This window comes from Rana temporaria, chromosome 5 (genome assembly GCF_905171775.1).
Source record: "Rana temporaria chromosome 5, aRanTem1.1, whole genome shotgun sequence".
Lineage (NCBI taxonomy): Eukaryota > Metazoa > Chordata > Amphibia > Anura > Ranidae > Rana > Rana temporaria.
In genome coordinates, this window is record NC_053493.1 from 26,550,683 (window position 1) to 26,611,630 (window position 60,948).

Below are 60,948 nucleotides of genomic sequence, written 5' to 3' on the forward strand. Positions count from 1 at the left end.
CAGCCCTACTTTTACACAGCAGGCGTACTGCTGTGTAAAGTATGGCCGTCTTTCCCGCGTCAAATTTTTTAAGTTTACGTAGATTGCGTGAGCCGTACGGGAATACGGAAATACGCTACGCGCCGCCCGATCAAAAAATGACGTCACGTCGCGCAAAGCACGTCGGGAAATTTGCGTCACAAGCATGCGCGGGAGCGCGCCTAATTTAAATGGGACTCGCCCCATTAGATTAGGAACGCCTTGCGCCGGACGGATTTGAGTTACACCGCCGCAAATTTCCAGGTAAGTGTGTTGTGGATCGATACCTAACTTAGGAATATTGCAGCAGTGTAACTTAAATCGGTTAAATTACGTTGCGCTGCGGGGCTGTGGATCTGGCCCCAAGTCTGTCCCCGGTCCCCAGAAGTAACACTGCATGTGCCGACTAGTGTAGTGCGACAATAGAAAATACTCTGGATGCCGTGGGGAATGTGGAAAAAGGATGACAGCTTAGCCATCAGGGATGACATGATGGGGGCAAGTTTACTGAGGAGGAACAGGAAGTGAGAAATTCAAAGAAAAAAAACATTTAGAAGGGAAATGGAAGGAAAAGGTAAGTGAACCAACAATGCACTAGCTTAAAGGAATCTATTTAGAAAATAAAAACGAACCTTTAATACCACATTAAAGCGGTGGTTCACCCTAAAAACTACTTTTTCTTATTACACTGCCCCCCCACATTACAATACGATTAAGTCTCTTATTATTTTTTTCATGCTGTACATACCTTTGTACAGCATATTCACCCGTGGCATCCGGGTTGCGAGTCCCGCGGGAGTGGGCGTTCCTAACATGTCTGTGATTGACGTTTTGCCCAAAAACGAGCTCCCCCCCGTCGCGTAAGCCGCGTCACGATTGGCGAAAGGAGCCGAAACGGCGATGCGCATGCGCAGTATAGCGCCGACTTGCCGTTCGGCTCCTTTCGCCAACCGTGACGGCGCTTACGCGACGAGGGGGAGCTCGTTTTTGGGCAAAACGTCAATCACACACATATTAGGAACGCCCACTCCCGCGGGACTCGCAAGCCGGATGCCACGGGTGAATATGCTGTACAAAGGTATGTACAGCATGAAAAAAATAATAAGAGCCTTAATCGTATTGTAATGTGGGGGGCCAGTGTAATAAGAAAAAGTAGTTTTTAGGGTGAACCACCGCTTTAATATTTTGTGGACAGCGCCATTGTGGGGGTCCTCTGAGACAGATTGGCCGAGATTTAATGGCAGCGTAATTCTTGGGAAGTCATCTTGAAATGTTGGCACCTAGACTCTTGTTTATGACACGTCGGGCCAAATAGTTCTCAGCTATTTTTTCGGGGGTTCATGTTTACAGCCCTGAGATCCCCTCCCCCTTTGGTGTCTATTTTGGGGGGGGGGGGTTATTTTAAAGCCTGTGAGAAGGCTTCGGCGTGTACAGTTCCCGGTGACAGATTAACTTTTAATTAAAATGGATGGAGCTGACTGCACCATTAACAAAGCATTATCCCATGAGAACAGCTGCCTTCTCAAGTGTAAAACAAGCACAGAGCAGAAGCGTGTTTTCTTTTTATAGTAAATGCACAAACCATGTCAGGGCTGGAAAAAGCTGCAGAACAGGCTGTAAAATACCGGCGTGATAAAAATAAATAATTCAACATAAAATGCCAGTTACATTATATGTACGGCTTGCAACAGTCCCCAGTTCGTGCCGGGGGGAGGGGGGTTGTCAGTTTATCTGATGGACCCAAATCACACGTTTTTTTTTTAGGTAAATGTCCCTCTTCTGGGACAGATCTATAAATGTGGATTGAAAGATTTTTTATTTATTTTTTGGCATTGGGCTTCTTTAACTGTTCTAATACCAGGCACTTTCCCCCCTTCCTGCCCAGGCCAATTTTCAGTTTTCAGCGCTGTCACACTTTGAATGACAACTGCGCGGTCATGCGCACAATTACGTGTTTTTTCCCCCACACAAATAGAGCGTTCTTTTGGTGGTATTTAATCACCTCTGGGGGTTTTATTTTTTGCAAAACAAAAAAAAAAAAAAAAATTACTGAAAATGTTGAAAGAAAAAAAGTTTTTCTTAGCTTCTGTTAGAAAACGTTGAAAATATGTCATTTTTCTCCTTCACCGATGTGCGCTGATGAGGTGGCACTGATGGGCACTGATAGGCGACAGTGATAGGTGGCACTGACAGGCTGCACTGATGGACACTGATAGGCTGCACCGATGGGCACTGATAAGTTGCACTGATGGACACTGATAAACTGCACTGATGAGGCGGCACTAAAAGGCTGCACTGATGGGCACTGATGAAGCAGCACCGATAGGCTGCACTGATGGACACTGATACACTGCACTGATGAGGCAGCACTGATGAAGCAGCACCGATAGGCTGCACTGATGGACACTTATAAGCTGCACTGATGGACACTGCTAGGATGCACTGATGGGCACTGATGAGGCTTCACTGATAAGCTGCACTGATGGACACTGATAAGCGGCACTGATGGACACTGATGTGGCGGCACTGATAGGCTGCACTGATGGACACTAATAGGTTGCAGTGATGGACACTGATAAGCTGAAGTGACGGGCACTGATGAGGCGGCACTGATGAGGCGGCACTGATGAGGCGGCACTAGGGTTGCCACCTCATCCCTTTAAAACAGAACACATATGAATTACACAGGTTCTGTGGCTGATTAAGGTGGTAATTGAACTCAAGTGGAGCCTTATCTAAATTAAATCTGCCACAGAACCTGTGTAATTCATATGTGTTCTGTTTTAAAGGGATGAGGTGGCAACCCTAGGCGGCACTGATGGACACTGATAGGCTGCACTGATGGACACTGATGATATGAAACTGAAGGGCACTGATGAGAGGTCACTCATAAGCAGCACTGATGGTCACTGATTGGCAGCACTGACAGGCAGCACTGAAGGGCAAATGAGGAGGCACTAATATGCAGCACTGATGGACAGGTATAGGTGGCACTGATGCTTTGGGGAAAGTGCAGGGGCCCCCCATGCAGCTGGGGCCCCTGGGCAGTGCCCAGGTGTGCCCTCTCATTAAGACAGCCCTGCCTGAGACCTTGAAACACTAATGAGTCACATGACACGGCTGGGAAAATGGCTAATTGGGCTCAATTTGGACATTTTCACTTAGGGGTGTACTCACTTTTGTTGCCAGTGATTTAGACATTAATGGCTGTGTGTTGAGTTATTTTGAGGGGACAGTAAATTTACACTGTTATACAAGCTGTACACTCACTACACAACATTGTAGCAAAGTGTTATTTCTTTGTCACATGAAAAGATAGAATAAAATATTTACAGAAATGTGAGGGGTGTACTTACTTTTGTGAGATACTGTGTGTGTACATATATATATATATAGTTACACATATACACTGTGTAGTGCCTGGTTACTTCAAAGTACCGGTGCTATTTAAATTTGGAGGAGGATCAGAGTGTAGTTAATCTCTGATCTGGTTGATATGTTCAAATTGGATCTCTGTCTCAGCTTGGCTGTGCTGTGGGATTATTATGTTGTGCTGGGGTGTTCTTCCCACCCCAGTGCAGTAGGTGGCAGCAGTGGAGTCAAGGTTTGGGTGCTCTTCCCCAGCAGCCGGTCAGGAGGGTTGAGCCTCGCTGTGCATGCTGGGGGACGGTATTTATGGGGCAGACGCAATTGGTTCTGGGTCTTCTTCTTCAAGTGCGGCATCCACCTTTAGGGTGTCTGCACCACGGCGCCCCCGCGTTATGGCCTACCTGGCCGGGGCGTGCGTGCCTTGCTGAGTTCCTGGTTCCGGGACCATATGGGTCCGAAAAATTTGAGTCGTGGCCCGGGAGCCCAGTGGTCGACTGGGTTCCCAATCCTGAAGATCCCAAGCGGTATAGCTGTTCGGTGGGGAGTCCATCTGAGGAGAGCCAATGAGAGGCTGGCGATCCAATAGGGTCTCGACAATCCACCGGGGATCGAGGTATCCGGACACTGGGAGGCTGGTCACCTGTCAGTCGGTACCTGAAAGAAAGTAGAAGGAGATAGACATGTGCAAAAGGGAAAATTTTGTTTCGTTTCGTTTTAATTCGTTATTTAATTAATTTCGTTAAGTTAGGTTCGTTACATGTGTTAAATTCTTTTTCGGAACTCGTTCGTTTTCGACCGAATTTCGAAAAATCCGGTCGAATTCGGAAATATTTCGACCGTTTTCGGAATTCGTTCGTTTTCGACCGGATTTCGAAAAAAACGGTCGAATTCGAAAGTATTTCGACCGGATTCGACAACAAATAGTCTCTTTTCGAATATAATTTCGAAATTCGATCGGAATTCGAAAAAAAAAAAAAAAAAAATTCGAATTCCAAATCGAAAACCCGCGGACGAAATTCGATCGGAATTCAAAAAAAAAAAAAAAAAATCGAATTCCGATCGAATTTCGTCCGCGGGAGACTCCTTAAAAGGTTCGAGTGATACTCCGGCTGCCATGTCAGTGAGAGAGGCCTGTCCGGGTACGCTATTCCCACTCAGGCAGGAGTGGCGCAGGAAGTGTTACACGTGGGAGCAGGACTGTTTCCCTATAATCACGCCTGAATTTGCTGTTCTTCTTCTTCCTTCAACTCTTCCTTCTTCACCACAAGTTTATTGGTTTTACCCGCCTGGGTAATAAAGAGCACAGCAAAGAACGCTTGTTGTGGACATTCCTTTACTTCTGCTATATGCACCATTCACCCATGGGCATCCGCTCCATAGGGCAAGGGGGGTCGTTTGCCCCCCCCTGAAATCGCCAGGGAGAGCCAGGAGCAGGGCCGAACTGGCCAGAGGACAGAGGGAGGGGAGCGCCGTTTTATATAGTTTACCAGGCCTGTGCTTTGTTTGTTCCAACATCTGTTGCCACAGGTAACACTAGACTATTTTCTGATGTGTTTTTGGCAAGTCTGGAAACACAGAGCAAACGCAACACAGAGTTGTAGCCTAAGGCATAGGGCCAAATCCTCAAAAGAGATACGACGGCGTAACTGCTGTTACGCCGTCGTATCCCTGTTCCTAACTATGGAACTGATCCACAGAATCAGTTTCCCATAGATAGGCAGAAGATCCGGCATGTGTAAGGGACTTACACTGCCGGATCTTAGGATGCAGTACCGCAGCCGCCGCTGGGGGCATTTCGAGTCGAAATGCCGCCTAGCGTATGCAAATGAGCACTTACGGAGATCCACGAAGCGGTTTCGCTTCGTGAAATCTCCCTAAATGCTTACGCTGCAAGTGCAAAATTAGGGCTGCTTTTACAAAGTGTAAACTGTTTACACCTTGTAAAAGTAGACCCTCCTTCCTCGCGACGCGTTTTTTTTTTTGTTTTGAATTTTTTTTTTTTCGCCGTATCTTTTTTTTTTCCCGACGCAACTTTTTTACCCGGCGTGATCCTCAAAACTCGGCGTATCGTAAAACGGCGCGATGCACGTCGGGAAAAATGACGTCACGAGCATGCGCAGTACGGCCGGCGCGGGAGCGCGCTTCATTTAAATGGGAATCGCCCCCTGTTGATGAGGAACGCCTTGCGCCGGCCGGATTTAAGTTACACCGCTCAAAATTTCTAGGTAAGTGCTTTGTGGATCGGGCACTTAGGTAGAAATTTTGCGGCGGTGTAATCTAAATAGGAATATTTAAGTTAAGCCCGCTGGCTGAGGATATGGCCCATAGTTTCTAGTTGTCCCTTATTTAGAGTGCCTGTCCCTCTTCTGGAATCAGTGATGCAGGGTGCTGTGTAATGTAAAGGGGTCCAGAGCTGTGGGGTGCTGTGTAATGTAAAGGGGTCCAGTGATGCAGGGTGCTGTGTAATGTAAAGGGGGCCAGTGATGCAGGGTGCTGTGTAATGTCAAGGGGTCCAGAGCTGTGGGGTGCTGTGTAATGTAAAGGGGTCCAGTGATGCAGGGTGCTGTGTAATGTAAAGGGGGCCAGTGATGCAGGGTGCTGTGTAATGTCAAGGGGTCCAGAGCTGTGGGGTGCTGTGTAATGTAAAGGGGTCCAGTGATGCAGGGTGCTGTGTAATGTAAAGGGGGCCAGTGATGCAGGGTGCTGTGTAATGTAAAGGGGTCCAGTGATGCAGGGTGCTGTGTAATGTAAAGGGGTCCAGAGCTGTGGGGTGCTGTGTAATGTAAAGGGGGCCAGTGATGCAGGGTGCTGTGTAATGTCAAGGGGTCCAGAGCTGTGGGGTGCTGTGTAATGTAAAGGGATCCAGAGCTGTGAGAAAAGATGCAGGGGGCAGAGTGGGGTGTTTTTACATTTTAACCTGGGGGGGGGGGCGCTTTTAACCCCCGCTAGCGGTCAAAGAAAGGGTAAAATGCAACTGTGTATCGCTGCTGCCGAAGCGCCCCCCCCCCCCCTGAAAAAATTTCAGCGGACGCCCATGCATTGACCCCTAGGAATTCGGAGAGCCACAAGGTAAATGTGCCACCCAAAACAACCAGCAGCTCCTCCGGGGGTAGTGCTACAACTATATTACCAAAAGTATTGGGACGCCTGCCTTTACACACACATGAACTTTAATGGCATCCCAGTCTTATGCCCCTTTCACATGGACGTGTCCGCGTGCGGGCTCCGGTTTAGCTTAGCAGGATCGCTCCGTCGATCCCCGCTGAGCCGGCAGATGACAGGTCGGTCTCCGCACACTGTGCAGGGACCGACCTGTCAGAGCGCTGCTCTCCCCTATGGCGGATCGGATGACGACGGACCATAGAAGTCCGTTGTCATCCGATCCGCCAGACGGATGGAAAATAGGGTTTACATCCGTCAGACTTTGGCGGATCGGATGTCAGCGGACATGTCACTGCTGACATCCGTGGCTCCATAGAGGTGCACGCAGCGTCCGTTTAGGTCCGCCGAAAAAACTGACACGGTCCGCCTGTGTGAAAGGGGTCTTTGTCTGTAGCATTCTACATTGAGTTGGCCCGCCCTTTGCAGGTATAACAGCTTCAACTCTTCTGGGAAGGCCGTCCACAAGGTTTAGGAGTGTCTAGCCAGGCGTCCCAATACTTTTGACAATATAGTGTCTATATCTATATATATTTTGTATATTACAGCTTACCAATCCTCAAACTGGTGGCTGCATTCATTTTCAGTACAGAGGTGATCTGAGGTCGGAAAGCTGCCTGGCATTATGTGATAAGAACACAGTTCAGTTAAAGTGCAATAACAGGCACAATAAAAATGATATTAAAGAATGTTCCATTCCGGTTGTTTCTGCATGCACGTTTTTGACGCGTTCCGGTGCATTTTTTTCTGCATTTCCGGATGCATTCCAGATACTTTTTTCCTTATTTTATATTTTTCATCACTGTACTGGGGTCAGGTGCGTTTTTGATGCGTTCCAGTGCATTCTGATGCATTTTTGATGCACTTTACCATTTTCCAATTCAGTCCAGTGCAGGAAAAGTGCAGCATATTCTACTTTTTTTTCCTGGACGCCCTGGTGTGAACTGTGCCATTGGAAACCATATAACCTACTTTCCATGTGTTTTTGAAAATGTATCGGACTGCATGTGGTGTGAACTGGCCCTCAAAGTGTAATTTCTGTCTTCTGCCTCCTTCCTCTGCTATCAGCATGAATCACTTCTGACAAGTTTTCCTGACACCAAGAGAAAAAAAGGTGACAGGGGAGGAATCTCCAGCTAATTGACTGCCTCGGTTCTGTTCCTGTGTGCTGTGTAAAGGGGGGCGTGTCTCTTCCCTCCAATCAGCTCTCAGAGCTCTCCTCACTGAGCTCTGCAGTGTGTAACATCAGCTCTCCACCCCCTTTTTTCTGACAGCTCAGACAAGCTGTATAAACTCTGGACTGAACAGATGTAGAGAAGAGAAGACTGTAGATAGACAGATACAACTTATGTAGGAGGATTTGTTTCATCTCTGTGCATCGCCTGAGGCCAGTCATTTCATTGGGTATATGTAAGGGCTTACAACTTAAACAGTGAGGTTCATGAGAGAAATATGGGTCCCATAGATGTGCGCAGCCTATTGCTTTAGTGCAGGGATCCTCAAACTACGGCCCTCCAGCTGTTGTAGAACTACACATCCCATGAGGCATTGTAACACACAGACATGACTAGGCATGATGGGAATTGTAGTTCCTGAACAACTGGAGGGCCGTAGTTTGAAGACCCATGCTTTAGGGTGTGCATCCCAAAGCTCAAACACAAGTGTGTGTGTAATAAATATATATACAGTATTTATATATATATATATATATATATATATATATATATATATATATATAAACACACACACAGCTATACATATACTGCATATATACATACACACACTCTTATAAATACATGTAAAAACAGTAGGGCAGGAGACAGCGGCAGCAGTTTTTTATTTTTATTAATTTATTTTTGTATTATTTTTTACAATTTTACTTTTATATAATTTTTTTACATTTTTATTTGCATTTTTTATTCATTTATTTTTGTATAATTTTTTACAATTTTACTTTTATATCATTTTTGCCATTTTATTTGTATTTTTTTATAAACAAAATGTGTATTTTTTTTTTTTTACAATTTTACTTTTATATCATTTTTTTTACAATTTTATTTGCTTTTTTTTATTCATTTATTTTTGTATAATTTTTTACAATTTGACTTTTATATCATTTTTGCCATTTTATTTGTATTTTTTTATAAAAAAAACGTTGTATTTTTTTTTTTACAATTTTACTTTTATATAATTGTTTACACTTTTATTTGCATTTTTTTTATTAATTTATTTTTGTATTATTTTTTTACAGTTTTATTTTTACGTAATTGTTTACAATTTTATTTGCATTTTTTTTATTAATTTTTGTATTATTTTTTTACAATTTTACCTTTATATAATTTTTTACAATTTTATTTGCACTTTTTTTTACAATTTTACTTTTATATATTTTTTTTACAATTTTATTTGCATTTTTTTAAATTTATTTATTTCTGTATTTTTTTTTACAATTTTACTTTTATATAATTGTTTACACTTTTATTTGCATTTTTTTATTAATTCAAAAATTTGGATATAGGTTTTAGACAGGGCTCGACAAATTCCGGCGCCCGGAATTGCGACAAGAAATAGCGACCTGGCGCCCGGGGAAGCTAAGGCCTGCAGAAGGCCGCAAAGCCGTGGCCTCAATTACCGGCTGGCGCGGGCCCACCGCGATCGTGCGGCGGGGGAGGTGGGGGCGCACGGAGACACAGGATCCTGTGTCTCCGTGCGCCCCCACCTCCCATGCCACGCGATCGCGGCGGGCCCGCGCTGGCGGGTGATTGAGGCCGCGGCTTTGCGGCCTTCTGCAGGCCTAAGCTTCATTCTGTGATCTGGCGCCATCTTCTGGTGGCCGTTGGCATTACAAGTAATTAAAAGTAATTACATTATTCACAGAGAGACTATGACTAATGTTAACCACTTCCCGCCCGGCCTATGGCCGATTTACGTCCGGGAAGTGGTTCTGAAATCCTGACAGGACGTCCATGGACGTCCTGCAGGATTTCATGCCGTGCGCGCCACCAGGGTGGGCCAAACAAAAAAAAAAGCATTGAAAAAAAAAAAAAAAAAGTCTTAAAAATAAAAATACTTAAAAAAAAAGAAAAAAGATGCCAATCAGTGCCCACAAATGGGCACTGACTGGCAACATGGGTAGATCAGTGCTGCTCCACAATGTCAATCAGTGCCACCCCAAGTGTCCATCAGTGCCACCCCACAGTGTCCATCAGTGCCACCCCACAGTGCCCATCCATGCCCAGTGCCCACCTATCAGTGCCCATCTGTGCCACCCATAAGTATCCATCAGTGCCACCCATAAGTACCGCCCATGAGTGCCCATCTGTGCCGCCTATGAGTGCCCAGTGCCGCCCATGAGTGCCCATCAGTGCCGCCCATGTGTGCCCATCAGTGCCGCCTATGTGTGCCCATCAGTGCCGCCTATGTGTGCCCATCAGTGCCGCATACCAGCGCCGCCAATCAGTGCCACCTCATCTGTGCCCGTCAGTACTACCTCATCGATGTCCATCAGTGCCATCTCATCGGTGCCCATCAGTGCCCGTAATTGAAAGAGAAAACTTACTTAGTTACAAAAAAATTAACAGAAAAAAATAAAAACGTAATTTTTTTTCAAAATTTTCAGTCTTTTTTTAGTTTTTAGTTAGCGAAAAAAATCGCAGAGGTGATCAAATACCACCAAAAGAAAGCTCTATTTGTGGGGAAAAAGGGACGCCAATTTTGTTTGGGATCCACGCCGCACGACCGCGCAATTGCCATTCAAAGTGCGACAGCGCTGAAAGCTGAAAATTGGCTTGGGCGGGAAGGTGCGTAAGTGCCTGGTATGGAAGTGGTTATACAAGCTTTCTTTTTTCTATATTTATTTGTATGATTTATTGGCACAGTGATCACTCACTCACTTTATGTGTATGCTCAATACATATTTATATACCGGTACTTTCATTTAATCTTATTATCACAGATATTTGCGCAGCTTATGTGAAGGGGAGAGGGACGAGGCCAGGCGGGGGGCAGTTGGGAGGTATGACGCGGCAATGTATAAGCAGCGCCCTCCTGTGGCTCGTCCTCTATGGCACCAGCATTGTTCTGAATGCGTTCCATCAGTTCCCCTACGAGCGGCCTGTTTGTACACGCTGCATGCGTCAGAGCCAATCGGCAACAGATAATGTTTACAGTCTTCATGCTGGTGCAATACCATCTGTCTGCGCAGAGCCGGCAAACTGTCATGACTAATGTTCCAGCTATTTCAGGCGATAAGATGAGAGGCTGCTTTGGCAATAGGAAGAGGTGTCCATTCCATGGAATGCAAAGGGATGAAAAACACTTGTGTAAAGTCCACATAATCACCGGGCCGGGGGGGGACCGGGACCATTGCACTCCCTCAGTGACACTTAGGCCCCATGCACACAAGAAGCAAATGCAAACACATGTAAACTCAAGTTTTCAAAGGCAAAAACCGGCGTTTAAAACGCCCGTTTTTGCCGCAAATTTTCGCAGCGCTTTGCCGCGTTTAGCGGCGTTTTACCGCGTTTGCAGCTATCAGCGTTCATAACAAAGACATTGTAGACCCTCCCAAAGCTTTGAAACGCAAAAACGTTTGCGTCTGAACCCAAAATTTTGCGTCTGAAAAAACGAGCCTAAACGCAACTGCTTTAAAGCGGGAGTTCACCCATTTATAAAATTTTTCCCCTTTTCCCCTTAGCTTCCTGCTCGTTCGGTCTAGGGGAATCGGCTATTTGTATTAAAATATGAGCAGTACTTACCCGTTTTCGAGATGCATCTTCTTCCGTCGCTTCCGGGTATGGGTCTTCGGGAGCGGGCGTTCCTTCTTGATTGACAGTCTTCCGAGAGGCTTCCGACGGTCGCATCCATCGCGTCACTCGTAGCCGAAAGAAGCCGAACGTCGGTGCGGCTCTATACTGCGCCTGCGCACCGACGTTCGGCTTCTTTCGGAAAATAGTGACGCGATGGATGCGACCGTTGGAAGCCTCTCGGAAGACTGTCAATCAAGAAGGAACGCCCACTCCCGAAGCCCATACCCGGAAGCGGCGGAGAAGATGCATCTCGAAAACGGGTAAGTACTGCTCATATTTTAAAACAGATAGCCGATTCCCCTAGACCAGGGGTCTCCAAACTACGGCCCGCGGGCCACATCCGGCCCGCCAGGCCATTTCTTCCGGCCCGCAGCGTGAATCCTTAGTCCACCTGTTAGTTGTGGAACCTGCGCTGCATATTCGCCCCCGGCAATATGCAACGCAGGTCCCGCAATCCCTCCCGGCGTCTCACTGTGTGTGTTGGCTGCTGGGACCATGGCATCCCAGCAGCCAATGAGGTGTTTAGGGCAGACCCGTTGCCGCCTCCCTGCTCCCGCCTCCCGCCTCGCTGTTAACCAGTAACGAGTGTGTAATACCAGCGGGGCGGGAGTCAGGAGATGCAGCAGGTCTGCACAGCCAGTGATGGAGAGTGGAGACGCGCTGGACACATGCAAGGAGGGGGGGGCTGATACACTTGTGTGGGGGTGGGTTGAATGGCGCTGATGGGGCACAAACATCTGGGGGCTGATGACTCTGCTTGGGACACACGTGGAGGGGGGTTGTAGACTGATGGGGACACACATTTCGGGGGGCTGATGGGGACACAAATGTGGGGGGGGGGGGCTGATGACTCTGATGGGGACATACATGTGGGGGGGGGGGGCTGATGACTGACGGGGACATAAATGTGGGGGGGGGGGGGGTGATGACTCTGATGGGGACATACATGTGGGGGGGGCTGATGACTCTGATGGGGACATACATGTGGGGGGGGGGGCTCTGATGGGGACACAAATGTGGGGGGGTGATGACTCTGATGGGGACATACATGTGGGGGGGGGGGGCTGATGACTGATGGGGACATAAATGTGGGGGGGGGGGTGATGACTCTGATGGGGACATACATGTGGGGGGGGCTGATGACTCTGATGGGGACATACATGTGGGGGGGGGGGCTCTGATGGGGACACAAATGTGGGGGGGTGATGACTCTGATGGGGACATACATGTGGGGGGGGGGCTGATGACTGATGGGGACATAAATGTGGGGGGGGGGTGATGACTCTGATGGGGACATAAATGTGGGGGGGGGGTGATGACTCTGATGGGGACATACATGTAGGGGGGGGGCTGATGACTGATGGGGACATACATGTGGGGGGGGGGGGCTGATGACTCTGATGGGGACACAAATATCTGTGGGGTCTGATGGGGACACACATGTGGGGGGGGGGGCCTGATGATTCTGATGGGGACATAAATGTGGGGGGGGGGTGATGACTCTGATGGGGACACAAATATCTGTGGGGTTTGATGGGGACACAAATGTGGGGGTGCTGGTGGCTCTTATGGGGACACAAACATGTGAGGAGGGGGGCTGATGGCTCTAATGGTGACACAAATATGCAGGCGGGGGTGGGGACACCGTGCAGGAAGACTCGGATGAATGAAGGGGGGGGGGGGCTCTAATGGGGACACCAATTTGTGGGGATAGCCTGATGAGTGATGGGGACACAGATGATTGGGGACACAGATGATTGGGGACACAGATGATTGGAAGGACTGATGGGGACACAGATGAATGGGGACACAGATGAATGGGGACACAGATGAATGGGGACACAGATGGATGGGGACACAGATGAATGGGGACACAGATGAATGGGGACACAGATGGATGGGGACACAGATGGATGGGGACACAGATGGATGGGGACACAGATGAATGGGGACACAGATGGATGGGGAGACTGATGGGGACACAGATGAATGGGGAGACTGATGGGGACACAGATGAATGGGGAGACTGATGGGGACACAGATGAATGGGGAGACTGATGGGGACACAGATGAATGGGGAGACTGATGGGGACACAGATGAATGGGGAGACTGATGGGGACACAGATGATGGGGACACAGATGGATGGGGACACAGATGGATGGGGACACAGATGGATGGGGACACAGATGGATGGGGACACAGATGGATGGGGACACAGATGAATGGGGACACAGATGGATGGGGACACAGATGGATGGGGAGACTGATGGGGACACAGATGAATGGGGAGACTGATGGGGACACAGATGAATGGGGAGACTGATGGGGACACAGATGAATGGGGAGACTGATGGGGACACAGATGAATGGGGAGACTGATGGGGACACAGATGATGGGGACACAGATGGATGGGGACACAGATGGATGGGCACACAGATGGATGGGCACACAGATGGATGGGGACACAGATGAATGGGGAGACTGATGGGGACACAGATGAATGGGGAGACTGATGGGGACACAGATGGATGGGGACACAGATGGATGGGGACACAGATGGATGGGGACACAGATGGATGGGGACACAGATGGATGGGGACACAGATGAATGGGGACACAGATGGATGGGGAGACTGATGGGGACACAGATGGATGGGGAGACTGATGGGGACACAGATGAATGGGGAGACTGATGGGGACACAGATGAATGGGGAGACTGATGGGGACACAGATGAATGGGGAGACTGATGGGGACACAGATGGATGGGGACACAGATGGATGGGGACACAGATGGATGGGGACACAGATGGATGGGGACACAGATGGATGGGGACACAGATGGATGGGGAGACTGATGGGGACACAGATGAATGGGGAGACTGATGGGGACACAGATGGATGGGGACACAGATGGATGGGGACACAGATGGATGGGGAGACTGATGGGGACACAGATGAATGGGGAGACTGATGGGGACACAGATGGATGGGGACACAGATGGATGGGGACACAGATGGATGGGGAGACTGATGGGGACACAGATGAATGGGGAGACTGATGGGGACACAGATGGATGGGGACACAGATGGATGGGGACACAGATGGATGGGGACACAGATGGATGGGGACACAGATGGATGGGGACACAGATGGATGGGGACACAGATGAATGGGGACACAGATGGATGGGGACACAGATGGATGGGGACACAGATGAATGGGGACACAGATGAATGGGGACACAGATGAATGGGGACACAGATGGATGGGGACACAGATGGATGGGGACACAGATGGATGGGGACACAGATGGGGACACAGATGAATGGAGAGACGAATGGAGAGACTGATGGGGACACAGATGGATGGGGACACAGATGGATGGTGACACAGATGGATGGGCACACAGATGGATGGGCACACAGATGGATGGGCACACAGATGGATGGGCACACAGATGGATGGGCACACGGATGTAAAGCCTCATGCACGCTGGAAGTTTAGCCCCGCTGCATGATGCTCCAGCGTTTAGGTGCCAGCAAAGAATATAGGAGCACCATCCAGTCCTGCTGTCAGCAGTAAGTCAAATTCTATTCTATTCTTCTTCTACTGTGGATTTATTTATAAATTATGTTTCCGGCCCGCGAATATGTGTGAAATATAGAATGTGGCCCTCGAAGTAAAAAGTTTGGAGACCCCTGCCCTAGACCGAACGAGCAGGAATCTAAGGGGAAAAAGTGCCCTCTAAGGGTGAACCCCTGCTTTAAAACGCAAAAAAAACGGGAATGTGTGCATGGACACAAAGGATAACATTGAATGTGTTCAGGGGCAGTTGAAAAAAATGCCCAAATGCCTCTGAACTCGAGTTTACCAGCGTCTCGTGTGCATGGGGCCTTAAAGGGGTTCTAAAGACTTAAAGTGTTACTAAACCCACAACAGTATAATCAGTCTTTATATGCAGTAATACATGCTTGTTATACTCACTGTGGAACCTAAGGGGTTAATGCTGCGCATTATAGAAAAAGGCTGATCCTCCCCTCCTTCCACAATCCCCAATCTGCTGATAGTACAGAGCCTTGGAATCATTCTGCACATGCTCAGTTTGGTGTGTATTGCTAGAGAGTTTTTCTTTGTTGTCCTAACCTGCACAGGAGGTAAGAGGCGGCAACCCCCCCCCCCCCACCCCCCACTTATCAATAAAGAGATGTCAGCCGTTTGGCGGCACCCCCCCCCCCACCGCTCAGCGACCTCTATGTCCTTTTTAAAAAAAATAGCTGTCCCGCGGTAGCACCGACCCACCCCCCCCCCCTCAACAACTTTCATGGCAGTAAAATTTGAATGACTGTCCCGCGGTGGAATTTAAAAATGTTGGGAGGTATGGCAACAAGACTGCTATATACTGCTGATGAGAAAGTTGTTTGCCCTCCCCCAAAAAAAAATTACCACCGGCCGCCACTGCTATGCATTAAGGTGAAAAACCTTTTGTGCTGCACAATCGCCCCCCCCCCCCCCCCCCCTTATCCTTACCTGAGCCTGATCTGATCCAGCAAGGTACACAAGAGCAGTGGCTCTGGCTGCTGTATCCCTCCTCCCTGGGCAGATTGATATCAGAGGTATCCATTGGCTCCCGCTGCTGTCAATCAAATGCTGCACCGAGCAAGCGGGGGGGGGGGGGGAGCCGCCCTATCTGTGTCAATAAACTCAGACAGGGTGGCTTAGGAGCGGAAGCAGCTTCCTATGAGGGCACTTGCCGAAGAGGAGGAGTGTGGAGCACCGGCGGGGGACCCCAGAAGAAAAGGATTGTGGCCAGTGCCGACCCAAGACATTACACGACACAAAAAATCGCGCCAACCAAAAGGCCCCCACATTCATTATTTTATATCATGATAACTAAAGGGGACCCATCATGGCTCTATACATGTATAAAGGACAATAAAGAGGACCTGTCATGGCTCTATACATGTATAAAGGAGTATAAAGAGGACCTGTCATTAATCTTTACATGTATAGGAGTATGAAGAGGACCTGTCATGGCTCTATAAATGTATATAGGAGTATAAAGAGGACCTGTCATGGCTCTATAGATGTATAAAGAGGGCCTGTCATGGCTCTATACATGCATATAGGTGTATAAAAGAACCTGCCATGGCTCTATACAAGTATCCAGGAGTATAAAGGGACCTGTGAATTGCCTGTGGCCACAATGTCTTTTGCGCAAACTAATCAATGTACGCTAATTGTGTTTTGTTTTTTTTTGGTACCAAAAATATGTAGAAGAATACATATTGGCCTAAACTGAACAAAATAGTTTATTTTTCTAAATTTTGGGGATATTTATTATAGCAAAAAGTTAAAAAATATATATTTATAGCACAAAAAATATGCTGCCCCCCTAAAAGTGCTGCCTGGTACCCATGGTACCACCCGGTCCCATCATAGGGCCGGCCCTGATTGTGGGTGCTCTGTGTAAAACCATTACACAGAGCAGGTAAGTATGACATGTTTGTTATTTTAATTATAGAAAATGAATCTTTAATGTCACTTTAAGTCCAGGTTCACATTGATGCGATTTGGCATGTCAAATCGCATGCCAAATCGGCGGCTATTGCCGGCAATAGCACAGCCCGAATCGGCGCGGTGCTGTACCGATTCCCAAAAGTAGTTTCTGCACTACTTTTGGCGACTTCGGGTGCGATTTCAGTAGACATCTGTGCATGAACCTGCACAGATGTCTCTGAAATCGCCCCCCAAAGTCGGACTGACATGCGGGTATGAAGTTCAACTGACCTTGCACGATTTCAATCCCGCAGCAGTGTGAACCTGGGCTAAAGAGGAGTTCCAGTCTCCTGTGAAAAAAATAAAAGTCAGCAGCTACAAAAACTGTACCTGCTGACTTTAAAAACACAGTTACTCTCATATGTTCATTGCAATTTATCGGTAATGTGAAGTTGCTTTTATTCTTGTTTCTGTGTCTATCTTTATAAAAAAAACAAACAAACACGGTTACTCATCTGTCCCACAATCCAGCGGTGTGCTTACCCCAGCTGGTTTCACCCGCTGTCTTCTTTCCTCGGTGCCAGCTTCTCAACTATGGGCACCCAGCTTGCGGCTTCACAGCCGGGTGCACACTGTGCATCATGAATGGTGGATGCAGTCTTCTGGGACCTGTCACCTGCCTCAGAAGACTGCAGGGGGGGGGGAGAACATCCACTTCTGATCACCCAGGTGAATGGAGTGGAAGTGGGAGCGGGTACCTGTCAAAATCTGGTACCTGCTTCCCCCCGATCCCTCTTCAAGAGTCCTTAAAGTGGAACTTCCCCTTTTGGGTGGAGCTCTGCTTTAAGGCCTTTTAACACCAGAAATTGCATTTTAGTGAGTGTTTTTGCACACACAGTGACGTGCATTTGACATGCATTTTTTGGCGTGCATTTGCGGTGCATTTTTCATAAGCTTGCATGTCCTTTGTCACTTCCGTTTTCTTCAGGCTTTTATATGCATTGCAGTGCGTTCTGGTGCATTTCTATGCATCTCTGTGCATTTGCAATGCAGGAAAATGCAGCTTGCTGGACTTTTTTCAGTGCACTATGCCCATAGGATAACCTGGATTATAATCTATTAGGTGGATTCAGGTAGGCGGGCGCATAGTTGCGGCGGCGTAGCCTATGGCATTTACACTACGCCTCCGTAAGTTAGTGAGGCATGTACATGATTCACAAAGTACTTGCTAAGTTACGGCGGCGTAGCGTAAATCGAGCGGGCGTAAGTGCGCATTATTCAAATTCGGCTGAGGGGTGGCGTGTTTTATGCTAATTGGGGTTGACCTTACGCGATTGACGTATTTTACGAACGGCGCATGCGCCGTCCGCCTACATATCCCAGTGTGCGTTGCGGCAAAGTACGCCGCACGGTCCTATTGGTTTCGACGTGGACGTAAATCCCTATTCGCAGACGACTTACGCAAACAACGTAACATTTTCGAATTTCGACGCGGGAATGACGGCCATACTTAACATTACTATTCCATCTATTTGATGGAATAACTTTAGGCCCGATAATGCGTTACGTAAACGGCGTATCTTTACTGCGTCGGCCAGGCGTACGTTCGTGAATAGGCGTATCTAGTGATTTACATATTCTACGCCAAACGCAATGGAAGCGCCACCTAGCGGTCAGCCTAAAAATTACACTTTAGGATACGACGGTGTAAGACACTTACGCCGCTCGTATCTGAGCCTAATTTAAGCGTATCTGGTTACCAGAATACGCTTAAATTTGCGTAGGCGCAGATTCAGACTTAGGCTGGCGTATCTACTGATACGCCAGCCTATATCTTTCTGAATCTAGCTATATGCATCTAAAGTGCAGTCAAAAATGCATCCCTCTACTCTAACTTGTTATTTTCTCCCCTGCGTGGGAAGCCTACTTGGAGTCTCTCAAAAGCTGTGTACTAATGGTCAGATTATTGGACGATTGCTCAGAAAGCAGATTTTTTTTGTCTGATTTTCTCATCATGTGTACTAGGCATAAGACGCAGAGTGGATAAGCTGACTCTGAGTTCTGGTGTCACACCACGGTTTCTGCTGTTGAGAAGCTCTGTTCCTGGCTGGTTGGACAATAACTGGAGGATCTTCCTATCGCCGCTGATCTTGTCTTCAGGTCTTTGACAATAAAATGGACATCTCGTCACCTTCAAGGGCCCCTGCATTTATCTAGAGGTATCTCTATTATTTCTGCTGGTGAGAAGCTCTGTTCCTGGCTGGTTGGACAATTAACTGGAGGATCTTTCCATCGCCGCTGATCTTGTCTTCAGGTCTTTGACATTAAGACGGACGTCACATTATCCTCAGGGGTCCCTGAAATTGAACTTTGCTGCAATATTCATCTGGAGGTAGCTCTATTAATACCTACATATACCTGGGTGTATGTGCACAATTCCACCAGGACTCCCATCTGGCTCTTTGCTGATTATACCTCTTTGTACACTGGATGTGCGTACTGTTATCAATCTCTTCTTATATAAGGCTTGTATTATTTCTGTGCTGGTGTATCTCTATATTCTAACGGTTAATGTTATATGCTGGTTGTAGTAGTTCTTCTGCTCCCAATTACGTTGGAGAGATTACTGATTAATTTCTTAGGAAGGGAATCTCCTCTGTTGTTCATAGAGGCCCTGTCCTGGGTGAAGGAGGCACTGCCAACTTTATCAGTGTAGTCTCATCAGTGCAGCCTCATCAGTGCCCATCAGTTCTACCTATCAGTGTCCATCAGTGCCTCCTCATCAGTGTCAAACAGTTATACCTATCAGTGTCCATCAGTGCAGCCTCATCAGTGCCCATCAGTTCTACCTCTCAGTGTCCATCAGTGCCTCCTCATCAGTGTCCATCAGTGCAGCCTCATCAGCGCACACCAGTAAAGAAGAAAAATGTCTTATTTGCAAAATTTTATAACAGAAACAAAGACAATTTTTTTATTTAGCAAAAAATAAAGAAAAGCAGTAATTAAATACCACCAAAAGAAAGCTCTATTTGTGTGAAAAAAAAGTAATACAAATATCATATGGGATGGGTAGAGTGTTGCATGACCGCGCTTTCAGTGCGACAGCACTGAAAGCTGAAAATTGGCCTGGGCAGGTATTGAAGTGGTTAACTCAAGTCAAAACATGTTTTTTTTTTTTGGTGTCTCTTCTTCACTTCCTGTTCTTCCTGGCCTGGCAATGATGGGGTAGATCCACGTATTCTATCTGATTTACGATCCGCCGGCGCAATTTTGAGAGGCAAGTGCAGTATTTAGAAAGCACTTACCTCGAAACTTGCGCCGGCGGATCGTAAATCCCCCGGCGGAATTCAAATTCCGCGGCTAGGGGGAGTGTAGTATTTAAATCAGGCACATCCCTGCGCCGATTTAAATGCGCATGCGCCGTCCGCGAATTTTCCCGGCGTGCATTGCTCCCAATGACGTCGCTAGGACGTCATTGGTTTCGGCGTGAGCGTAACTTGCGTCCGGCCGTATTCTGAATCGACTTACGCAAACGACGTAAAAATTAAAAACTCGGCGCGGGAACGACGGCCATACTTAACATTGGATACGCCGCATATAGCAGGGGTAACTATCCGCTGAAAAAAGCCTAACGCAAACGACGTAAAAAAAAAAAGCGACGGGCGGGCGTTCGTTTCTGAATCGGCGGATCTCCTCATTTGCACATTCGTCGCGTGTACAAATGGAAGCGCCACCTAGCGGCCGGCGGGAGATTGCAGCCTAAAATCCGACGGTGTAAGTCACTTACACCTGTCGGATCTAAGGGAGATCTATGCGGAACTGATTCTTATGAATCAATCGCATAGATCCGACCGTCGGATCTCAGAGATACCACGGCGTATCAGGAGATACGCCGTCATATCTCTATCTGAATCTCCCCCAATGTTTATATGTCAGCCAGAAAACTAGCATTTTCAAAAGCAGGTCAACAATGACGGCCTATACATTTCTCCCATTGCTGAGTATGTTCCATGGGCAATGATATATTGCAGTGTGTGGAGTCAGATATCGCGGACTGAGGCGGTCACCGTACACACTATCCAAAAACACAAAAACATAAACAGATGGTACGGCGATGCCATACATATCGCCAGAGGCCACGCTGGGATTTGGGTATGTTTCTGTTCCGTATTATACACATTGATATAATAAGAGATGACATTGTAATCTCAACTGTCATACAGATTGGAAAGCCTCAATATAAACATGAATTGGAACAGGATATATTGGATTTAAAAAAATTATATATATATATAATATAAATGCAAAAAAAATATATATATTTATAATATTATATAATTATATAAAATAAATGCAATTATTAACCACTTCCATACAGGGCTCTTACGCACCTTCCCGCCCAAGCCAATTTTCAGCTTTCAGCACTGTCGCACTTTGAATGACAATTGCGCGGTCATGCTACACTGTACCCAAACAAAATTGGCGTCCTTTTTTCCCCACAAATAGAGCTTTATTTTGGTGGTATTTGATCACCTCTGCGATTTTTTTTTTGCGCAACAACTAAAAAAAGACTGAAAATTTAAAAAAAAAAAAAGTTTTTATTTTTTTCTGTTAATTTTTTTGTAAATAAGTACGTTTTCTCTTTCAATTATGGGCACTGATATGGCGGCACTGATGGGCACCGATGACGTGGCACTGATGGGCACCGATAAGGTAGTACTGATTGGCACCGATGAGGTGGCACTGGTATGCGGCACTGATGGGCACTCATAGGCGGCACTGATGGGCACTCATAGGCGGCACTGATGGGCAGCACTGAAGGGCACTCATAGGAGGCACTGGGCACTCATAGGCGGCACATATGGGCACTCATGGGCGGCACATATGGGTGGCACTGATGGTACTTATGGGTGGCACAGGTGGGCACTGGGCATGGATTGGCACTGTGGGGTGGCACTGATGGACACTGTGGGGTGGCACTGATGGATTCATGTTGCCAATCAGTGCCCATTTGTGGGCACTGATTGGCATCTTTTTTTTTTTACTGTCTTTTTTTTATTATTTAGATTTTTTTTACTATTTTTTTTTTTTGCCCATTTTTTTTATTTTTTTATTCCCTGGTGGTCCAGTGTGGCGATTCGAGGGGGGGCTGCGCTGATAAACAATCAGCGCGAACCCCCCCTGTTAGGAGAGCCGCTGATCGGCTCTCCTATACTCGCATCTGTCAGACGCGAGTGAGGAAGAGCCATCAACGGCTCTTCCTGTTTACATCGTGATCAGCTGTGATTGGACACGGCTGATCACGTGGTAAAGTGTCTCCGTGAGAGACTCTTTACCGAGATCGGTGTTGCGAGGTGTCAGACTGACACCCCGCAACAACGACCGCCACGATGCGCGCCCCCGGGGGCGCGCAGCGCCTCAATATCCTGAGGACGTCATATGACATCCAGTCAGGATTAAGCAACCACTTTCCCGCCGTCAATCTGTCATTGGCGGGCGGCAAGTGGTTAAAAAACAAAAAAACTATATATATTTATAATAATATATAATATAAATGAAATTATTAAAATATAAATTTTTTTTTAAATTGTCGCTCTATTTTTGTTTATAGCGCAAAAAATAAAAACCGCAGAGGTGATCAAATACCACCAAAAGAAAGCTCTATTTGTGGGAAAAAAAGGACGCCAATTTTGTTTGGGAGCCACGTCACACGACCACGCAATTGTCAGTTAAAGCGACGCAGTGCCAAATCGCAAAAAGGGGGCAAGGTCCTTAACCTGCATATTGGTCCGGGTCTTAAGTGGTTAAAAGTATGGAGACCCCTGATCTACAATGTCTTTTTATGCTGTAGCAGTACCCCTACTGGGAACATTGGAACCCATTAATTTGGAGGGGTCTTCACATACTTTTGGCCATATAATGTAGGTAGGTGTGATGGTCAGGTGTCCACATATAGGGCCAGATCCACGTAGCGTGTCGTAATTTTAGGCAGGCGTAGCGTATCGTAGTAACGCTACAACGCCGCCGCAACGTTGAGAGGCAAGTGCTGAGAGACAAAGCACTTGCCTCTAAAGTTACGGCGGCGTAGCGTAAATCTGCCGGCGTAAGGGCGCGGAATTCAAATGATAAAGATGTGGGCACGTTTTATGTTAATTCTACTTGACCCCACGTAAATGACGTATTTTTTGAACGGCGCATGCGCCGTCCGTGGGGGTATCCCAGTGCGCATGCTCCAAATTAACCCGCAGCAAGCCAATGCTTTCGACGTGAACGTAATTCTACGCAAAGCCCTATTCGCGAACATTTTACGCAAACGACGGAAAATTTTACGCTGGCCCGACGTCCATACTTAACATTGCGTACTCCTCATATAGCAGGGGTAACTATACGCCGAAAAAAGCCTTACGGAAACTACGTAAAAAAATGCGCCGGCCGGATGTACGTTTGTGGATCGCCGTATCTAGCTCATTTGCATATTCTACGCGGAAATCAACGGAAGCGCCACCTAGCGGCCAGCGTAAATATGTACCTTAGATCCGACGGCGTACTAAGACGTACGCCAGTCGGATCTAGCCCAGCTTCAGGCGTATCTTGTTCTGTGGATACAAAACAAAGATACGCCAGAGCATCCTAGACGTTACGCGGCGTATCAGTAGATACGCCGACGTAACTTCTTTGCGGATCTGGGCCATAGTGTATATTATTGGCCTGGATGGAATTTATTTCTTACAAAAACTCAAGTTTCACTTTAAAGATGACTGTAGAGACGTTCTTTGAACAGATGTTAATAATACTTCCTCAGAATCGACACACATATCTCAACTGTTACAGGACAATTTCCTTTACCGTACTCTAAACACTTCTCACATCTGCAGGAATATAGATTCCTGTGACCCAATAACTGGTCTTTTTTTATTGTGCTCTATGGAAACCACAAATAGAGAAAATAGCAGAAGATGAAACCATTCCCTGGCTGAGCTGCACAGAGCTGGGGCACAGGTGTATGACAAAGTCAATGAAGTGTATAACGGTAAATATCTCTATAGGGTTTTTATAGGCCATGTGGTAGGAGGACAGATGTTGCATAGTAAAGCGTAACGCTCAATGGGAAAAGCTATGCAAAATATATACTTAAACAAACAATATATGTACTGTTTTTTTATTTTTATTTTAAAGCCCAACTGCAGCCAAAACATTTTATTTCGCTTTGGATAGAATAGGGAAGGGTTAAAGCGGAGGTCCACCCGTTTTGTTTTTTTAAAAAGCCAGCAGCTACAAAATACGGAATCTGCTGATTTAAAAAAATGGACACTTACCTGTCCAGTGCGCCCGCGATGTTAGCAGCCGAGGCTGAGCAATCGCTCGGTCCTCGGCTGCTTCTGCCGCCATCCTCGGTGAGGGAATCAGGAAGTGAAGCCTTGCAGCTTCACTGCCCGATTCCCTACTGCGCATGCGCGAGCATTGCAGCGCACCGTCTCTCCCGGGAACAGCGTTTCCCAGAAGACAGCGGGGGGGGGTTGGGTGACGTGAGGAGGCTGGATTCCCCGTGGGAGTCGGAACCCATAAGTGGTGCAAATACCTGTCTCAGACAGGTATCTGCTCCCCCCTGAAAGGTGACACCGGAGAGGGGGAGGGATCCAAAAAGCAGAGGTTCACTTTTTGTGTGAACCTCCGCTTTAACCACTTAAGGACCGGACCAATATGCTGCTAAATGCCCAAAGGCGTTTTTACAATTCGGCACTGCGTTGCTTTAACAGACAATTGCGCGGTCATGCGACGTGGCTCCCAAACAAAATTGGCGTCCTTTTTTCCCCACAAATAGAGCTTTCTTTTGGTGGTATTTGATCACCTCTGCGGTTTTTATTTTTTGCGCTATAAACAAAAATAGAGCGACAATTTTGAAAAAAATGCAATATTTTTTACTTTTTGCTATAATAAATATCCCCCAAAAACATATATAAAATTTATTTTTTCCTCAGTTTAGGCCGATACGTATTCTTCTACCTATTTTTGGTAAAAAAAAAAATCGCAATAAGCGTTTATGGATTGGTTTGCGCAAAATTTATAGCGTTTACAAAATAGGGGATATTTTTATTGCATTTTTATTAATTTTTTTTTTTTTTACTACTAATGGCGGCGATCAGCGATTTTTTTCGTGACTGCGACATTATGGCGGACACTTCGGACAATTTTGACACATTTTTGGGACCATTGTCATTTTCACAGCAAAAAATGCATTTAAATTGCATTCTTTATTGTGAAAATGACAGTTGCAGTTTGGGAGTTAACCACAGGGGGGGCGCTGAACGTGTTAGGCTTCACCTAGTGTGTGTTTACAACAGTAGGGGGGTGTGGCTGTAGGTCTGATGTCATCAATTGTGTCTCCCCTATAAAGGGGATGACACGATCGATGCGCCGCCACAGTGAAGCACGGGGAAGCCGTGTTTACATACGGCTCTCCCCGTTCTTCAGCTCCGGGGAGCGATCGCGACGGAGCGGCTATAAGCGAATAGCCGCGCCGTCGTCCCAGATCGCTCCCCGAGGGAATCCGCCCGCAGCGGGGGGGTCGCGATCGGACCCCCCACCCGCTAGAAGGCAAGGACGTATATATACGCCCTTCTGCCTGTCTGTGCCATTTTGCGGACATAAATAGTCGTGCGGCGGGCGTTAAGTGGTTAAAGGGGTTGTAAAGGTACATTTTTTTTCCCAAAATAGCTTCCTTTACCTTAGTGCAGTTCTCCTTTTCGTTCTCCAAAAAGAAGACAGTTGAAAGATGAGCCATCTTACAACTGTCTCCTTTTTGGAGGACGAAAATTGTGGCACTATATCTTTTGTCATTCATTGTCCTTAGGCGTGTTTTTATATCATTGCACTGTATAATTATGATTTTTTTTCTACATTTGTATAATAAATTATTTTTTTATATATTTTTTTTGATTATTATTGTTGCCCACATAATCCCAACCCTAGAGGTTATTCATATTTTTTGTAACCAAAAATATGTAGACGAATACATATTGTCCTAAATTGATGAATAAATTCGATTTTTTTAGGCGGCAATGACAGCTCTTATTGGACAGTTTCTCTCTGTATAATGCATGAAGGGAAGATGTTGGTTTATTATGAAAGCAGGAATTGTAAGATATGAAATTCTCCACTTTCCTGCTGATAAAGTCATTTATTATTTGCAGAGAACACTATATACAAGGTGGAACAATAAATACAGAAAACATTTGGTTACAGTCAAGGTAGAGCAGAATGCTACATCATCACAGGCAAGTACAGAGAACGGAGGCCCGTCTTTGTATAATAATGAAAACAGTCTAAAAATATTGCTTACCTTGTGAAAACAAACATTTGCCATCCCCTTCATATGTATTATTAGAAAACTAGAAATCTATTAGTACAAGAAATTGGACTAAAGCAAAACTCCAAACAAAAAAACCCCAAAAAACTCAGTTATGAATTATTTCTTAGAGGACCTTTCAGTAACAGTTTACATAAAAAAGAATTTCCTGACATGTCACAATATACAGCAACCGTATGGTTTTCTTATGTATTTTCAGTATGATTTTCCAAATTTTATCATATAAAAAAAAAAAAGCCTAGTGACTTTGCCTAGGCTGTGATGACATCATCAGTCTGCTGCAGGCAGTCAAATTTGGTGCTTTGCTACCCTGCCTTCTACCCAGAGCCGAGCTTGTCTTTACCCAAATTTTTTTTTGAATTGGGACAAACCCAAAAATTACAACCAGTTGGCTCTGCTCATCTGAGAGGTCATCGTCTACCACAGGAAACTCCAAACTACGGCCCTCCAGCTGTTGCGGAACTACACATCCCATGAAGCATTGTAACACACCGACATTCACAGCCATGATGGGAATTGTAGTTCCTGAACAACTGGAGGGCCGTAGTTTGGAGACCCTTGGTCTAGCACAAGGAGCTTCTGAAGACTGGACTCCCTCACCCTACCAACCAACCTACCTGGTTCAGGTCTTTCAGTTAAACAAGTCCTACATCAACCATGGGTTGACGGAAAGACAATTGCTCAATTCCCCCATCAACACAGCGAGTGCTGATTGGGGAATCCCTCCCACTGTGCTATTGTATTCTGACAGCGGGAGGTTTCCCAACCATCAGAATACAATGATCACTGCTGGGGCAGCTATAGCCCCCGGCAGTGATCGCATGAAAATAGATCAATGGACCGAGTTCAGTGCAACCAACCTGCCTGTCTGGTTCCTACTGGACAGGCCAAATCTCAGTCCGTCAATGGCTGGCCCTACTCTGGATAATCGGATTGCCTACATCGGTGCTTGCTTCGCAAAACATTTCCTGAAATCCGATGGTCTTTATCAAGTGTGACTCTTCAGTGTGCCAGCTATGGATAGTTTCTGGCAATTTATATATTTTTTTTCCCCCCACATGCAGCCCAAGCCGACTGGTGACAAATAATGTCAGGGGGACAATGGTCAACTTTTATTCATACCATTACATTACATCAGGCCTCGACAAAATCCGGGAGCCCGATCGCAATTGCGGCCTCAATTACCGGCCGGCGCTCGGATATGTGCTCAGTAAGGTCACTGGTCTCTAGTGAATGGATAGGCTGCATTCTCATTGAATAGATAAGATACGATTTTATAGTTGTGACCAGGGGTGTATTTAGGTTTTGTGCTGCCCTAGTCCTGCTGAAACTCGCGCACCCCCTACTTTATATATAACGCACCCCTTCCCTTTTAAGACCTGTCCTGTCATTTTCATGGGATGAGGACAGAGGGACAGGGTGGGATGAGGACAGGGGGACAGGGTGGGATGAGGACAGGGTGGGATGAGGACAGGGGGACAAGGTGGGATGAGGACAGGGTGGGATGAGCACAGAGGGACAGGGTGGGATGAGGACAGGGGGACAGGGTGGGATGAGGACAGGGGGACAGGGTGGGATGAGGACAGGGTGGGATGAGGACAGGGGGACAGTGTGGGATGAGGACAGGGCTTTTTCGCCGCCCCCTGCAAAGTGCCGCCCTAGGCCTGGGCCTTGTCGGCCTAGGCCATAATACATCTCTGGTTGTCATATGTCAGTAGTAAATGAATAGGCTTTATTTCCATTGGTGTCACGGTTCTATACTGAATGGATATGCTGTAATCTCAGTGATGTCACTGGACACTAGTGAATGGATATGCTGCATTTTTAGTGTCCTTATTAGTCTTTAATGAAATTATAGGCTGTATTCTCAGTGATGTCACTGGTCTCTAGTGAATGGATAGGCTGCAGTTTCAGTGATGTCACTGGTCTCTAGTGAATGGATATGCTCAGTGATGTCACTGATCTCTAGTGAATAGACAGGCTGGATTTCTATTGATGTCACTCACTCTAGTAAATGGTTAGTCTGTATTCTAACGAATGAACGGCGACACACTGTAATATACTAATATAAATATTGCTTTGGTGGCAGAAAATGGGGTTTGTATGTACAATGACTGGAAGCGTAACGGCTGTATTTTTACATATTCACGATTAAAGTGCCTAGTGAGAAATGTAAGGCAGGACACAAAACTGGACTCATAGTCCGCACAGCACTGAGTTCTCCAAGGTGAAATCGTAGTGGAATCGGGAAAAGCTCTCATCCAGATTGTAGTTGGGCACAGGCTCTGGAAGTTCCTGGCAGATATTTTGCACTTCTAGGACATGAGGGGCGAGGATGAAAGGGATGTCATCGAGCAGGTCTGCCATTGCTGGGTTCCCCTCTGAGAGCTGATTGGTCCACTTGGTGGCTGCAGGATCACCTCTGTTGAGCTGCGGGGGGATAGCTGGCTGCATCTGAAAATTCAACAAAAATATCACATTAACACATAAGCCCCCTTGCGATAGCTTTAGGCAGTGACAGGCCCTCTTAATAGAGACATCAGGGGTCTATTAGAACCCTAATGTCTCCCTTGCCCTTCAAAGCAGCTAACCAAGTGCACGTTGTTGGGTTAGCTACTTTTCTAGCTTTAACAGCCAGGGAATGACAGTTCTAAAATCGGAATTTACAAAATCATTGTCATTTCTAGGTTAATTTTTCATAGAGGAGATCAGGGAATGGATGTTCCTCCATCTCCTCTGTGTGAAGCCGTCCTGGCCACTTATCACGGTCCCGGATTTCTCAGAGGAACAGGAGAGCCTGGCAATTACCGCTGATGGCGGCAGGACGTCAGTTCACAGCACTAAAAAAAAGTGATAGGGCGGTTGTAAAGCCACCTGTATCACTTTTACACTACAGATATCAACAAAAAATGTGTTGTGCTGTCTGTTAAACCACTTCCAAACTGGGACTATTCTGGCACTTCTCTCCTACATATAGAAAACATCACTTTTTTGCTAGAAAATTACTCAGAACCCCCAAACATTAATTATGTTTTTTAGCAGACACTCTAGGGCAGGGATAATCAATTAGCGGACCTCCAGCTGTTGCCAAACTACAAGTCCCATCATGCCTCTGCCTCTGGGTGTCATGCTTGATGCTGTCAGAGTCTCGCTATGCCTCATGGGACTTGTAGTCCCTGCGCTAGGGAATAAAATGGCTCATGGGACTTGTAGTCCCTGCGCTAGGGAATAAAATGGCGGTCATTGCAACTTTTTATCTCGCACGGTATTTGCGCAATCATTTTTCAAACACCCTTTTTTTGGAAAAAAAACCTGTTATGAATTAAAAAAATAACAAAACAGTAAAGTTAGCCCAATTTTTTTGTATAATGTGAAAGATGAAGTTACGCCGAGTAAATAGATAACCAACATGTCACACTTTAAAATTGCACACACTCATGGAATGGCGCCAAACTTTGGTACTTAAAAATCTCCATAGGCGACGCTTTAATTTTTTTTTTTTACAGGTTACCAGTTTAGAGTTACTAAGGAGGTCTAGTGCTATAACGCACGCGGCGATACCCCACATGTGTGGTTTGAACGGTGTTTACATACGTGGATGCAACTTGCGTGTGTGTTCACTTCCAAACGCCAGCTACCAGGGACAGGGGCGTTTTAAAAAAAAATATTATTATGTTTTTTATTTTTACACTTTTTTTTTTTATCACTTTTTTTTATCACTTCATCCTATTATTATTTAGCCACTTATATAGCGCTGTCAATTTACGCAGCGCTTTACATATTGTATTCACATCGGTCCCTACCCTCAAGTACTCTGATGCATAGAATGCATTAATATTAGGGCTGTGGAAATTAACTATTAATTCATCGATTAATCTTTAATTTTTTTTGATCGATCAAAATTCTTTTGATTGGTACTCACCTCTCCGCCGGCTTCCGGGCCTTCAAGAAGTTCCGTCGGAGATCCGGTGACGTCACGGACACCAGCGGGGCTTGCCGTGTCCATCTGAAGGGCTCCTTTGCTGTGCCTTCATATCTGCATGCCGGTGGGACCTTCCTATCTGCCACACGCAAGGGCTGTTACACTTCCCTCTATCACTTCCCTCTATCAGCCTGGGATTCTACAGCTATCCACTGGGAGTTGTGATAGTTCCCTTCACGGGACATCTACATGCCGACAGACTGATGTTAACCTCTCCTCATCTGGATTCAGCAGTGGTATCGTTGTACACATTTTTATACCAGTATCATACTTAGCTACATGTTTTTATGACTGCTTTTGGTACCGTTTGGTATTACTCGCACCATTGTTACAGTTTATGTAGCTACATCGATTTTATCTCCAGTGCAATATTTATTTGGTTACCTACTTGAAGACTATAAAAGTGTTAATGCTCTTCCCATCGAGTGCTGCCTTTGTGTGTTTTTTGTATCCTGCTATCCATTATTCTAGTGGTTGGTAGCTGCACTAGGAATCAGCCTGCAAGGAGATCAGCTAAAAGTAGTTGGATCTGTATGTGCGTTATAATTAATCAAAATTAGTCGATTAATCGATTTAAAAAAAAAATCGATTAATCGAACACAAAAATTTTGATCAGTAACAGTCCTAATTAAAAAAAAAAACCTTCTGCCTTGACAACCACTTTAACCAGGAAACAAAATGCATCACCTGCCTGTCTAATCAGGTGTGTAAATCGCAAGACCGGCTGCACACAAATTGACATTGTTTGGAAAGTAAAACAATTGTGTATTTCAAATGTATATTTACCTGTTTGTCTTTCTATCTTACGCCCTGTCTAGTGCAGGAGCAAAAAACAGACACAAGAAGTTTCTTGAATCTGACATGCTTGGGAAGGCCTGGCGGCGACGAGGCACCTCTTGAAACACACACTTCTATTATTCATTGACCTTTCTTGGATTCCAAAGCTTTTAATTCTAAAAGGCTACAGGAAGTTGGCAGGAGACCAAAAGGCAAAAAGCACTGGTTGAGCTCCCCGGCAGGCGGGTTCTACATTACCTGGTAAGGCAGACTGTAGGGGAGATCGGACGCGGGATATGGCGCTACGCCGTTCTGCCTCTCCGTCGGGGTCTGTCCTGTAGGGATGCAGAGAATTAGTGTAAGGTTACTCTCATATCACTGAGATAGATGTGCGACTATCAAGGCAGCTTTCCATCCGGCACCAGGAGTGAAGACATATAAATACATACTCTCCTTAGGTTATATAAGCTCTGATTTACATTAAAGGAGTTGTAAAGGAAAAACATTTTTTTTTTGCTGAAATGACTGTTTACAGCAGGGGTGGCAAACTCAAATTCATCGGGGGCCACATTACCAGTATGGTTGCCCTCAAAGGGCTGGTTGTATCTGTAAGACTACGTGTCCACTATTATCATAAATAATTGACACTGCATTTGTTTATTACTGGTTTTATGGAGCGCAGGATTCAGGAGTTTCCTGCTTACGAAATGCAGGATACAGGAGTATGCTATGGACCGTGTGCAATATCTGACCTCTGCACCCTCCACTCTCCTTCCATCCTCCCATCCACCCTGGGATGGGATGGGGTGGGGTAGGATGAGATGGGATGGGGTGGAGTGGGGTAGGATGGGATGGAATAGGGTCGGGATAGGAGTTTATGGTATGGGGTGGGGGTGCCGTAGGATGGGGTGGTATAGGATGGCATGGGGTGGGGGTGGAGTGGGATGGGGTAGGATGGGATGGGGGCAGGGTGAGATGGGGTATGGTGGGGTGGGATAGGGTGGGATACCTGACATACATGGACCTACCTGACATACACAATGACTTCACCTACCTGACATACACTGACCTCACCTACGTGGACCTACCTGACATACACTGACCTCACCTACCTGACATACACTGACCTCACCTACCTGACATACATTGACCTCACCTACCTGACATACATGGACCTACCTGACATACACAATGACTTCACCTACCTGACATACATGTAACATGGACCTACCTGACATACACCCATCACGGCAGCCAGCCAGCCAGAGAGGAGAGCCGCCCGCCCGAGCCGGTGTGTTGTTATATTCTTCTCCCTATCGCACCGGGATCTTTCTTTACAGTGGAGGCTTGTAATTGCCGCCTTCTGGAGTCTGCGGCGCCTATGATGGACGTCACACGTCCCGCGGTCCCGGGATTGGATCTCCGGGACGTCCATCATAGGAGCCGGGTGTACCAAGATGGCCGACCGCTCCGGAGCTAGGCCGAAGCCGCGGCCTTTCCTAAGGCCGAGGCAGTGGTGTGCTCCGCGGATCACGGAACGGTCACGATCCGTTGCACCACTAGTGGCAACGGACGGCCCGTTGCGCGGGCCACATGGCAAGGTCAGGCGGGCCGGATTCGCCCCGCGGGCCTTGTGTTTGCCACCCCTGGTTTACAGGGTGTAGAGACATAGGGGTAGATTCATAAAGACTTAAAAAGTTCTGCCGTGTGTATGCAGAACAAGTTCACGGACATGGAAGTCCGATCGTGTGTACAAGGCTTGAGTCTCCAGTAAAGTTTCTTGTGGATGGCACCAGTGGTGTGCGACCCTCCTTTTCAACTGGCATAGATTTGTATTCATTTCATAATTCAAAGCAGATGTCCAGAGCACCCCATGCCCTCTTACATCAGATGTCAAACACCCCCCCATCAGAAGTCAAAAGTCCTCCACTCTCCCTTACATCACAGTGCACGCTCCTTGTGCTACGGCCATGAAGCAGAAAGCGCAGGGTCTGGAGGAGAACCAGACGAGGAGTCAGCTGCCGGAGTCTGCTGAATGCTGAGACCAGAGAAGGCAGAGACAAGGGGACGCTGTGGCTGCATAGAGAGGCGCAGGATCTGTAGGAGGCAGTCTATCCTCCTCTCTGCTGCCAACTGCTAAGACAGGGTGAAGGGGCAGAAACAAGTCTCTCCATGGCTGTAAAGAGAAGCACATGATCTGGCAGAGGAGTTCTGTCCTCTTTTTTTTGCTAAAGACTAAGGGGGTGCCACAGCTGCAGGAGAGGTGCGAGGGCCAAATGAAATGGTCTGGAGGTCCGGATTCGGCCAGCGGGCCTAGTGTTTGACACATGTGCTCAAGCGGGTTGCTTGGGGTTCCTTGAGCTGTGGCAAAGCGACCCCCTATCCAACACCACTTGGCATAGCTAGTGGCATGACTCCAAGGATCTTATTATCCGGCTGTAAGAGTGGCTTTAAAGTCACCACTGTAAGGGGGCATCCTTCCCACTGACTACCAATGTAGAGGGCATTTTCCCAAAGCCCCCCCTCCCCCTCCCCTCAATGCACTAATCTTAGCAAGGGTTCCCTGAGACCCGAACATTATTTTAGGGGTTCATTGTGGTATTAGGAGAAGGACTGTGCTACACCATTCAATGATATTCATTCCGAAAATCTTCAATGGCGGCTCACTAAACACAGTAAGTGGTGGACAATGGTTCCTGTATCAGGGTTGTCATTTCAGTTCACTTCCTTGATGAAATAAACTATGAAATATTACTTTAATATCTCTAATTATTTGAAGTATTTCACATGTTTCAGCTTAGTAAATCACGCCACTGTACATTTTACAATGCCTCCAAAAAAGATTCATTATAAACACATGGTATTCCAAGAATTCTGGAAGAAGAATACAATTTGTAGGGAAAGAAAAGCTGTTTTTCATCAGCCTTTCATTTATCACTATCAAGTAACATTTTTATTATACACATTAACCACTTAAGGACAGAAGGTGTTTTTCAGATTCGGTGTTTACAAGACTAAAACAGTTTTTTTTGCTAGAAAATTACTTAAAACCCCCAAACATTATATATATATTTTTTCTAACACCCTAGAGAATAAAATGACGGTCATCGCAATACATTTTGTAACACCGTATTTGCGCAGCGGTCTTACAAGCGCACTTTTTTTTGTAAAAAAAAATCACTTTTTTGAATTAAAAAATAAGACAACAATAAATTTGGCCCAATTTTTTATATATTTTATATATTGTGAAAGATAATGTTACGCCGAGTAAAATGATACCCAACATGTCACGCTTTAAAATTGCGCCCGCTTGTGGCATGGCGTCAAACTTTTACCCTTAAAAATCTTGATAGGCGACGTTTAAAAAATTCTATAGGTTGCATTTTTTGAGCTACAGAGTAGCTCTCGGGCTAGAATTATTGCTCTCGCTCTAACGATCGCGGCGATACCTCACTTGTGTGGTTTGAATACCGTTTTCATATGCGGGCGCTACTCGTGTATGCGTTCGCTTCTGCGCGCAAGCTCGTCGGGACGGGGCGCTTTAAAAAAAAATTGTTTTTGTTTTCTTATTTATTTTTATTGATTTTATTATTTTTTACACTGAAATAAAATAAAAAAAATGATCACTTTTATTCCTATTACAAGGAATGTAAACATCCCTTGTAATAGAAAAAAGCATGACAGGTCCTCTTAAATATGAGATCTGGGGTCAAAAACACCTCAGATCTCATATTTAGACTTAAAAGCAAAAAAAAAAAGGAAAATTTGTCATTTAAAAAAATGACAACAAAAAAATTGTCTCTTTAAGAGGCTGGGCGGGACTGACGTTTTGACGTCACTTCCGCCCAGCAGAGCTATGAGGACGGGTGGGGGCCATCTTGCCCTCACTCAAGTCCTCACACACGAGCTGGCAGCATCCGATCTCCTCCGCCGCTACCGACGGCTCCGGTAAGCGGTGGAGGGCGCGGAAGAGCGGCGGGAGGGGGGGCCCCTCTCCCACCACCGATAACGGCGATCTCGCGGGGAATCCGCCACGGAGACCGCCGTTATCGTTTACACGGCCATCCACTGAAAAGATGGATACCTCAGTTGTGGCAGCAGCTGCTGCCGTTACTGAGATATCCATCTTTAAAAACAGGACGTATATATACAGTGGGCGGGCGTTAATTAATAAACATATAAATCAGCCTGGAAATATTTTTAAGGTTGATTTTAATCTGATTCAGAGGATATGAATGATTCGCAGATTAGCTCTAATTTCTACCCTGACATTTATCTTATACTGCCCCCATCTGACCAAAATCAGATATTTATTATATACCGTATTTATCGGCATATAACGCGCGCCGGCGTATAACACGCACCCCAATTTCAGAGGGAAGTTTCAGGAAAAAAAGTTTTTTTAAATGTTGTGGTCAGTGTCCATCTGCAGCCTCAATGCAGCCTATGTGCCCCATCTCCAGCCTAAATGCAGCCTTTTAGCCAGATTCAGGTAGAGTTACGCCGGCGTATCAGTATTACGCCGTCGTAACTCTGAATCTGCGCCGTCGTATATTTAAGTGTATTCTCAAATTGAGATACACTAAAATCTAGCTAAGATACGACCGCCGGCGCTGTCGTATCTTAGCTGTCTATTTACGCCGGCCGCTAGGGGCGTGTACGCTGATTTACGCCTAGAATGCGTAAATCAGCGAGATACGCCTATTCACGAATGTACGCTTGCCCATCGCAGTAAAGATACGCCGTTTACGTAAGGCGTTTTCAGGCCTAAAGATATTCCACCAAAAAGATGGCGCAGCCAATGTTAAGTATGGACGTCGGAACCGCGTCGAATTTTAAAATTTTTACATTGTTTGCGGAAGTCGTCCGTGAATGGGGCTGGGCGTAATTTACGTTAACGTCGAACCCAATAAGTCTTTGCGGCGTAATTTGTAGCGTAATTTGTAGCATGCGCACTGGGATACGTCCACGGACGGCACATGCACCGTTCGTTCAAAATGTCATTTACGTGGGGTCATGCTTTATTTACAGAAAACACGCTCACCTCTTCACAATTTGAATTAGGCGTGCTTACGCTGGCACATTTACGCTACGCCGCCGTAACTTAGGACGCAAGTGCTTTGTGAATACAGCACTTGCCTCTCTAAATTACGGCGGCGTAGCGTATATGAGATACACTACGCCTGCCTAACGTTAGCCACTTCTTCCTGAATCCAGCTATTTGTGCCCAGCTCCAGCCTAAATGCAGCCTATTTGCCCAGCTCCAGTCTATGTGCCCCTAAGTTTGATTTGCCTAGATGCAGCCTATGTGCCCATTTGCAGCCTCACCTTCTTTCGTGGAGTGAGGGAATCACCGAGCCGTCATCTCCTGTGAGTGAGGGAATCACAGAGCCGTCATCTCTGTTCATTCGGCGGCAGTCACATACACAGTCCCGCTTCCGCCATCGGCATTGGACCAGCTCCTGTGATTGATAGAACACTGGTCCAATGCCAGTGGCGGAAGCGGGACTGTGTGTGTGACGTTAGAGCAGAGTAAACAGGAGAGACGGCTCGTGAATTCCGGCGGCACTGGGCAGCGCTCGCCCCCCTCCGAGCCCGAGGTACACTATCGGTGTATAGCGCGCACCCGTGATTTCCCCCCTATTTTCAGAGGAAAAAAGTGCGCGGTATACGCCAATAAATACAGTATTTATTAGGTTTTCTCATGTTCTGAATGGAAGAGGTTTGCAGGCACCAGCACCACCCATAATCTATCCACTGAAGTCTATAGACTCAAGCTGGCAAGCACCAGGGTTAACCAACATCTACAAAAGTCACCCATGTGAGGGCCGTGTGTACCCGCATGGGGTTGCACAGGTGTTCCATGAATCCACATGCATGTGCCAGTTGGGAAGCAGTGGTTGCACAGACACAGCCACTGCTCCCAATTTGTCATCCATGTGGGTGCACCGCCCAGAATGCAGACATTATGAGTCTTCAGCTTGGCTCCATCCAGGCAATATCCTAATCCTAATAAGCCCTACCTGAAAATAAGGCCTAGCTGGGAAGGGTTGTGTGGTCTAGACTGTGTATGTTTCTGTGGTGAATACCTTTGTTGCGGCGCCGCTCAGCTGATCCCCAGCTGCTCTCCTCCTCTTCTGACAGCTGTCAGTGGGGGATCTAGGGGCCCCCTCACTCTGCAGTACTCAGAGCAGGAAAAGACCGATCAGGCGGGTCACGGAAGTGCAGAGCGGCGCTCAGCTGATCCCCGCTGCTCTTCTTCTGCCAGCTGTCAGCAGGGGATCTCGGGCCCCCCTCCCGCTGCAGTGCTTGGAGCATGGAAGGCCGATCAGGTGGGTCACGGAAATGCAGAGGAAGGCACTGTAGGAAGGTATGGTGCACACTTTACATTGTACAGGGCTGTAATGCAGTGCATTTTATGAGTTTACAGGCACTTTTAACTCCGTTCCAATAGCAACTGAGGATTTCTGACAGGCAGGGAGAAGGATTGGGAAAGAACAGCACATGATAAGCCCTACCCCGAAAATAAGCCCTACAGGGTCTTTTGTTGAAAAAATGTATATAAGACCCAGGCTTATTTTCAGGGAAACACGATATCTGCTGCCAAAACAACGGTATTTAGCGCCAAAGTACCAACGTACAATGACGGCGATTTGCGTCAAGTGGTTAAATATTTGATGTGTTTTCTATTTTCTCTTCTGAATGAAACTAGGGTTTATGAGATTTGTATATCATTGCATTATGTAGATTTGTACACAGAATCCCAACTTTTTTGGAACTAGGTTTGTACACAACAATATACATTGTACCACCCTATATGTTGGTTGTGTTTCTGTTAGAAAAGAAAACACATTATAACAATGACAATGATGCTGCTCTCACTTCCTATGAACATCAGGAGATGGGACTCGGCTCTATGACATCTGTACAGATCAGCAGAAAACATCAGACTTCTCTACAAAATTGGCAGCCGCAGTTCTGAGAAACTAACGCCTCATGTACACTGCTGCTGTTAACCAGTTAACAACCGCCCTATAGACGATATACGTCTACAAGGCGGTTGCTTAACTCTGGGAGGACGTCCATGGACGTCCTTCCAGAATCGCGCTCCCGCGCGCCCTCTGGGGCGCGCACACGGGAATGTCCTCCGGACCCGGCGCATCACGGTAAATCGTCGCTGATAGCGGCGGTTTACCACGTGATCGCTCCGTCCAATGACGGAGCGATCACTTGTAAACCAACCGGCGTCATGTGATGACGCCGGTTCCTCCCTCCCCTCTCTGTACCGAACGGTACAGTGTGAGAGGAGGGGGGGGGGGGGAGAGAGCAGATGCAGCACGAGTGCTGTGGGCTGGATCTGTGACACATGCAGTCACAGATCTAGCCAGCCATCCATCCCTGCTCAGCCATCCCTGCCCCATACTAAGACTGTGCAATACTCTGCAATACCCCACACTGCTCTGCAATACCCCACACTACTCTGCAATACCCCACACTACTCTGCAATACCCCACACTACTCTGCAATACCCCACACTACCCTGCAACGTCGCCTATGGGGATTTTTAAGTAGCGAAGTTTGGCGCCATTCCACGAGCGTGTGCAATTTTGAAGGGTGACATGTTGGGTATCTATTTACTCGGCGTAACTCCATCTTTCACATTTATGCAAAAGAATGAAGAAAAAAATACTAAATTTGCTAAATTGTATAACAAACAGAATTTTTAGTCTTTTTCACAGAATTTTCAGTCTTTTTTCTCTTATAGCGCAAAAAAAACAAAACCCAACGGTGATTAAATACCACCAAAAGAAAGCTCTATTTGTGTAAAAAAAAAGGACGAAAATTTCATTTGGGTACAGTGTTGTATGACTGAGTAATTGTCATTCAAATTGTGAGAGCACTGAAAGCTGAAAATTGGTCTGGTTATTAAGGGGGTTTACGTGCCCAGTGGTCAAGTGGTTAAACGCGCCTTCAGAGGCAGTTGGATGTTTTTTTCAACTGCCCCTGAACACATTCAATGTTATCTTATGTGACCATGTACACGGTCTCGTTAAAAAAATCGCTGATCGCCGCCATTAGTAGTAAAAAAAAAAAATAATAATAAAACTATCCCCTATTTTGTAAACGCTATAAATTTTGCGCAAACCAATCGATAAAAGCTTATTGCGATTTTTTTAACCAAAAATAGGTAGAAGAATACGTATCGGCCTAAACTGAGGACATTTTTTCTTTTATATATGTTTTTGGGGGACATTTATTATAGCAAAAAGTAAAAAATATTGAATTTTTTTTTAAAATTGTCACTCTATTTTTGTTTATAGCGCAAAAAATAAAACCTGCAGAGGTGATCAAATACCACCAAAAGAAAGCTCTATTTGTGGGGAAAAAAAGGACGCCAATTTTGTTTGGGAGCCACGTCGCACGAGCGCGCAATTGTCTGTTAAAGCGACGCAGTGCCGAATTGTAAACACACCTTAGGGCATTTAGCAGCATATTGGTCCGGGGCTTAAGTGGTTAATGAAGGACTCTCCTTGGTTTGCACTTTGCAAGTATAAAATGCCCAGCATACAGAGCCGTGTATTTTATATGTCAGTCACGCAAAGGAGCCTCCAGAGAAGCAGCTCAACTCCAATCCGATATCATCTCCACCCCAGATGCAGTTACCTACTTCCAGCCTTGGACTGCCTCTTGAGCTCCAACCCAGCACCAGGCCACAAAGCCATCTCTAAAGCCCCGGAATGTCTCTCACTGTACATGAAACCTAAAACGTCATGCGTTTGCATTTATTCTTTACTGAGAAAAGTTGCAAGGCTGCCCTCTACTGGCCAAAAAACAATAAGCAAATAACCTGATCTCTACCTTCAATGCCCATTGTAACAAACCTTTATTACCTAACATCAGGGGTTGACAAATTTGCTTGGAATCTAGGAGCCAGCTAAAAAGGTTAGGAGCCAGAAAACACGCCCCGTCCCGACGAGCTTGCGCGCAGAAGCGAACACAAACGGGAGCAGCGACCGCATATGTAAACGGTGTTCAAACCACACATGTGAGGTATCGCCGCGGTTGGTAGAGCGAGAGCAATAATTCTAGCCCTAGACCTTCTCTGTAACTCAAAACATGCAACCTGTAGAATTTTTTAAATGTCGCCTATGAAGATTTTAAAGGGTAAAAGTTTGTCGGCATTCCACGAGCGGACGTAATTTTGAAGCGTGACATGTTGGGTATCAATTTACTCAGCGTAACATTATCTTTCATAATATAAAAAAAAAATGGGGATAACTTTACTGTTGTCTTATTTTTTAATTAAAAAAGTGTATTTTTTTCCCAAAAAAGTGCGCTTGTAAGACCGCTGCGCAAATACGGCGTGACAGAAAGTATTGCAACGATCGCCATTTTATTCTCTAGGGCAGTGATGGTGAACCTTGGCACCCCAGATGTTTTGGAACTACATTTCCCATGATGCTCAGGCACTCTGCATTGTAGAGGAGCATCATGGGAAATGTAGTTCCTAAACATCTGGGGTGCCAAGGTTCGCCATCACTGCTCTAGGGTGTTAGGATAAAAAATATATATAATGTTTGGGGGTTCTAATTAGAGGGAAGAAGATGGCAGTGAAAATAGTGAAAAATGACATTAGAATTGCTGTTTAACTTGTAATGCTTAACTTGTAATACCAACGGCCACCACCAGATGGCGCCAGCTCACACATCTGGTGGTAATAACTTGTAATACCAACGGCTCACCACCAGATGGCGCCAGCTGACGCTATTTCTAGTCGCCATGGCGACCTGGCGACCGGGATTTGTCAAGCCCGGCCTAACATGATACAAAATCAATCAAAATCGCTGGTTGGAATCCCACTGCGCTATTGTATTCTGACAGCGGGAGGTTTTCCTGCCGTCAAAATACGAGCCGGCAGCAATAGTCATACGAAAAAAACCTGACAGGCTGGTTGTACTGAAGTCACTCGATAGATCAAATTTAGTTAAGCGCTGCGCAAACTGTTGGCGCTATATAAATCCTGTATAATAATAATAATAGTACAACCATCCTGCCCAAAGATGAATCAAAATATTCCTGCTGAAGCAGCCACATTTTGATCTGTCTATGGCTGGCTTTTGTGTTATGCAAGACCCCTTTCACACTGGGGCATTTTTCAGGCGCGTTGGCGTTAAAAAAAGCGTCTGTAAAGCGCCTGAAAGAAGCCTCATCTGTAATCCCAATGTGGAAGCCCGAGTGCTTTTAGAGCCCTTTCACACTGCCAGCGCCCGAAAAACGCTGGTAAAGCTCTGCTAAGACCCGTTTCACACTGGGGCGTTTTTCAGGCGCTTTGGCGTTAAAAAAAAAAAAAAAAAAAACCCTCAATGGGAAGGGGAGATTTAGGAGCGGTGTATTCACTGCTCCTAAGGCCCCTTTCACACTGGCGCGGTTTGCAGGAGCTATTGCTCTGCCTGCAAACCAACCTGAAACAGCCGCTGCTGTTTCTCCAGTGTGAAAGCCCAAGGGTGCGCTAGCAGGACCGCTCCAAAAGTCCTGCTAGCCACATCTTTGGAGCGGTGAAGGAGCGGTGTGTTTATCGCTTCTTCCCATTGAAAGCAATGGGAAACCACGACTATACTGCCGGCAATGCGCCTCTGCAGAGGCGCATTGCCGGCGGTATTAACTCTTTTTCGGCCGCTAGAGGGGGTAAAACCGCACCGATAGCGGCCGAATACCGACGGTAAATCAACGCTTTACCGCCACCGCACCTCCTGCCCCAGTGTGAAAGGGGCCTAAAGTGCTGCAAAGAAGCTGCTTGCAGGACTTTTTTTGATGCCCTGCCAGCGCTGCGCCTCAGTGTGAAATCACTCGGCTTTCACATTGGGATTGCAGATGCGGCTTCTTTCAGGCACTTTTTTTTAACCGCTTCCGGACCGCCTCCTGCACATATACGTCGGCAGAATGGCACGGCTGGGCACATGTACGTACAGGTACGTCCTGTACTAGTACCCAGCCGTGGGTCCCGGTCGCTGCTGGAGTGCGGCGATCGGTCCTGGGAGCTGAAGAATGGGGAGAGGTGTGTGTAAACACGGCTTCCCCGTTCTTCACTGTGGCTGCGTCATCGATCGTGTGATCCCTTTTATAGGGAGACACGATCGATGACATCACACCTACAGCCACACCCCCCTACAGTTGTAAACACACACTAGGTGAAACGAAACTCCCTGTGGTTAACTCCCAAACAGCAACTGTCATTTTCACAATAAACAATGCAATTTAAATGCATTTTTTGCTGTGAAAATAGTGTCCGCAGTCACGAAAAAAATCGCTGATCGCCGCCATAAGTAGTAAAAAAAAAAAAAAATTATAAAAATGCAATAAAACTATCCCCTATTTTGTAAACGCTATAAATTTTGCGCAAACCAACCGATAAACGCTTATTGCGATTTTTTTTACCAAAAATAGGTAGAAGAATACGTATCGGCCTAAACTGGGGAAATTTTTTTTTTTTTATATATTTTTGGGGGATATTTATTATAGCAAAAAGTAAAAAATATTGCATTTTTTTCAAAATTGTCGCTCTATTTTTGTTTATAGCGCAAAAAATAAAAACCGCAGAGGTGATCAAATACCACCAAAAGAAAGCTCTATTTGTGGGGAAAAAGGACGCCAATGTTGTTTGGGAGCGACATCGCACGACCGCGCAATTGTCTGTTAAAGCGACGCAGTGCCGAATTGTAAAAACCCCTTGGGTCATTTAGCAGCATGTTGGTCCGGTCCTTAAGTGGTTAACATTCAAGCCCCTGAAAAAGGCCCCAGTGTGAAAGGGGTCTTAAGAATCAAGCACTTTTCTTTCCTTCAACCCAAGGTTAAGGCAGAGTTCCAGGCATTCCCCCCCCCCCCCCCCCGCGTTTGTGATCACTTCCTGTATTTGTTATTGCATTTTTTTTTCCCAGCAGTGCAAATACCTTTTTTTTTTATTGAAATCCCCCACCTCCGCAGTACCTCACCGCGGCGCACTACGTCATTTCCGGTGACCCATTTGCTCCTGGGCTAGGAGTGTCATAAATACCAAAAGTCAAGACGCCTTCGCCGCTTTGCAGTATTTCAAAAAAGGAAATGACGCAATGCAAGGTGAAGAGAAGTGCCATTTTTTCAAAAGGCTAGCTTGCTGCCGCCGGGTTTTATTCTTGAGTGACTGGTTGGCGAGAACATAAAACGGAGCGGGAACTTCCTCCAATGCCGCCATTGCTATGGCAACCTAATAACAATGAGTGTGTCGCACTTTGTTGTTTATGTGCATGCGTGAGAACAGGAGGTGCATGCTGGGTAGCCAGCAGCGCCGTATCCCAGGAACAAGATACAAGTGGGCATCAGCTGCCCACGCTGAAGATGGGAGTGTGCTCAGGGGGCACTCCTTTGAATTTTTTTTTTTTAAATACATAAACATTGACAAAAGCTACATTAAAGTGGATGTAAAGCCACTCTCATGCCCCGTACACACCATCACTTTATGTGATGAAAAAAAAACGACACTTTCTGTGAAGTAAAAAATGACGTTTTTGAAACTTCAATTTTCAAAGACGAAGTTGCCTACACACCATCGTTTTTCTCACAATGTTCTTGCAAAGTGAGGTTACGTTCCACCACGTTTTACCATTGAAGTAGCTTCTGGGCATGCGTGGATGAAAAAACGTCTTACAAAACGACGTTTTTTGCTACACACGGTCAATTTCTGTGAAGTAAAAAGTGCACTTTTGAAAAACGACACATAAAATTGAAGCATGCTTCAATTTTTTTTGGTCGTTTTTTACAAGACATAAAACGACGTTTTCCCCCACACACAGTCAATTAAAGTGACGTTTTTAAAAACGTCATTTTTTTTCATCACATAAAGTGATGGTGTGTACGCGGCATCATCCTTTCTAAATGACTGCCATAGTGCTGATCTATAAGGATATAGATGCCTCCTGCATGTATCCTTACCTGTCAAATGTCTCCCCTCTGTCGGTTATAAGAACTGAAAAACTGCAGATTCTGTGGGTGGATCTGTTGTCTGGAGCTCGGTGGGTGGAGTCGTGATATCAGTAGACTCCCCGCCCACCTCTACACTCCCCTTACATAGTTACATAGTTAATCAGGTTGAAAAAAAGACACAAGTCCATCCAGTTCAACCACAAAAAAAAACAAAAAAAAAACAAAATAAAAAACACAATACAATCCCATACACCCAACTCCATACCCACAGTTGATCCAGAGGAAGGCAAAAAACTCCAGCAGAGCATGACCCAATTTGCTACAGCAGGGAAAAAAATTCCTTCCTGATCCCCCGAGAGGCAATCGGATTTACCCTGGATCAACTTTACCTACAAATTCCTTGTCAACATGCATTGTTTCTTGTGTATTCCTTACACTAAAATTCGGCTATGATCACTAACATCCAGTCAAAATCCAGAAATGTAACCACATGACTTCAGAAAAGGAGTGGGGGTGGGAAATAAAAAATAATGCCTGTCTCCAGGCTAGTGCATGAGATATGTAAATAACCTGTCACTCACAGCAAGGGGGAAGAACTCACAAAGGTTTTTCTCTGTAAGTCTGTTTTATTTCACTGAACAATAAGAGGATTGCTCAGAGATGGATTAGCTCTGTGTGGCAAGACTGGGCACAGATGATAGGAAATCTTATACTCTACATTGTGACATCAAGAAACCATTCACTTATACAAATGATGTGCCGCTATTTCTCCCACTAATACCAATGATGGGGCACTATTTTTTCCACGGAGAGCAATGATGGGCATTATTTATTCCACTGATAACAGGGTGGGTCAATATTCTTCTAATACCAATCACAGGGTAACCGATAGGAACAATGGTCACGATTCCTCCCACTGATGGGGGCCTTAGAAAAATACTACTTGCCTGGCTATCTTTGGCTTTGATGCTTTCTAGGTCTCCAGTTCAAAACCAGCATGTAACCAGTGAAGCCAGAACTCCTGATCAATACACTTTTAGCCAGATTCAGGTAGAGTTACGCCGGCGTATCAGTAGATACGCCGTCGTAACTCCGAATCTGCGCCGTCGTATCTTTAAATGTATTCTCAAATTGAGATACACTTAAATCTAGCTAAGATACGACTGCCGGCGCCGTCGTATCTTGGCTATTTCCGCCGGCCGCTAGGGGCGTGTACGCTGATTTATGCCTAGAAAGCGTAAATCAGCGAGATACGCCTATTCACGAACGTACGCTTGCCCGTCGCAGTTAAGATACGCCGTTTACGTAAGGTGTTTTCAGGCCTAAAGATATTCCACCAAAAAGATGGCGCAGCCAATGTTAAGTATGGACGTCGGAACCGCGTCGAATTTTTAAATTTTGACGTCGTTTGCGTAAGTCGTCCGTGAACGGGGCTGGGCGTAATTTACGTTCACGTCGAAACCAATAAGTCTTTGCGGCGTAATTTGGAGCATGCGCACCGGGATACGTCCACGGACGGCGCATGCACCATTCGTTCAAAACGTCATTTACGTGGGGTCATGCTTTGTTTACATAAAACACGCCCACCTCTTCAAAATTTGAATTAGGCGTGCTTACGCCGGCACATTTACGCTACGCCGCCGTAACTTAGGACGCAAGTGCTTTGTGAATACAGCACTTACCTCTCTAACTTACGGTGGCGTAGCGTATATGAGATACGTGACGCCTGCCTAACGTTAGGCACTTCTTCCTGAATCCGGCTATTTCTCTGGGTCAGTGCTTTGGGAAGCTTTGAAGCAGTGGATCAGCATGATAGCTATACACAGTGAATACATGTAGGCAGTAACAATACATCAATCATCAGGTTGGATTGTACATGTGCAGGGAAGTGTGTACGCCGATGCCATAAAGGTAACACAGCGCCCCCGTCCAATATGGCCGTACAAGATCTACTTACCCAGGAAGACAAACTCATCCGTCTCTTTGTCCCGTGTCGGGCTCTTCTTGGCATCTTGACCTTTCCTGAAGAAGTTGAACATCTCCGGGGAGGTTATATTGGCCTCTTATCTACAGTGGGAGGTAAAGGGAGGCTGTTATTTCTCTTCCTGGTCAGTAAAAGAAGATTTCGAAAGTATGAGAGGCAGATGGCGAGCCACAAAGCATTCTCACTAAGGGCCGTTTCACATGTGTGCGTTCTTTTTTGGCGCTCTACCATTAAACTCTATTAGAATGGGTGTTTTGATGAAAGAGAATTAAAGTCCTGCATGCTGCATCTTTGATACAGTTTCATCAAAACATGCGTTCTAATAGAGTTCAATGGTAGAGCGCTTAACCACTTGACAACCGGGCCTATTTTGGCACTTTTCTCCTTCATGTAAAAATCAAAATTTTTTGCTAGAAAATTTATCAGAACCCCCAAACATTATATATTTTTTTTAGCAGACACCCTAGGGAATAAAATGACGTTCATTGCAACTTTTTTTCTCACACAGAATTTGCGCAATAATTTTTCAAACGCCTTTTTTTGAAAAAAAAAAAAAAAGGGTTTCATGGATTAAAAAATAACAAAACAGTAAAGTTAACCCAATTTTTTGGTATAATGTGAAAGATTATGTTACGCCGAGTAAATAGATACCAAACATGTCACGCTTTAATACTTTAAAACACTCATGGAATGGCGCCAAACTTCGGTACTTAAAAATCTCCATAGGCGACGCTTTAAATTTTTTTACAGGTTACTATTTTCGAGTTACAGAGGAGGTCTAGTGCTAGAATTGTTGCACACACTCTAACGCATGCGACGATACCTCACATGTGGGGTTTGAACGGCGTTTACATATGTGGGCGGGACTTGCATGCGTTTACGCTTCTAAGCGCGAGCTACCGGGGATAGGGCCTTAAAAAAATAAAAAAGTTTAATTTTATTTTTATTTTTACACTTTGTTTTACATTTTTTTTTTTTTGATCACTTTTATTTCCTATTACAAGGAATGTAAACATCTCTTGTAATAAGAATCAGTGTGACAGGTCCTCTTTATGGAGAGATGTGGGGTCAATAAGACCTCACATCTCTCCTGCAGGCTTACAAGCATTAGATCAGTGAAAAAAAAAATCACCGATCTCATGCCGACAGCCGCGAATGTGGCTTTGTTTACTTACAGGTACCGGGCGTGACGTCATAACGTCGCGCCCGGACCTCTGACGGTCATAGAGATGACTGGTGACCATCTGGTCACCAGTCATCTCTATGCTTCCCCAGCGAGCGCCGGCCGATTCGCTCTCGATGGCACAGGAGAGCCCGGAGAAGCTCCCGCTGCCTATAAGAACGATCAAGCCGCGGAACTGCCGCTTTGATCGTTCTTATTGTGCACAGAATCACCGACTGAAGACGGTGATATCTGAATGATGCCTGTAGCTGCACCCATCATTCAGATATCACCACATATATCATCGCATATATCGTCAAGAGGTTAAAGTGGCTGTAAACTTAAAGCGGAGGTTCCACCGTTTTCTTTTTTTCTACAGCGGCAGGTCGGCTCTCCTGGGCGAGAGCCCGTAGTATAACGTCGGCTCTTAGAGCGGCCACTAGGGGCGCGTGCGCCGCCCGCTCGCCCCCGACTCCCGTGCGTGTGCCCGGTGGGCGCAATCGCCGCCGGGCACCCGCGATTGCTCGTTACAGAGCGGGGACCGGGAGCTGTGTGTGTAAACACACAGCTCCCGGTCCTGTCAGGGGGGGAAATGCTGATCTTCTGTTCATACAATGTATGAACAGAAGATCAGTGTTTCCCCTAGTGAGGCCACCCCCCCCCCCACAGTAAGAACACACCCAGGGACATACTTAACCACTTCCCCACCCCCTAGTGTTAACCCCTTTACTGCCAGTGGAATTTTTATAGTAATCCAATGCATTTTTATAGCACTGATCGCTATAAAAATGCCAATGGTCCCAAAAATGTGTCAAAAGTGTCCGAAGTGTCCGCCATAAGGTCGCAGTACCGAAAAAAAAAAACGCTGATCGCCGCCATTACTAGTAAAAAAAATATATTAATAAAAATGACATAAAAATACCCCCTATTTTGTAAACGCTATAACTTTTGCGCAAACCAATCAATAAACGCTTATTGCGATATTTTTTTTACGAAAAATAGGTAGAAGAATACGTATCGGCCTAAACTAAGGAAAACATTTTTTTTTATATATATTTTTGGGGGATATTTATTACAGCAAAAAGTAAAAAATATTATTTTTTTTCAAAATTGTCGCTCTATTTTTGTTTATAGCGCAAAAAATAAAAACCGCACAGGTGATCAAATACCACCAAAAGAAAGCTCTATTTGTGGGAAAAAAAGGACGCCAATTTTGTTTGGGAGCCACGTCGCAAGACCGCGCAATTGTCAGTTAAAGCGACGCAGTCCCGAATCGCAAAAAGTGCTCTGGTCTTTGGGCAGCAATATGGTCCGGGGGTTAAGTGGTTAAAGGCCAGCAGCTACAAATACGGCAGCTGGTGACTTTCAAAAAATGGACATTTACCTGTCCAGCGCGCCCGCGATGCCAGCAGCCGAGGCTGAACAATCGGTTGGTCCTCGGCTGCTTCCCCCGCCATCCTCAGTGAGGCCTTGCGGCTTCTCTGCTTGATTCCCTACTGCGCATGTGGGAGGATCGCGGCACGCCGTCACTGGTCCCCGCTCTCTCCTGGGAAGGGGGTTGGGGGTTGGGAGGTGACGTGACGAGGCTGGATTTACCGCTGGGATCCGAACCCGGAAGTGGTGCAAATACCTGTCTCAGACAGGTATCTGCACCCCCTCCCCCCTAAAAGGTTCCAAATTTGGCACCGGAGGGGGGGAGGGATCCAAAAAGCGGAGGTTCACTTTTTGTGTGAACCTCCGTTTTAAAACCTATAATAAGAATTACCTATAGGTACTATAAAGATCTCCTAAACGTGCGCAGCATATGCATACTAGCCCATTATGCTTTTACTTTGCAGGGTACAAAAGAGGAAGTAAAACCCATCAGGGTTTACTTTCTCTTTAACCACTTTAGCCGTGGACCATTTGGCTGGCCAAAGACCAGGCCACTGCGTTGCTTTAACTGACAATTGTGCGGTCGTGCGACGTGGCTCCCAAACAAAATTGGCGTCCTTTTTCCCCACAAATAGAGCTTTCTGTTGGTGGTATTTGATCACCTCTGCAGTTTTTATTTTTTGCGCTTTAAACAAAAATAGAGCGACAATTTTGAAAACAATTACATTTTTTTTACTTTTTGTTATAATAAATATGGCCAAAAAAAAAAAAAAAAAATATATATATATATATATAAAAAAAAAAATTTCCCTCAGTTTAGGCCGATACGTTTTCATCTACATATATTTGGTAAAGAAAAAAAAAATCGCAATAAGCATTTATTGATTTGTTCGCGCAAAAGTTATAGCGTCTACAAAATAGGTGATAGTTTTATGGCATTTTTATTAATATTTTTTTTTTACTAGTAATGGCGGAGATCATCGATTTTTATCGTGACTGCAACATTTTGGCGGACACATCGGACACTTTTGACACCATTTTGGAACCATTGTCATTTTTACAGCGATCAGTGCTATAAAAATGCACTGATTACTGTGTAAATGACACTGGCAGGGAAGGGGTTAACCTGTAGGGGGCGCTGAAGGGGTTAAGTGTGTCCTAGGGAGTGATTCTAACTGTTAGAGGGCGTGGCTACGAGTGACACGTCATTGATCTCTGCTCCCGATGACAGGGAACAGACGATCAGTGACATGTCACTAGGAAGAACGGAGAGATGTTGTGTTTACACTGACATTTACCCGTTCTTCAGCTCCGTGACCCGATCACGGGACACCGGCGGACATAGAGTCCGCGGGTCCCGCAGGTAGGGTGGCAAGTGTGCCGCCGCCGGCGGCGCGCTACCACAAAGCAGCAAATTAAAGTTGACGTACCTGTACGCCCATTTGCCCAGCCGTGCCATTCTGTCGACATAAATGATCGTGCGGCGGTCCTTAAGTGGTTAAAAGCGTGTGTAAAACGTGTATAAAAATGAGACGTGCCAAAAACACACATGTGAACCGGCCCTAAGACACGTTTCTGCTAGGGTGACCACATTTCCAAACTACCATTCAGGGACACTCTCCCTTCCCAAAAATCAGCTTGTGCTGTAACAAATCACAGCACAGTGATTGGACACAAGAGGCAGTAGATTTTCCTTCACTTCCTGTCCCATAGCTAAAACAGGAAGTGAAAGGAAATCCCTGGTAGTCCCCAGATCTAGTGTCCCCATTGGAAAATATCCCTTCTATTCCTGTTTTGGGGACAGCCCAAAATGTGGGATTTTATTTTACTTTCAGAGGCTCCATTGTCATGCGGAGCCGGTTTCTGTGCTGGGTGCGGTGTGCTTTCCATTCAGCGGGTCAGCTGCGATTCAGGTTGTGACTTTGACACTGAAATCGCACCTGAACCAGACTGAAAAATCGCCCGGGACCCTCTAAAAATGTGATGAAAGAGAAAGCTGGGTCTAGGAGAAAAAAAAAAAAAGAAAGCTGGGTACACACCGCTCCCAAGCTATCTGCAGGATCTCAGGTACTGCAGTGTGAGTCCGGGTGCCTGCCTAGGTCCGCAACCAAGAAGCCCATGAAAAGCAAAGAGAAAGGGCGGCACATTCAGAAATAACAGCAATAATGTTTATTGAAGATCCATAGACTAAAATAACATGATACACAAACAGTCCAGGGTGCTCAGTAGATGCGTTTTACACAAACGTGCTTACTCATTACTATATAGCCCCAGGTGTGCATGTTCCTTTATAGCCAAGTACATATGGGTGCGACCAATCAAGGCGAGGTAGAAAAACACTCACCTGTCATGAAAGGACACCCTTCACATACACAGAAATGAACAGAGTGAAAAAGCACATATACAAATCATTAAATTCAAATATCAATAAATAAGTGTATTAATTCATATTTTATATTAGAATATATGCATAGAAAAAATATAATGCCTCACATTATCACACAGCCGGCTGATCATATCCACACACCCCAGTTAAGGACGCCTTCCACCCATGTATGCCCCCCGCCATGCTTCCTGGGCTCTGCACACCCATTGGCTGACCTAGGATGAGCATAGCGGAGGGGAGAGAGACCAATGACCATCCATTGGCTGACCTCTACTTCCAGTTACTGACCCGGAAGTGATGTGTGCCATCATTACTGGGTCCCAGTGTCCCTTTTCCCAGTCAGTACAGCCAGGGAAGACGCTAATGGAACGCAATCTGCATTCCATTAGCGGACAACTGAGACATCAGGGGTCTTTCTAGACCCCTGTTGCCTCATTTATAGAGAGCCTGTCACCAAAAAGTGCATCACATATGGGACATTTTGTCTCTTAACTCAGGGGTCTCCAACCACCGGGCCGTAACGTCTCTGCAACTGGGCCGCATGACATTGCAAGGCAGGCGGGTGGGCGAGAGAGCCTGGTGGATCAGAGAGGCAGGCAGGTGGGCGGATAAAAGAAGCAGCCCTCATTCAAGAGCTACCACTGCACAGAGGCCTGCCTCTGTGCTAAATTAAGCAGTGCCACCAATGCAGTGACAATCCACATCTGGTGGCACTGGCAGGTGACATGGCATTCCTCCTCTGGTGGCAGGTAGCATGGCAAGTGGCATTCCTCATCTGTTGGCAGGGGATGTGGCAAGTGGCATTCTTCATTTGTTGGCAGGGGATGTGGCAAGTGGCATTCCTCATCTGGTGGCAGGAAGCATGGCAAGTGCCATTCCTCTTCTGGTGGCAGGCAGCGTGGAAAGTGCCATTCCTCATCTGGTGGCAGGCATCGTAGCAAGTGACATTTCTCATCTGGTGGCAGGCATTGTGGCAAGTGGCATTCCTCATCTGGTGGCAGGCAGCTTGGCAAGTGGCATTTCTCATCTGGTGGCAGGCGATGTGGCAAGTGGCATTCCTCATCTGGTGGCAGGCAGCGTGGCAAGTGGCATTCCTCATCTGGTGGCAGGCAGCGTGGCAAGTGCCATTCCTCATCTGGTGGCAGGCAGCGTGGCAAGTGGCATTCCTCATCTGGTGGCAGATGACGTGGCAAGTGACATTCCTCATCTGGTGGCAGGCAGCCTGGCAAGTGACAATCCATGCTTGGTTGAACTCGGCGTGGCAAGTGACATTCCTCATCTGGTGGTAGGTGACGTGGTAAGTGACATTCCTCATTTGGTGGCAGGCAGCCTGGCAAGTAATATTCCTCATCTGGTGGCAGGTGACATGGTAAGTGACATTCCTCATCTGGTGGCAGGTGACGTGGTAAGTGACATTCCTCATTTGGTGGCAGGCAGCCTGGCAAGTAACATTCCTCATCTGGTGGCAGGTGATGTGGTAAGTGACATTCCTCATCTGGTGGCAGGTGACATGGCAAGTAACATTCCTCATCTGGTGGCAGGTGACGTGGTAAGTGACATTCCTCATCTGGTGGCAGGTGACGTGGCAAGTGACATTTCTCATCTGGTGGCAGGCAGCATGGCAAGTGACATTCCTCATCTGGTGGTAGGTGATGTGGTAAGTGACATTTCTCATCTGCTGGCAGGCAGCCTGGCAAGTGACATTCCTCATCTGGTGGCGGTTGACGTGGCACGCTCAGGGCTCCCACTGATTCTGCATTATGGTGAGTTGAACCATTTCATTTATATTACAATGTAATACAAGAAATAATGTGCTTCAATCATCCTGACACCATATCAACCATGGTGCCGTGATGATTGAAGCGTCAACACCAGAACACCAGCTATTGCCCCAATAAATTGCCGGAGATAAATCGCTTACCAAGCCCCTACCCCCTGGCACAATTCTCTTCCACGCAGCCGATCCCCGATGCCAAAGCACAAAAAAGGGCTAGAAAAAAGGGCTAGATTCACATAGATTAGCGGATCTTCAGATCCGCGTAATCTATGTGATTTACGATCCGCCGGCGCACTTTTGCGAGGCTAGTGCAGTATTCACAAAGCACTTACCTCCAAACTTGCGCCGGCGGATCGTTACTCCCCCGGCGGAATTCAAATTCCGCGGCTAGGGGGAGTGTACAATTTAAATCAGGCGCGTTCCCGTGCCGATTTAACTGCGCATGCGCCGCCGGCGATATTTCCCAGTGCGCATGCTCCAAATGACGTCCCTAGGACGTCATTGTTTTCGGCGGCAACGTAAATTCCGGCCATCCGTATTCCCGACCGACTTACGCAAACGACGTAATAATTTGAAACTCGGCGCGCGAACGACGGCCATACTTAACATTAGCTACCCCTCATATAGCAGGGGTAACTATCCACCGGAAAAAGCCGAACGCAAACGACGTATTTGCATATTCGTCGCGAGTAAAACACGAAACGCCACCTAGCGGACAGCGGAAGATTGCAGCCTAAGATCCGACGGTGTAAGTCACTTACACCTGTCGGATCTAAGGGAGATCTATGCGTAACTGATTCTTATGAATCAGTCGCATAGATCCGACCGTCGGATCTCAGAGATACGACGGCGTATCAGGAGATACGCCGTCGCATCTCTTTGTGAATCTAGCCCTATGTGTGAAAAGTTACACCCAAACACCTAAATTCTCCACCAAAAAGGTTTTGAGCCCGCCGACTCCCACATACACTCATATATGAACGGAACGGAAACGCACACATCAGGGGTGCCTATTCACCAAGACACTGATTGCACTACACGTTACATACCGCCGCGAGCGGCAGAATAAGAGAAATAATTCTGCACCTGCTATTCACTGTTCACTCTAAACTGATGACTTGTAGGGGACTGCAGTTTGTCGCCGTTTTCCCAGGCACACACAATTTTAAGCCTTGACAGGTTGGGTATCCATTTGCTCGGCGCAACCTCGTCTTTTATAATATACCAAAAAAATGCGGGTAATGTATTGTGTTTTCTGAGGCCGAAAATTCCCTTTTTATTGCAATGTAGCGTTTCCAGAACGGTTGCGCTAATATTATGTGACATAAAAAGCTGGAGCGACTGACGATTTCTTCTCTAGGGTCTCTGCTTTCAGAAAATATACCATGTTTGGGGGGTTTTATGTAATCTTCAGGCCTAGAATTATCTTTTTACAGATGTAAACAAACACCCCCCCCCAAAAAAAATGCCCGACAGGGTTACGGGGTACCCCACATTCACAGACCTATGTATAGGGGGAGGGGTGCCACCACATTCACTGACCTGTATGGGGGGGGGGGGAAGTGTTCTGTTGCCATGGCTGGGAACACTGAGTAAGGAGCACAACACATGCAGGTAACTCCTCCCCTCATTAGTGGAGAAGGGTGGGGGGTTTATCCCATCAGTTCTGACCCCCTCCCCCCTGACAGGATATTAGAGACCTTCTACTTACCTCCCAGACAGGTAGGTGCGCTCCTCTCTCTACTATGTACTGCTATAACCCCGCCCCCTGCACTGTCAATCACATGACCAACCACAGCGTCACATTTTGCCGCGCCCCGTCCACAATGTCCGCCATCGAAATTCTTCCCTCAGCTTCATATCTCTCGTTCCGGATCTCAATGGTTCCTACGTTAAATAAACTTGTTTTTTATTATTTCCCAATTATCCCTCTGCCTTCATAAGTTTGCTCTATTAATAATACCACTATCACTTTTGTGTTATTTATTTTTTTCTGAAAGGCAAAGTTCTGTTTGCCAGATACAAAGATGGAACCTACGGCTTTTCCTGCCTGTACTTGCGCGCGCACGCTGATTTGGCCCGCGGCGACGTTGTTACTGGTTTCCCCGCTCTTACAGCACGTGCTCGCCGATTGGCGGGCTGCGTAGTCGTCTGTGATTGGTCCAAGAATGTGACACAAAAGCGCTAGGAGGGTGGCTGATTGGTCGCGGCAGGAATTAGGGCGGGATCACTGGTAGAGGGTTCGTGTTCCCGCCAGAGTCTGTTAGGCGGTGTGAGGAGGTTGTGGAAAGCAATGGGGGACATCCATGAGGTGGGCAGAGCCCGGATCAACACCAGCATGCTGGCCCAGTACATAGGACAGCCCGTGTGCTTCGTGGGCCGTGTGGAGAAGGTCAGTTCCCCTTCCCCCTCATATATTCTCCTTTACACTCAGAGAGGGCCTGTGACGTCTGCCGATCACTCCTGACCAGACTTCCTCCAGTGTGGATGGAGCAAAAATATAAATATGTACAGATCCCCGTCTGGGTTTTCTTGGGGTGACCCCATTGGGGAGATTTCCTCCTCACTTCCTGTGGGGGAAGGAAGGAATGTTTTTTTGTATTGGGGACACAGAGGGGATGGAGGGGAGTCTGTTAGGTTATCAGTGTCCTGGTGACAAGTGTCCTTATTTGTTGTATGGGGCCCCTCCTGACTGTAGCTGGGGCCCCCCTCCTTCCACCGGGGGGCCCCTCCTGACTGTAGCCGGGGCCCCTCCTTCCACCGGGGGGCCCCTCTCGACTGTAGCCGGGGCTCCTCCTTCCACCGGGGGGCCCCTCTCGACTGTAGCCGGGGCCCCTCCTTCCACCGGGGGCCCCTCCTGACTGTAGCCAGGGCTCCTCCTTCCACCGGGGGGCCCCTCCTGACTATAGCCAGAGCTCCTCCTTCCACCGGGGGGCCCCTCCTGACTATAGCCAGAGCTCCTCCTTCCACCGGGGGGCCCCTCCTGACTATAGCCAGAGCTCCTCCTTCCACCGGGGGGCCCCTCCTGACTATAGCCAGAGCTCCTCCTTCCACCGGGGGCCCCTCGCGTCTGTAGCCAGGGCCCCTCCTTCCACCGGGGGCCCCTCGCGTCTGTAGCCAGGGCCCCTCCTTTTTAGGTTTAGTGTACGCCCAGTTTGAACGGACACTTCCTGTGCAATCCCGTGACCCGTACGCCCCCTCTGGACTTTACTGACTGTAGCCGGGCCCCTCCTGACTAGCTAGGGCCCCTCCTTCCACCTGAGGCCCCTCCTGACTATAGCCATGGCTCCTCCTTACTGTAGCTGGGGCTCCCCCTCCTGTTTAGGTTTAGTGTACGCCCAGTTTGATCGGACACTTCCTGTGCAATCCCCTGACCCATCCCCCCCCCTCTCCGGACTTTACTGGCTGTACCCGGGGGGCCCCTCCCTTGTACATTGCCCGGGTGGGAGGCGGTCTCTCTGTGACTGGTCCCTATCCTGTGTTCCCTGGACCCACCCTGACGAAGGCTGCAGGTCCCTCACACTGTGATATACGGTAAGTGATTATTGGTCAAAGAAAAGTCCAGCTTCTTGTCCTGACTTCCTGACAACCCGCCCTGCCAGTGTAAAAGCAAAATACGATTGCCAGACGATCCACTGCAGGAAAGTAAATCATTTCTTGTTTTCCCTCACAGGTCCACCCTTCAGGGTCGTCCTTTGTCCTCTCTGATGGGGCCGGCAAGAGCACAACGGTGGAGTTATCAGATCCGGTAAGTACCCGGCGATATGGGGAACGCATTCATCTTCAGTCACCTGCTATCCCTGGATCGGCCTCTACTGCTTCTACATTATGTCCCTCACAATCTGAGAATGATCCGTTTATAGAGGTTGTAATCCTCAGACATGAACAAAGCACATCCCTCTATAGCAGTGATGGCGAACCTTGGCACCCCAGATGTGTTGGAACTACATTTCCCATGATGCTCATGCACTCTGCAGTGTAGTTGAGCATCATGGGAAATGTAGTTCCAAAACATCTGGGGTGCCAAGGTTCACCATCACTGGACTATAGTGTGTACTTGTCTCAGTCCAGAGCACCAAGTGTCATTTCTGTGTGCTGCTGCCTTTCTCTATCTGCATGAGTCACTTCTGACAAGTTTTCCTGACACCAAGAGAAAAAAGGTGACGGGGAGAGGGAGCTCATCACACAGCCTGTGATTGATGGGCACAGCTTTGTTCCTGTGTGCTGGGGGGGGAGTGGGTCTCTTCCCCCTCCAATCGGCTCTCTGAGCTCTGCATAGTAACTTCACCTCATTTTCCCTGCCTTTTTTTTTTTCCTGATGGCTCAGACAAGCTGTATAAATTCTGGACCTTGAACAGATATAGGGAGAAGATGAACGGGTACAGGCTTGTGACTTCACTGGGTATATGAAAGGGTTTTCAACCATTTAAGTTTGTGTATTGAGCTGTATTTACCACTTCATTACCAGGACTGTTGTCTGTGCTGATGGGCACTGGGTCGGGCATTCATAGGTGGCAATGATGGACACTGATCCGCACCGCTGGTGGGCATTGATGGGTGGCACTGTGGGCACAGATGAGGTGCTTCTTCCTCTTCCGGACCGATGTCCCTTGCACAAGAGCTGGTGGTCAACTTTTTTTTTTTTCCTCCACACGCTGTCAGCAAGTGCTTGCTGAGCTTCTGTTTACATCATGTGATCAGCTGTCATTGGCTGACAGCTGATCACGTGGTAAGGAGCCGTGATTGCCCCCCCTTAATCCGATCACCAGAGTCTCATTGATTCGGTGATCACACAGCGTGCCCCCTGCAGGGGGTGCGCTGGGAGCGTGCAAAGTGGAGGATGTGTATTGACGGCCTCTCAGCAAAGTAGGTCCACGCTGTAGCTGTCATCGGGCTGTAGCATGGATCTGAAGGAGTCCTTCTAGGCTGCTCCCTTTTGCAGGTATAAACATTAAAAATAAATATATACCAGGCGAGGGCAAACTCGGCCCTCCAGCTGTTTTGAAACTACAAGTCCCATGAGACATTGCAAGACCCTGACAATCACAGGCATGATGGGATTTGCAGTTTCACCACAGCTGGAGGGGCGAGATTGCCCACCCCTGGTCTATACTGTTTAAAAATCCAGTAATCTGCTGTTTCGCCTTGCTCTGCACATACTCGGCTGCTCTCCTTTTTTGGCATGATTTGTAGGGAGCGCTCTGCTGATGGCCCAAAGATTTACTGCTGCTCAGGGGCTCTAGGCTTCAGCAAAATGGCAGCCTCCAGCAAGAAGAAATAGAGGTAATGCTGGAGGCAATTTACAGCACACACTCATTTTGGTAGCAGAATTCATGTGGGATGTATGGTTTTTGCTAAAGAACATTTTCTTTAAGTGATGAGTAAAGTCCCCTTAAGTTTGGATTGTTAATATTTATTTCTATATTTTTTTTTTTCAAAGCTGGATGAAGAATTATCCGGAGTTGTAGAAGTTGTTGGAAAAGTTAGTCCGAAGGCAACAATAATGGGCGTTTCCTACGTCCCATTCCGGGAAGATGTTGGCGCCTTTGGTAAGTGGATGATTGAGTTTTTATTTATACAATCCTCTTATAGAAATCATCTGCCAACACTTCTGTGTTCTATGTTTTGACATTGTGAAGATATGAAGCCCCCCCCCCCCCCTCTGGATTGTGGCTGCTGAGCTGTATACTAACGTTTTCAGTTTGAATAGACCTTTGTTTCTGCTCAAAAGATGTAAACCTGATGGGGGGGGGGGGGGCTTGGGACTGGCAGGGGGGGTGCAGTGGAGGCCCTCGGCTGGGGAGGGGGTTACAGAGGAGGTGGAGGCCCCGCCCCCCCTCCCCATATTACTTGCCTGAGCCCTGAAATTCCATAGGTGCGTCCCCGCCGGCCTTCTCTCCACGGAGTCCCAACTTTGATTGGTAGCAGCGCAGCCATTGGCTCCCGCTGCTGTCAATCAAATCCAATGACGCGGATGCTGGGAGGGGCCGAGTTATACACTTGGTGTCTATGGACACCGAGTGTCAGACTCAGGAGCACATCCGCAAGTTGACCCCCTCGGGAGAGAGCTCACTAGAAGGGTTTATCTAATGCAGGGAGGAGCTGCAAGAGCCTCAGAGGGACCCCCAGAAGACGAGGAGCCACTCTGCAAAACAAACTGCACAGTGGAAGTAAGTATGACATGAGGGTGTTTGTTTTAACCACTTCCATACAGGGCAATTTCACCCCCTTCCTGCCCAGACCAATTTTCAGTTTTCAGCGATGTCGCACTTTAAACGACAATTGCGCGGTCGTGCGACGTGGCTCCCAAACAAAATCGTTGCCTTTTTTTTTTTCCACAAATAGAGCTTTCTTTTGGTGGTATTTGATCACCTTTGCATTTTTTTTTTTTTTTTTTTTTTTGCGCTATAAACGAGCGGCAATTTAAAAAAAAAAAAAAAAACTATCTTTTACTTTTTGATTTAATAAATATCTTTATTTTTTTTGTTTCCTCAGTTTAGGCCGATACGTATTCTTCTACATATTTTTGACAAAAAAAAAATCGCAATAAGCGTAAAAGTTCTATTTATTTATATGTGTGTGTCCGATATGTCCGCCGCAATGTCACATTGCGGCGGACATATTGGACACTTTTGACAAATTTTTGGGACCATTCACATTTATACAGCGATTAGTGCTATAAAACTGCACTGATTACTGTGTAAATGTGACTGGCAGGGATGGGGTTAACACTATGGGGCGCTGAAGGGGTTAATATGGTCCCTAAGGTGTGTTCTAACTGTAGGGGGAGGGGACTCACAAGGGGAGGAGACCGATGTGTATTCCTCTGTACTGGGAACACACATCAGTCTCCTCACCGCTGACAGGACATGGATCTGTGTGTTTACACACCCAGCTCCATGGTCCTGCTGTGATTGCGGGTGCCCGGCGGACATCGCAGCCGCCGGGCACGCGCACTGGGGGCGAGAGCTTGCCCGAGAAGGCAAGGACGTCATATGACGTCCAGTCTGAGGGACGGGGGGTTCCCGCCAACGTCATTTTTACAATGACTCGGTAGGGAACAGGTTAAAAAAAAGGGAACCTTTTAGGCTGCATTCACACCTGAGCGGATCGTTTTTACCGCGATTTTGTACAGGTCTAGGGTCACCAATGTAAAACACCCAAATTCGATCGACAAAAAAGGGTCCAGAACTTGTTTGGGCTTCAGGCGTTCGGCGTTTTGGAGTGGAGATGTGAACCATCTCCATAGAGAATGTATTTTTTTTCCCCCTCTAGCGTTTTGGGGCGTCGTGCTTCAGGCGACAAAACGCTCAGGTGTGAATGCAGCCTTAGTATCACTCTAACTCTAGTTCTCTTGGTGAGAGTGTAGTTTTACAATTTAACCTTCTACAATCTCGTCCGCATTTCTCTTCCAGATCTGGGGCTTTATGATGAAACATTGAAGATAATTCACGAATTTCCGCAACATTATCCTTTTGGAGTCAAAGGAACAGAATAACTTTCAATATTTGAACAAAACAATATTTCCTGTCTCCTCGATGCTGCAACTCTGAAACCACCTAACTGGCCAAACCAGGTTGTCTGCTTTCCAGAACAATATTACACTGAATTGCCAGATCCTTGAATCTAAAGGATGATTAACAGAATCTACTGGATGATGTCGCCTCTCGTTTCTAGACCAGCCTGCAGTGTAGATGGATTGATGGCTCCTCAAATATGAGATTTGTAATATTTACAAATTGTCCACAATGACAAGAGGAGTGCGCTGAGAATATCCACACATGTTCAGATTTTTTCCCCCTCTTTGGTATAAACATGGCGTGCTTTTCTCCATGACGTGTGAAAAAACAAATGCAACAAGCCTTGCTAATGTTACAGAATTTAAGTTGGATATTTTTTTTTTTAATAAAAAAAAAAAAAGTGTGGCTGTATGTAGTTTTATTTAGAAGTGTGCATTTAAAGTGGATCTATTTTAACCCTTTCACGCCGAGCGTACGCATATATGCGTCCTCGGCGTTCGGGGGTTATACCGGGATGATGCCTGCAGCCGCAGGCATCATCCCGGTACCGTTGTTTAGAGCGGGCGATCGGCTTTCCAAACATAACAACCGATGCGGCTAAAAGCCGCTCGGTTGTTATGCCGGAGGAGCGGGAGGGGACATCCCCCCCCTCCCGCCGCCTCTCGCCGCTCTGACCGGGCCTCCCGTCCCACCGGGAGACCCGATCCACGATCCGGCGCCTCCAGCGTCTCGGCGCGCTCTGAAACAAAGCCGTAAACGGCTTTGATTCAGTGTGCGCATTGAAACCACGGAAGCGGCGTCATGAC

The 60,948-nt window shown here is 46.7% G+C and overlaps 2 protein-coding genes across 2 annotated transcripts; one reads left to right on the plus strand and one right to left on the minus strand.

The window, feature by feature from the left end:
• Window positions 1-27,938: 27,938 nt before the first annotated feature.
• Window positions 27,939-54,439, minus strand: UMAD1 (UBAP1-MVB12-associated (UMA) domain containing 1). The gene is made up of 4 exons (XM_040352279.1): window positions 54,334-54,439; window positions 45,897-46,006; window positions 31,241-31,317; window positions 27,939-28,677 (listed from the first exon to the last, which is right to left on the minus strand). Exons 2-4 carry the CDS (start codon window positions 45,976-45,978, stop codon window positions 28,420-28,422), a joined length of 417 nt encoding a protein of 138 aa, XP_040208213.1. The 5' UTR covers window positions 45,979-46,006; window positions 54,334-54,439; the 3' UTR covers window positions 27,939-28,419.
• Window positions 54,440-54,828: 389 nt separating this feature from the next.
• Window positions 54,829-60,150, plus strand: RPA3 (replication protein A3). The gene is made up of 4 exons (XM_040352280.1): window positions 54,829-55,014; window positions 56,296-56,370; window positions 58,063-58,171; window positions 60,038-60,150. Exons 1-4 carry the CDS (start codon window positions 54,916-54,918, stop codon window positions 60,118-60,120), a joined length of 366 nt encoding a protein of 121 aa, XP_040208214.1. The 5' UTR covers window positions 54,829-54,915; the 3' UTR covers window positions 60,121-60,150.
• Window positions 60,151-60,948: the final 798 nt, after the last annotated feature.

Coding starts and splice junctions, on each gene's coding strand:
- UMAD1 (XM_040352279.1), bottom strand. CDS start 45,978: ATGTTCAACTTCTTCAGGAAAGGTCAAGATGCCAAGAAGAGCCCGACA. Junction 31,318..45,896: donor GGATGAGTTTGTCTTCCTGG/GTAAGTAGATCT, acceptor GCATCCCTACAG/GACAGACCCCGACGGAGAGG. Junction 28,678..31,240: donor CCTACAGTCTGCCTTACCAG/GTAATGTAGAAC, acceptor TTGAATTTTCAG/ATGCAGCCAGCTATCCCCCC.
- RPA3 (XM_040352280.1), top strand. CDS start 54,916: ATGGGGGACATCCATGAGGTGGGCAGAGCCCGGATCAACACCAGCATG. Junction 55,015..56,295: donor TCGTGGGCCGTGTGGAGAAG/GTCAGTTCCCCT, acceptor TTTCCCTCACAG/GTCCACCCTTCAGGGTCGTC. Junction 56,371..58,062: donor CGGTGGAGTTATCAGATCCG/GTAAGTACCCGG, acceptor TTTTTTTCAAAG/CTGGATGAAGAATTATCCGG.